This window comes from Arvicanthis niloticus, chromosome 5 (assembly GCF_011762505.2).
Source record: "Arvicanthis niloticus isolate mArvNil1 chromosome 5, mArvNil1.pat.X, whole genome shotgun sequence".
Taxonomy (NCBI): domain Eukaryota; kingdom Metazoa; phylum Chordata; class Mammalia; order Rodentia; family Muridae; genus Arvicanthis; species Arvicanthis niloticus.
The window spans coordinates 70,413,220-70,485,308 of record NC_047662.1 but is presented as its reverse complement, the minus strand read 5'-3'; positions in this window follow the sequence as shown (position 1 = coordinate 70,485,308).

The following is a 72,089-nucleotide window of genomic DNA, read 5'->3' as shown; positions in this document are numbered from 1 at the left end:
TTACTGTAACAAAATTAGTAGACAGGAGTGATACAGGAGAAGAAGACTGGGAAACTGAGATTGGAATGATCTGAGTCTAAGCCTAGCACTTCAAACAACTCTCAAAGATGGAAATATTAAGGGTTAAATTCTCCCATGGAGGCATCAGATGGCTTGTATTCCTTTTGACAAGTTTTCTGGGCTTCTTTTATCTAGAGTTGACAAAGGCTTCATGTCTGATCTCTCAGCCATTGAGATTATAGTCACATGTAATATAGCTAACAAGAAGCTAATAAAATCTTAGCACTAACTCTGTCATTACTTTTATAATTAAACTCTATAATCTGCATAAATAATACAAACATAACGCAAAACACTCAAATTAGTGGCAACTTTTTAATATGGGTACCTTGTACATAATATTTCCTAAGAGCCCCATGATTTCTGTGTAGGTAAAAAAGACACACCAAATGCAACCACTCTTCATAAAGCACCCTGAAGGGTAAATTTTGCTAGACATCTATGAGAAAAAAAAATTTGAAATGCTTTTCTCTCAATTTATAAAAAATTCCACATCTAGAACTTTACATTTTACAATTTCCTTCTTATGGAGGTGAATAGAGTTGGGACATATTAATATATCACATTAAAATAGAAGCTGCAGGGATATGCCATTTGCATTTTTGTGCTAAAGCAAATACCACCTGCACAATCACACATGCTCACATGCTTCAAACACTGAGTCAAGCAGGTGCTGAGGAAAAAATAGGAAAAATAACTTCTAAAATAAACAAAATGTATATTTTCACATTTTAACATTCTGTGTATATCCTTTGTAAAGGTATATTATCACATACACTGTTCAGAAAGGTTTTTTAGAAGAAGGTAAAGTAAGTAATAAAATTGTGATCTATTGAAAATGTCAAAATGATAAACAGTTTAACCATTTCTTTTAAGACAAGTACAGAAAGAGAAAGAGGATTTGCCAAGTGTTTATTTTCTGGAGAGAGAGACAAAAAAAAAAAAAAAAAAAAAAAAACCATGCAGAGGACAATAAAGTATAAAAGTTGTATGAACCTGTGGGCCCAAAGAGAAATGGCTACCACTGCTGTGTCAGTGTTTGGTTGATTTTAAGTATGCACATGCCAGGAACAGATCTGGCTAAAGTGAAGCTGCTTCTCAGGAGAAGCACTGTTTACAAATCACAAGGTAGAACATTCAATATTTCTACCTGGTAAACAAGCAATGGATGTTTTTTCTAGGACAACAGTATCCTCAATACTTAAATAAAAACATTATTGCTCTGAACTTTAACTGCAGCTTTGTGTCTCCTTATTATACTTGTTAAATCTATCAGTTTTCAAGTTATTTTTAGATTGTGAAGATATAAGAAAACACCAAAAATATTTTCAGCTTGAGTATTTAAGCATCAAGAAATTTTATTTTTGAGATTATAACTAGAACATTTTTCTCTTTCTTTTCTTCCTACAGACCCTCCCATGTACAACTCCCACACTGTTTTTCAAAACCATGCCTCTTTTTTCACTAGCTGTAATTATATGTATATATGTCTCTGTACATATGTATAATATTTAATATAACCTTTTAAGTCTGTATGGAAATCTCTCTTAGCAAAATATTGAGACCATCATTGAAAACTATAACCATTCAAAATGTAGTGTTATGGAGGTTAGTCTAGAGGATGCATTTCCAAAATTCTCTGGTCCTTAAGTCACAATGAACATTGCAGAAGAGGAAATAGACAGATTGTAAGAGCCAGATGATCAGTGGGTTTATTGTTAAGTTTTGTTTCCTAGGAACAACTGAAGTTACACCCATAAATTCTCACCAATGTAACTGCCTAAATGTGAGCTTAACAAGGATGACAACAAGGAGGATCACAAAAGTGGAAAAAATAGTTCAGAGGTCTCAGTCCTACATAAAGATCTATAAGCAGCTGATAAATCTTGGGACCAGCAGAGCTGACCATGTCAAAGCAAGAGAACCAATTGGTTACCCAATGCCAAATGTATCATCTCTGAAAGCGTACACATAAGTAACAGAAAGAAGCTTTTAAATACCATGAAATTGTAGAGTTTCACATCTTCATAACCAAAGGCTCTCTGTCTCTACTGTCTTATTTTCTGGAAATGAGTTGTTTTATTGTTTTATTTGTGTGTGTGTGTGTGTGTGTGTGTGTGTGTGTGTGTGTGTGCGTGCGTGTGTGTGTAATTTTATTAGTGATGATTATTTTCATTTATTTAAGTTAGCAGTTTCTACTTATGTTTTTAACCACACAATGTAAAAAAATGTGGTCTAGATTTGAATTCTGATTTACTTGTGAAAAATTTACCTATTTTCTGGATGAAACTTTTCTGAGACTCTTCAGTAGATGCTCCAGAGATTTGTGACACAGAATATGAAACTGAGAAAGGCCATGAAATTATGACTGTGTAGAGGGCTAGCATACACGTTTACAATATGAACTAACAGTGGTTGAGTACACAGCATTCTCAATAAAGGTCCTTATGTATTTCCACATATACAACAGTGGACTTTCAAATATATCTACCTAGAGAAAAATGTGCAAAAATATTTTCAAGGGTCATTGCTGTTTATTTAATTTTACTTTTTATGTATATTTGCAATTTTCTACAATGAGAAGATTAATTATTATTTTTAAAACTTTATGGGAGCAAAATGGATGAAGGAAATATTTCTAATAACTGGGAATACTCAGAAATAATTAGAAAACTAGGATCTCCAAAAGTATGTTCTAAATATTGGTTTCAAGTTCTTCTAGATAAAAAATGCTAAATGTTCATATGTCTAAACATAATATTTCAAAATCAAGGAAATTAGAAGGTGTAGTAACAGACACTTTAAGGATGATAATTACAATGAAAATTGATATTGGTAAAAAAATTACAATATTATTGACTATAATTTTTTGAAATTTCTAGTGTCAGTAAGAAATCTTTCATTCTACAAGTTGATATATAACTTCCAGTGACTGATTCTGGTTCTCCTTATCTATGCTGCTACAAACATATGAATCTTCTCCGTGGTAGTACATCACATGTTTTATGAAAATGTGTCATGTCTCCAGTGAAAGTCTTCTACTTCTTTTTGCCTATATCTTTTCACATAGACTTTATGAGTTCCTTCTAAGTATTACCCAACTATTTATGATCAAGCTTATAATTCATAGTGAAAAACATCTTTGAATTTATCAATATTTCTTTAAGTTTATCTTAAATCTATATTTTGATAACATTTTCTACATATACTTCTTAATGCATTTCTATGCTTATGTTATTAAATTATTGAAAAAATAGTTTCTCCAAATTTTTGGCTTCTATTTATTTATGACATTATGAAGGTTACTTGAATCATCTTTGAAATTTCCATATTTAAGAAGCTATATATGCCAGTTAGTTTAGGTAAAATTGACACAAATTAGAGTCATTTAGGAACAGAAATCCTTAGGTAGAAGCCCTCATCAAACTGTCCAGTTAGAAAACTTGTGGGATATTTTCTTGATTCATAATTAAATGCATGGCCCAGTCACTCTGGGCAGTGCTATCCCTAGTCTATTGGTTCCGGATGTTGTGAGGAAGGAATCTGAGAAAGCTTCATAGTAAGTGATGTTCCTTGTGGTCTGTACATCAGTTCTTGACTCCAGATTCTTGTTTTGAGTTTTTTCCTGATTAACCTGGAAAATGGTGTAAGCTGAGAAGCCCTGCTCCTCCCAAAATTGATTTTGCCTAAAGTTATTTATAAGAGCAATAGAAAACCTAACTCAGACACTGTTCCTCCATCTTGTTCATGTAGGACATAATGAAGTGCAATTCCACCTTGAACTTGGATTTTTGTGCTGCATGATTAAAGCCTCATTTGCAGGGTGTATTTGTATAAGCCAAGCATTGTTATGCTTTTTCTACTTTCAATATTTAGGATCCCTCATTCTGATGTCTCAGGACTCACAAATTTTTCAAAATCCAGTATGATGGTTGCTCTTTGTTGTTTCTTTAAGTTAAAAAGCAGGGTGCTAGCATGATAAAGTGCACATACTTCACAGTAAGCCCTGACAGTCAAGTTTAGATTATGATTAACAGTGCTGAAAGGACATTGCAAACAAAATGCTAGATGTATATCTCTTATACTTTTTGAGAGCATATTAAAACCATTGATCCAGACTGAGCCAGTAAGTTCAGTCTCTAGGGAGCAGCTGAAATCAAACCTTAAGGTAAATGGTGATGTTGTTTCCAAATGGGAATCCATGTTCCTTCATGTTTGATCTTATTTTATGTCAAAAAGGCTCCAAGCTTACATGTGTAAGCATTGAGACTGCTGGGAAATAAGGATACTTTTAAAAATAGAAGTTAATATTTTATCTCCTATGAAAAAAGCCAAAGATAATCCACAAATCTACATAAATCATGATTAACTATAGTACTCAAGGGCACTATAAATCTTATTCACACAAAAGATATAATAGCATCTAATTCCTCAGAGCTAATCATGAGTGAATCATTAATTTGTACAAAGTCATCTTCAAATATGATACCTGTAAAAGTTTCCTTAAGTTAGAAAATCATGATGGTCAATGACTTGGCTCAGTGGATACTTGGCACCAAGCCTGAAAACCTGAGGAGAAACCCATATGGTGGGAGGAGAGAACTAATTTCTACAAATTGTCATTGGACATCCATATCTTTGTCATGATATGCAAAATTACACAACACACACACACACACACACACACACACACACATACACATTAAGATTGTTGAAAACATGACACTTTTCTTACCTCCTTTAAAGCCCTAAGAACATAGTAAAATATGTGACCGAGGGTATAAGAGCTGGAATGTAAGTAGAAGGATTTCAAATGTCATAGTTTTGGTACAATAAAGACATTATCATAAATTCATAACTGATGATTATCTGCATTAGATAATCACATAAGATTGGCTTTATAAAATCAGTTATGGATCATGAAGAAGTTCATGATAATTTTCCATTGCTCAACTATTGGCTACTGTGATATTCTGGTCACATCTTCTGTTGAATTTTTGGAGCCCAATCCCAGTTGATACATCTACATTAAACCTATACTTGCAGACTGAGGTATCATTATAGAATAGGACATGTAGAAAGATTGTAAGAGACAGAGCATCATAATGTTTGTTTAAAAATTCAGAGACACATCACCCTCAAAGTCTCACAGACATGGATGCCTAAACAGTGCTTGAACAAGGATGACAGCAATAGGAATGCAAATGTGGAAATAAGAAAATTACAGGAGGACTTCACCCAAGATGAAGAACTGAAGGCCAATTAGAAAAGTTGAGAATAGAAGCAATAATCTTCCCCAGAAAGAGTCCACCAGTTGGCTCAATCAAATGCCAGTGTTCAGTCCTGAAAACATACATAGAAATAACATTATACATATTGAACAGATCATATTTATATATCTAGCATCGCACACATAGACCCATACATAGCGATACACACACCATACATGAGGTTGCTTGCTTGTTGTTTTAATGGATAGGTCTCTGTTTGTCTAGAGCCTCAATGCTAATCTTAGGAGGCTAATTATTTCTTCTCTAAAGCTTTTGATAATGGATGAAAATAATAGGTAAATGGATGAATAACACAGCAGGAAACAAATTTCTTGAGATGCTGTGTGTTATATGTGAATGAAATTATCTAGTCTAGGACACAAGAAGTCGGGCAAGTACATGATCACTAACAGCCAATTCCAAAAAATAAAGCACAAGCCATGCTATTAATCAATGAGTACCGAGGACTTGATAGAACCACATGGGACTGGATGATGGAGCTGTCATTAACTGTGCTTCATTATGATTGTGCTTCTGTATTAGTAGCATCCTGATTTTGGCTGTTCCCATTATTGCATCTGATAATATATCACATTCAGAAATCCAGTCCTATAGAGTAGGTAGAAACACTAATTAAAATACTTGTGAAGTTAGGGCCAAAACATCAACAGTTCAGGTCAGATTCAGTCTCATACAACAAACAACAAACAACAACAACAACAAAATAAAAGTAATTAACTCCTCCAAACCAGAAAATGCCACATAAAGTTATAAAGAGAATTCTTGAAAATTCCCAAGATTTTTTTATCTTCTCCATGGGTAATCCTTTGATATAATATTTGGAGACACCAACCATTATTCTTGAGTGTATACTTTGCCTCTGTAATATAACATTTTCATAAAATGCTGCAATATATTCAGTATTAATTGCCCAGAACATACATTTGAAAACAATGTATTTGAAAGAGTAACAATAATATGAGAACTCTAGTGCTGAATACATAGTTTTGAAATATGACTATTCTTTAATATGTATTCTAGATTTTTAAGACTAAAATAGTATTTCTGTGCTATGAAATTTCACACACTGGTAGTTGCAATGAGAAAAGTTCAACTGGTCATAGTTACTGTCTTTTTAGTAGAGAAAGTTATTTTTTACTTGCTCTCATACAGCCTGAAGCTGAAAGAAGTGGATTCCAGTGAATTTAGATTAGGCTTCACCATAGGCTTACTAATGTTGCTCTAGGTTTATGGACTGGTAGGCATTCCTCAACTGTTTGCAGACACACATAATTGATGGAAGGAATATGGGCAAGGGTAGAGGAGAAGGGGATATATTGACATATTGTAAATGACATATTAAGAAGCTAATACTTCATTTTGCAGTCATTCAAGGTTGGTAGTAGAATGTCACCAGCATTGATGCCCTATGACATATTTTCAAATTTTGAAATTTGAAACATAATGAGGCTTTGGAGGTAATTTTTATATAAAGAGAAATTTTCTCTTGCTTTTGAACGAATATCAGTGTTGACTAAAGTAAAGGAGTTTTCATATTGCCCCATGCCATGAACAAATACTGTTTTTAACCTAGGAGTACTATTATAAAAGAAAAATTACATTGTTCCTATACAGACAAATACATTAAAATATTATAAGGCTTAATTTGATAATATTAAATATGTTTGAGATCCTGTATTTGGCATAAATAAGTAAATCAAGCATCAATAATAAGCAACATATGTATAGATGTATTTTAGAGCAGTGTTTAAAAATATTCAGAAGGTGTTGTCAGCTACCACTGCCTCCAGTATCAAGATATCTGAGGCTCTGCATACACTGGTGGCCCACCTTCTCTCAATTTCTCTCTATATTGGTTCCTGGAGTTCATTTACAGTGCAAAGAAGCAATGTTCATGTTGTGCACTCATGTAGCTTATGCTATGTTCTGGTGAAGGAATAATGAAAAGAGATTACAGTTCAAGTAAAATGAAGGATCAGATTCTGCATCCATTCAGTGTTTGCTCTGCTATCGGTCATAGGGAAAACAGTACACGTATGTATTGAAAGCATAAGTATGTATTAAAAGCACCACTACAAGTTCATGAACATCAGAAAATTTTAGTTACACTAAACAATGAAATAGCTAATTATCTCTGCAATTGTTAAATAAAACCATTCCTCAAAAGAATCATGTAGTCTGTGTATAAATAAAACATTATTTTTATTCAACATTATTTATTTACTTACTAATTTTTTATAATCCAGATTTTATTCCCCTTAAGTTATTATAATGTACATATTGTAATAAAGAAAAACAAATATTAGTGTCACTAATGTCTACTCCAATTTGTAGAACTGTTTAAAATGACATGTATTCTTTGAAACTTAATTCTTATTATGCAAAAATTAAAACACAATTCAATAAGGGTACTATTGTACTGGCCTTACATACATACATTAGTGCAATGGTATATCCTCACTAGCTACTAGATTTCAAGGGTTTCATGGCACTCATTAAAAGAACACAGAACAAAAAATTAATGCTAATGAATCGATTCGTTTAGTCTTGCATTTTGTTAGCAAGTTATGTAATTTTTAAAAAACTATTTAACATTTCTGTCCTATTGTTATCATCAGTAGACATAATATAAAATTCTTGTGATTCTCATGTGCTATAATATTTTAAGTGACATAAAAGTAATACTGACTTCTAACATTCTCAAAGGACAGTTTTATGACCACATTAGGGGAAGCAAAATTTCATGTTGTGCTTGCAAAACACCATACTGTTAAGAAAAGTATTCATATTTTTAATATTCTTAAAACTCAAAATATTGTGCTTGAAGATACAAGGACTTTGCAACATCCATTTCTAGTAACACTAATCTTCTTCCTCTATTGTCAGACTGCATACTTCAGGGGGAACACACAATTCCTGAGAGGTTATTATATTATGGTTGGATGAATTATCACATTTCTTACTGGTCTTAAGTCTAAGAAACCCAAAAGATGAGATGCATTTCATTTAATATGTGTTACCTACAGAACTTACAGATATAGACTGTATTGACTTTTCAGTGTGAGTACGTCTTGTTTGTGCTGGCATCATCTTTTTACTTTGATAGTAATGATATATTAAAAGTAATCAGGATAGTCTACTATATTATAGTGTTCAGTATTTTCTGTCTGTTGTATTAAACAGCTCCTGATCTTAGTTACATAATATGGTTAGTGTTTATTTTCTACTGAAAATAATAAATTAAAAACAAACAAACAAAAACAGTAAAACAACAACAAAATAATCAGAACTGGAGAGCTAGCTAAAATCTTCTTGTAAGGAAAACAACATGCAATTTTCCTTTTGATGTTTGTTTATGTAAAATAAGTTAATGACTACACGTGTCTAAAATACTGCAAATAAAAATATTTCCATATTTTTGATGACTGTATTTTAATAAGCATATTAAAAGTTGTATATTATTATTATTACTATTATTATATTTGACCAAGGTTTGTTTTGTATTTTGTATTTCCCTCTTTACCCTACCTTTCTCTGCCTTCTAATCTCTTATATTCCCTTACTGAATCCTTTCCTAGTTTTTATCCCATATGTCTTTTCTTCCACTTTCTACCCTTCTTCATTTGATAATGTTCTCCCTTTTTAGACTCTTTCTAGAATTTTAGAACAAAAAACATCTTAATGTATACGTATATTTAAAATTTACCTGAACAATTCCATTTAGTGGTACTTGTGATTGATTTTAACATTTTAACAGTACACCTTGTGGCCAGCACTATTTGGAAACATAATGTTATTGCTAATTTTGGCTCAAAGGTTAAAAATCATTGAGATAAAGATATACATACACACACACACATAAAAAAATAGCTGAAAACAATTTTTTCAATATGTTTTTTAATAAATTCTTGTTTTTACTCTCAAGCCTTTTAAATAATTATGGAAAAACCTATTTTACATTGTGGATCCTCCTCTGAGTTTTAAATATTCTTTCCTTTGATTTTTGACATTTTTAAATTTTAATTTTTCAAATTTTTATTTATTTTTACTTATTCACTTTACATCCCTTTCACTGATGCCCTCCTACTCCCTCCCACAATCCTTCTCTCATGCCACCTCCTCTTCTCCTCAGGGATCGTTGGGACTCGCCTGGCATGCCCTGGCCCTGGCACTTCATGTCTCTGAGAGATTAGGTGCTTTCTCTCCCATTGAGTCAAGAGAGGGTAGTCAAGCTATTGTTGCACATCTGCTATATATGAGGCCTTAGATCATGCCTATGTATGTTCTGTTGTTGGTGGTTCAGACTCTGAGAGCAATAAGGATCCAGGTTAGTTGACTCTGTTGGTCTTCCTGTGGAGTTCTTATCCCCTCTGGTACCAAAAATTCTTCTTTCTATTCTTCCATAAGAGTCCCCAAGCTCCATCCACTGTTTGGATATAGGTGTCTATATCTGTCTTAGTCAGCTGCTGGGTGGAGCTTACCAGAGGACAACATACTCCTGCCTGTACAATTCAGGAGTCTGATGGAGGTGCAGAAGAGGTAATTGGAGAATGAAAGTCCCCTTAGGATGGCAGGTTGCTAAGCCATAATGGCATTCTTTAAAAACCTCTACCTGAGCCAAATGCAAATCTCTAAACTCCCTGGGGCCTCTAGTCTTTTGAGAGTTAGGTGCATCTTCTCAGACTGAACCCAGATCCAGCAGTCCTCTGTTGTATATGTGTTGGGGCCCTCATATCATCTTGTGTATACTGCCTGGTTGGTGGTCCAGTGTTTGAAAGATCTCAGGTGTCAGGTTAATAGAAAGTGCTTATCCTCCTACAGGTTCTACAGGGTCATTCTACTTCTCAGCTTTTTTCAGCCTTTCCCTAATTCAACCACAGGGATCAGCAGCTTCTGTCCATTGGAAATGTCTGCATTTGACCCTTTCAGCTACTTGTTGGGTGTTCTGGAGGGCAGTTATAATAGGTCATTTTCTTGTGAGCACTCCATAGCCTCAGTAATAGTGTCAGGCCTTGTGGCCTTTCCTTGAGCTGGATCCCACTTTGGGCCTGTCATTGGACCTTCCTTTTCTCAGGATCCTCTCCATTTCCATCCCTGCAGTTCTTTCAGACAAGAACAATTATGGGCCAGAGGTTTGACTGTGGGATGACAACCCTTCCCTCACTTGATGCTCTGTCTTTCTGCTGTAAGTTGGCTCTATAAGTTCTCTCTCCCTACTAATGTCCCTACCTTTGAGTTCTGAGAGTCTCTCACCTCCGTGTTCCTTGGTGCATTCTGGAGGGTACCCCCCAACCTCCTACTTTCCAAGGTTGCCTATTTCCATTCTTTCTGCAGGCCCTCAGGGCATCAGTCTTTTCCCCTCATCCAATACCAGATCAGGTTCCCCTCTTTCTCCATCATTCCCAGTCCACTTTCCCTCCCAGGTCCCTCCCTCCCTCCCCACTGTGATTGCTTTCTTCTCCCTCCCAAGTGGGACTGAGGTATCCTCACTTGGTCCTTTCAATTTGTTGACCTTTTTTAGTTCTGTGGACTGTATCTTGAGTATTCTGTACTTTTTCGTGGGGGAGCTAATATCCACTTATTAGTGAGTACATACCATGCATTGTCATTTTGGGTCTGAGTTATCTCACTCAGGATAATATTTTCTAGTTCCATCCATTTGTCTACAAAACTCAGAATGTTCTCATTTTTAATAGCTAAGTAGTATTCCATTGTGTAAATGAACCACATTTTCTGTATCTATTCTTCTGTAGTGGGACCTCTGGGTTGTTTCTAGCTTCGGGCTATCACAAATAAGGCTTCTATGAACATAGTGGAACATGTGTCCCTGTGGCATGGTGGGGTATCTTTTGGGTATATTCCCAAGAGTGGTCAAACTGACCTGAGATTCCACCTTATGCCAATCTGAAAGACTAAGATCAAAACCTCGGGTAACAACACATGTTGGTGAGTATGTGGAGAAAGAGGAACACTCCTCCATTGCTGGTGAGATTACAAACTGGTATAACCGCCCTAGAAATCAATCTGAAGGTTCCTCAGAAAATTGGAAACACATATACCTGAAGACCCAGCAATAACACTCTTGGGAATACACCCTTTCCTTTTTTATATAATGAAGAAATTTTTAATTAATTAATTAGTTAATTAATTTACATCCCAAATTTGCTCCCACTCCCATTCTTTCCTAGAAGAATTCTTCTCCACATTCCCACATCTGAAAGTGTGGGCACCACGGGCAAACCCCCTCCCTGAAGCAGCAAGTCTCTACAGGATTAGGTGTATTGTTTCCCACTGAAGCCAGACAAGGGAGTCCTCTGTTACATATGTGCCAGGAGCCTTGGACCAGCCCATGTAGTGTATGGTCTCTGGTTGGTGGCTTAATGTCTGTGAGTACTCAAGATTCCATGTTAGTTGACAATGTTGTTGTTCTTATGGGGTTGCCTTCCCTTTCACTTCCTTCAATCCTTTCCCTAGCCCTACCATAAAGAATCTGCATCTGTCTCAGTCAGTTCCTGGTAGAACTTCTCAGAGGACAGCCATGGTAGGCTCCTGTTTACAACCACAACATAGCATTAGCAATAATGTCAGAGTTTGGTGCCAGCCCATAGATTAATTTTGAAAAAGCATTTATGTGGTTCTAAGAAGAATACACATTCTTTTGTGTTTAGGTGAATGGTTCTGTAGAGATGTTAGTTCTATATGATTTATAACATCAATTAGTTTCATTCTTTCTTTGTTTTTGTCTTGATCAGCTTTCCACTGGTGAGAGTGGGGTGTTTAAGGGTCCCAGTATTAATGTGTGCGGTTCAATAAGCATTTAAGCATTAGTAATGTGTCTTTATGAATGTGAGTGGCTTTGCATTTGGGGCATAGTCATTCTTTCTTTGACTTCAAAATGAAAGCTAGCTTGGACAAGATAGGCGTCAGCATACACTTTGCCCATTAGTCCTTTTCCCTCCTGCATCAGTACAGTAAGCTCCATCTGATGACTCTTGTCCACATTGTGCTCACACTTCCACAACTATGTATTCACCACTCTTAAAACATAGCCCTGAACTAAATTTCCTTCATGACGTAACTAGATTTCCAAAGTGAGTATAAGACTATCCATTAGCACACTTCATGAACTGATGCATTTCATCAGCCAAAACCAAGATATTCTAGCAATTGTCACTGCTTATTTAAATTAATGTAAAACACATTTAATCAAGTCATTCAGGGCAAGAAAAATGAAACAGAAAGTCAAAGAAAAAAACAAAAAATAAGTCACAAAAATACTTCAGCACCTAATTGTTTTCTCTGTTCTCGGAGCAAAATTTAACATTATGCAGAGATGTCTCTGTTCATTTCCAGCAATGGTCCTATCAAATTATCTTAATTCATATTTTTCTGTTTCTGCCACCCTACCTTTTTATTTATGTGTTATCCACTTCAATGTATGCTCTTCCCACATGCACACTGATTTTATAAGCATGAATAACATTTTAAGTATCTATTTTATTGCAATTCTTGGTTGAAATCTATCTTATATGGTATAATTTCAAAATATGTGGTAGTTCCTGCATAACTTACCAGTCCTATTCCAATATGGAAAAACTTTAGACATTTAATTTTGCCTGGTTTTTGATAACTCCAACTCACTATAGTGCTTATTTCTGTGATTATTTTCACTTTCCTATTTTTAGCACTATTTCATGAATATCTGTTTATTTACCATTAAGAATAAGATCAAGTGCAACTCAGCTGGAAGCCATCTCGATTAATTCCCCCACCCCTAAAATGAAGACAGATGTAAATACATGTCATTTTAAATTGTGTGTGTGTGTGTGTGTGTGTGTGTGTGTGTTAATTTAATTGTGTTTTTGGATACATTTTATTAAGGCATTAAACACAGTTACAGTTATGTGAACACTCCCGTGATCACTGTTTCTAAAGGCTTATCAGGATGACCAAAGTATCTGAGCCTACTTCCCTGTCCTAGCCCAAGGTCATTTTCATGTCTGAAGCCTACTTCCTTATTCTAGTCTAAAATTTAGATTTCTGTCTGAAATTACTTCTTTGTTCTGGCCTAATATTTAGATTCTGGCCTGAGATTATTTCTTTGTTGTAGTCTACAATTTAGACTCCTACCTGGAATTATTTCTTTGTTCTAGTCTAATGTCAGATTCCTGTTTGAAGCCTACTTCCTTGTCCTTGGCCCATGTCAGTTTCTTGCCAAGCAACCCCAAAGGCTCTCCACCTCTCTCCTGTTTTTTATTTCATTAACAAGACTGGGCCTGTCTTAGGTCATTCTAACAAGAATGCCTTCCTAACCCGCCATGGAATATGCATTATCAAAGGCAATTCACTTATGTCTTAGGTTGGAAAGGCACTGTGCAGAATTGTACTGTACCCATCCTTGGCTTGCCAGCCTGTTAATTTAATAACTCTGTCTGGGGGTCTATTTTTAGGCTTAAGCCATGTGCTTTGGCTGCCAACATGTTGATGTTGCTAAAGATAAACTTTAACACAACGGGCAGAAATAAAAGTATTCCCAGGACAAGAAGGGATAGCCTGTTCAAGATATATATGCCATTCCTAAGGTTTGTCTAAAATGGAAATACTGAGCTCAGGCCATGGATAATTTTATCAGCCTTATCTGCAGCATCAAAGGTCAACAGAGCAGCATTCTTTAAATTCATAATCTTACTATGCAAAGTTAACACAATCAAAGAGGTGTTAGGATTATGCCAAATATCTTACAGGTGTCTTTAAACTTTTTTCTAATTATAATGACAATCATTGTGAATTTCAAAAGTAACACTATTCAAATGATATTTGTTATGACTCTTGGGATGGCTCCTAACTCTTGATCCCTGAACCTCTTTCAGATAATTTGAATTGATTATAGAGCATCATTCGTTGTTCCAGATACCAATATAAATCCTTTTGTATACTCGATACATTAGTATCATTTTTTGCTCAATGGTTAACAAAAATATTTGTCCTAACTCCTTGTATCAATGCTATTGCAGAAGCCATAGTGCTAGCAATTAATGGAATTAAAGCTGTTATACCAGCAATAACTAAGCCTGCTATCCTCTTGCTTCTCATTAAAACCTAACTCACTTCTTCTAGCACTTGCAAGCTTTTTTCATAGAATCAAAGTTTTCTAATATTCAGGGCAGTGAGACAAAAGTGTTGATAGACATGCTAGGTTTCAACACACTAACATAATTGGAAATTATACAGTCAATGCAACTTACAATAAATGCTGTAGAAGAGACAAAACCAATTTTATCTTGATAATTAAAAGAGTGTTAAAACATGCACTAACCCTAGTTTGAAATCCAGATCCTGTCCCAACATTATCTCTTGCTATCCTAACATCATAATGAGCTACAGCTAGCTTCCAAATATGCTTCTGGCAAAATCCAGATCCAGTCTTCCAAAAGTAGACTGTTTTTTCCTATATTGGATTGATTTCTAGACCAGTACATGATTGAATCCTAATATCTGGGCACCTTTAAGAAAAATACAAGAGACATAATTTCTCTTTTCGATTGTCTATCCCACCAGGTCTAAAAACTTGAGGCAAGGCAGCTTATTCTATCTGGGATCTAGTCAAGCAAAGGTGGGTCAAGAACATATGTCCAATACAGCTCCCCAGTCACCCTTGTCAGGGCACTCAGCAAGCTCACAGGTCGTGTCTCACCAATAGTATGACTCACCAATCTTTTTAAAGTTCCATGGCCTCTTTCACGATACCTTGTCCTTGAGGATTACATAAAATTCCCATAATAAATTGTTGACAAAAAGTCTCGAATACTCAACTACAATTGCCAGACCCATTATCATTTTTTAAAATTGGATAATTTATTTATTTACCTTTCAATGTTATCTCCTCTCCTATTTACCCCCCAAACCCCTTATCCCATTCTCCCTCCTCCTATTTCTATGAGGGTGTGCTCCCACCATCCTCCCATTCTCGCCTCCCTGCTCTCTAATTTCCCAGCACTAGAATCCAAACTTTCAGGCACCAAGGCCCTCCACTTCCACTGATGCCTGACAAGGCCACGCTTAACTACCTATATATGTGGAGCCATGAGTCCCTCCCTTTCTGTTCTCAGTGTGGAGGATTTTAGAGTGGCTACTCCAGCTTGTTTCTTAAGACCATTTGCTTGAAAAATTGTTTTCCAGCCTTTTACACTGAGGAAGTGTCTGTCTTTATCACTGATGTGGGTTTCCTGTATGCAGCAAAATGCTGGGTCTTCTTTATGAATCCAGTTCATTAGCCTATGTCTTTTTATTAGGGAACTGAGTATACTGGTGTTAAGAAATACTAAGGAGAAGAGATTGCTGCTTCCTGTTATTTTTGTTATTGGTGATGGCATTGTTTGTGTGGCTATCTTCTTTTGAACTTATTGGAAGAGGATTACTTTTTTGCTCTTTCTAGAGTATAATTTTCCTCCTTGTATTGGAGCTTTCCTGCTATTATCCTTTGTAGTGCTGGGTTGGTGGAAAGATATTGTGTAAATTTGGTTTTGTTGTGGAATATCTCTGTTTCTCCATCTATGGTAATTGAGAGTTTTGCTGGGTATAGTATCCTGGGCTGGCATTTGTGTTCTCTTAGGGTCGGTATGACTTCTGTACAGGATCTTCTGGCTTTTAAAGTATCTGGTGAAAAGTCTGGTGTAATTTTGATAGGTTTTCCAATATATGCTACTTGGCCTTTTTCCCTTACTGCATTTAATATTCTTTCTTTGTTTTGTGCATTTGGTGTTTTGATTATTATGTGACGGGAGGTATTTCTTCTCTGGTCTCGTCTATTTGGCATTCTGTAGGCTTCTTGTATGTTTATGGGCATCTCATTCTTTAGGTTAGGGAAGTTTTCTTCTATAATTTTGTTGAAGATATTTATTGGCCCTTTAAGTTGGGAATCTTCACCTTCTTCTATACCTATTATCCTTAGGTTTGGTCTTCTCATTGTGTCCTAGATTTCCTGGATGTTTTGTGTTAAAAACTTTTTACATTTCCTTTGATAGTTGTGTCAATATTTTCTAAGGTATCTTCTGTACCTGAGATTCTCTCTTCTATCTCTTGTATTCTGTTGGTGATGCTTGTGTTTATGACTCCTGATTTCTTTCCTAGGTTTTCTATCTCCAGGGTTGTCTTCCTTTGTGATTTCTTTATTGTTTCTACTTCCAGTTTCATGTTCTGGATGGTTTTGTTTAATGCCTTCACCTCTTTGGTCATGTTCTCATGTAACTCTTTAAGGGATTTTTGCGTTTCCTCTTTAAGGGCTTCTACCTTTTTACTTGTGTTCTCCTACTTTTCTTTGAGAATGTTATTTATGTCTTTCTTAAAGTCCTCTATCATCATCATTAGAAGTAATTTTAAATCTGAATCTTGGTTTCCTGGTGACATAGGTTATTCAGGACTTTCTAGTGTGGGAGAACTAGGTTCTAATGATCCCAAGTACTCTGGATTGCTGATTCTTATGTTCTTGTACTTACCTTTCACCATCTGGATCTCCTTAGGGCTACCTGCCCTGTCTCTGACTGCAGCCTGTTTTTCCTATTATTTTGGTTGTATCAGAACTGTATGGGGTGGATGTTACTACTGGGGTTAGAGCTGAGGCCCAAGATCTACTCAGTGCTGGGGCCCAGACCAGAAGGAACCAGTGCTCAAGGCCAGGAGTGAATTCTTGGGTCATAGTGAGTCCCAGTTACTCCCTGTTTGGGGCAGGTGTTGCTGTCTCTTTACCTAAGATACTGCCAGGGCTAGAGCTCCTGGGAGCCCCACTTCCTCTGGGTTCTGTGAGATTGGGTTCAGAGCCCAGGATCTGCTCAGTGCTTGGGCCCAGACCAGAAGCAAGCATTAAGTTTCTTGATGATTATATTTTATAGTTTTCTTGGCTGAATATTTTCTTTCTATGAACACAAAACTAAGCATATTTCTCTTACTTTGGATTACTGTAGTTCTCACTTTAAAGGTCAGTTATTACTAATTTTTGTTTTACATATCTCTAAATTATTCATCTTTGAAATGTATTTTATCTTACCATTTAGCTGCAATTTCCATTCAGAAAGTCATTAATTATTCTAACTATACAATGTTTTCCAATTTACCCTTCTACATGAATTTAAAGTAGCTTTTGATAGTGCCTATGATTTGCTAATTTTAGAAATTGTGTCTCTTATCTCTGAGAGCATACTATCCTGATTTGTTTTTTGCTTCTTCTGTGGCCTCCAATTTCCTCTTTCCCTATTCATCAACAATGACAGACAGGGAGACAGGGATAAACTGTAAGATCTTTTTTTTTTTTTTTCATTATCACAACAATATTCAATCTCATTTAATTATCCATACCTTTGTCGTGTCATTTGTTCATGTCTTTTAGTACACTGTATATAATTAAAGTTGAACAATCCTAAAAAATCACATGTACATTCTTATTTTATCAGATGTTACAACTTTAACATGATGATGCCATGCATCCTAATTTCTAGTCATGGATGAAGCCCACATATATCTGACAAACCCTTGAATTTTATATGCTTCTGTTAGTGTCTGTTTTTCTTCTCTGGAAGAGTACATTTTTTCTTTTATTATTTTTCTTTTTCAGTTTTTTGATTTGTTTTTTGAGAACATAAAAATATTATTGAATAAGTAAAATCAGCTCATTATAATCGATATAAAGTAGTTCCAGATTTTTTTTGAGAGGATATTTCTACACTGATTTCCAAGACAGAACATTCCAATCGCATATCACACTCAAAACACTGGCTATGCCTTTGTCAGTTTCCAAATTTGCAGTGATTTAAAAACATTTTTACTAACTAAGATGGACAAACTTTTTCCCAAGTGGATAAAATGTTGCATTGATACCATTTATTGAGTGCTTTCTAAATGTCAACTATTAAGTTCAATCTTAAGCACACCCGACTCCTTTGAGTTTCTCAAAGGAACTGTACAGTGTACATCGATGCTGTGTCCTGTTCATGTACACAAGCACTCTATTATTAAACAAAGTATAGTGTTACACTATAAATTCAACACTTTTATCTGACTCAAAATTCTAATGTCTTACTGGTTATATTTGATTATCTTCTCACTTATTGCAATTTAGCACTATTTTTATTTTTCCTGACACAAAAATAAATTTAAATGTCATTTATGATTCATTCATTCAAGTATTATCCCTTGCCCTTTTCCTGATAATAACATGATTCAGAACTTTTAATAACGATTATAATTAAACAATAATATTACTGCTTCTCTGTTTTATGAGACAATAATCCAATTCCTAAATGACTAAACCAAAAGGCCAAAAGCAGTGCAGTTTATCACAGCTGGATAATCAGATTACCACTAAAAAAAACCAGGGAGCTTAAGTAGTTTTGCTATATGATCCACCTCTTAGGCAAAATTGTGCTTATTCACACATTTTAAAATCCTTTAGTGATAACATTAAAAGTAGAAGAAAAGGATGCTACTTCTATTATATATGTCTGATAAAAACCTGTCTGAATGATGGAGAAAATTAATTTCCTCAAATAGAGCATGTCACCGGGCATCAGTATTACACAGGCCATTTCTGTCTTCCGTGTTTCAATCAATTACTATCATTTAGTTCAGTTTAAAAGAAAAATGTTCTACACTTTCACTGTAGTGGGCAATTTAGGCAAATACAAAGGACCCTGTAGGAGGCCAGCAGTCTTAATTAACCTGGCCCCCAAGGTCATTCAAACACTGGACTACCAACCAAGCAGCATACACCAGTTGATATGAAGTCCCCAACACATATACAACAGAGGATCACCAGGTCTGAGTTCAGTCAGAGATGTACCTAACCCTCAAGGGACTGGAGGCTCCAGGGAGTTTAGAAGTCTGGTGGGGTTGGGGTTTGAGGGTTGGAACATCCTTGTGGAGACAGGGGGCAGGGACGATGTATGAGATGTGGAATATTCAGAGGGTGGATGGGGAGGGGAAGAAAATCTGGAGTGTAAAATAAATAAATAAATACATACATACATAATTAAGAGATTAAATAAAACAAATATTTAAATTTGTGTTTGTTTAAAACTGTACCTGTATTACTTTAATCATTTGTTATGCTTGTATCTATGAATAAATATAATATTATACTACCTAAAACATAGCACATGCAGATCTTAACTAAAAATAGAACAACTTAATAAACATTTATGGATGATCTGTTATTGTTGTTATTATTTATAGTCCTGGGGAATGAAGCAAGCATCTCCTTGATGATGGGCTCCCACTGAGTACTTCCTTTTAGCATAATTTTTTAAAAATTTTCATTACAATGTGTGTAAAATGAGAAGAAGTTCTTTGATTGTTATTATCAGCTAACAAAAATACTGTATTTGTGTAAACATAATTTGACTTAATTTTTATCACATGAAAGAGAAGTTCTTTTTTAATATCCTTTAAATCACGTGTGCCATCTGTGATCTGGAAGTTTTGTTGTTTTTTTCTTGGACACACAGCAATTGTTTTAGAGTGACAATTAATTTTAAGATATTCTAACCTCAAAACAGCAGCTGACATTGAGGAAGCAGCAAAAACAAAGTGCCATATTTAATAACTACCTCCCACTTTTCTAGGAAAACAGAGAACCTTCACACTGAAGGACCCTCTGCTTCTCCTCTAAAGACTTGAAGTTGAGAAGAAGTCTTCATACCTCAGACAGATGGAAAGTCATTGCCACTGGAAGCAAAATGATGCAACAGATAGGATCTCTTACATAAGTAGAGTCATTCGATCATATCCCATTAACACAGTCACACTTCTTCTATTATCACACATTCTTCACCTTTCCACAGGCTTTAACTTTTTGTTTCTTACATAAAATACAATTTCTACTAAATGCACTTTAATGGTAGTCTCTTTTTATATGCATTTAATTCTTATAGATTATAATATAATCTAGTATTTGCGATAAATATTCTTGTTTGTCAATTAGAATCCTATGGAATGAAATAAAACCTAAATATATGACCCTACCTATAAGGGATTTGATTCTTAATTAAATCATTTGAAGGTGAGAGACTCACTCATTTTGATGTGGAAAGACGTACATTTAATCAGCACTACATCTTCTTGTCGTTGCTTGTATAAGATTCATGGAGGAAGGAAGATAGGCTTCACTTTGTATGTTTAATCACACTCTCATTAGCATGACTATTTCTTCTCCACCAATCCTGAATATACTGAAGAGCAACTGAGATGTGTAGACTTGTAGAATGAATAATTACAGAATTCTTAGTCCTTCCATTGCTAGACAGCCATTGTTGTTTTAGCTCAATCACAGCTTGTAAGTGATCATAATCAATCCCATATAAATGAGAATGAATATATATATATATATATATATATATATATATATATATATTCATTGTAGAAGTTCTTTTCCTCTAAAAACCCTAATATAATTATACCATTTTCTTTCCAATTCTTCCTCCCAAGCCTCCCTATGTAACTGAACTGTTTTATTCTTTTAAACTTTATGCCCTATTTTCATTAATTTTTACATGTCTATGTGTGCTTTTGTCTCTATGTGTATATACCCACATATGCAAATGCAAACTTCAGTGTCTATATAATGTTACTTGTAGGCATATGTTTTCAGATTTGATGATTTGGTGTTGGATAACCTGTTTGGTGGACTATTCATTGGTAGAACAATTTCTCTTGTTCTTAGCATTCCTTAGTAGCTTGCTGTTTTTTTCTCTATGGTTCAAACCTCATGTGCTTTTTCCCTTCCATGTTGATAGTTTGTCATAGATTTAAATATATATTTCACTATAACTGCTTAACATGAGAAACATAAATAAAAAGGAAAAGATTTTATTCCTCTGTTATATCGTCTGAAAGTCAGGAAATCATCTATGCAGTCCAAATAAATTATTATTCACATAGTAAATAATATTTTATTGGAATGCATCTGAAGTCTCCTTGCCATAATTATCTGTGTTAGTGTGGTAATGTAGAGAAAGTGGTTTTGACAGAGACTATATGGCCAAGACCCTCTAAAATACTTCTTGGCTCTTTATGTAAGCTTTATCTATGTTCACAAAGTAAAGTTTTCAGACATGATAAGAGCATTGAACACATTTAGTTACAGAGCATGAAACTGTGTGCATAACATTTAAAAGGCCACAACAAACAAAATTCCAGCATGGGAGAGCTTCACACGTGGCTCAGTTGTTGAAAGTATATTTTGCTTTTTTAGTGGACCTGAACATTGTTACCAATACCCACTTTGAACAGCTCCCAATGACCTGTAATTCTAGTTCCAGGTATATTTAATGCTTCAAACATATTATATAATATGTAGAATAGATCCATCTCAAGTGGAGGCTCCAAGGCCTGACATGTTATGGCATTACAGACAGGAACCTAGCATGGTTCAACAAGCATCTGACTGAGACAGATGCAGATGCTTATACCCAACCAATAGTCCTGTGGTTGAATTAGGGAAAGGCTGGAAGAAGCTGAGACTGCTCTATAGGAAGACCAGCAGTTTCAAATAACCAGGACCTCTGAGATCTCTCATACACTGAGCCACCAAATAGGCAGCATACACTTGTTGGTCCGAGGCGCCTGACATATGAAGAGAAGAAGGCTGACTGGTCCGGCCTTAGTAGGAGAAGATGTGCCTAACCTAACCCTGGAGAGTATTGAGGCCCCAGGGAGTAGGAAAGTCTGCTAGGGGGTGTGGCGATGGGGGTGGGGACATTCTCTTGGAGACAGTGGGAAGGAGTAATGGGATGAGGAACTGTAGGAGGACTGACTGGGAGGGGGATTACAAGTGGACTGTAAAAAAAAATAAGTAATAAAAACTCGTATTAAAATATCGTATGTCCAAGGAGTTTTCCTCTTTATAGCTCTTTCTAAAAATATAAGTTATTTGTATTCCAAAACTTAGAGCAGCTCAATTAAAAGCAAAACCAAAACAAATATTCTTACATGATATATTGTTCTACATTTTACCAGAAAATACTATTCAATATCAATTCTGAAAGAACTAATGATACATAGGGTATAAATGCATCATTTGAAACATTGGTCAGTCCCATTATAATATAAAACCATACCAGCTTTCAAAGTGTACCTCAAATCCTACTGAATCTCAGTTCCCTTTACGGGAACTGAGATTTGCTTCCGAACTCCCCTAGCATTTCCTGTTGCTAATTATTGAGCCTGTTACATGTGTCTAAGCATTAAAATAATCTGTGAATATGTTTTATATATTGGCAAATTCATTAGCTTCTTAACAGTCGTTTTCAGGGGTTGTTAATCCTGTTATTCCCATCAGACCCTACTATAAATTGACTTTTAAGATAATAGATATTTTAGAGTTTATAGTATTTCATAACAGAAGGAGTACAAGAAATGATTCTAGAAAATACAATGCAAGGTATCAAGTAAGAAAAGCCATTAAGCAGTCTAACACCTGTGAAACATAATAATGATCATCATGGCAAGATATGCCTTGAAGTGTAATAAGTGGCATTCACATTTAAGTGGCAAGCATCAACTGTATAATTGAACTTAGGGCTCACTCAAGAAGATGGGAATCATACATGGGCTAGTAAACCCTAGCCAGCACCCAGGGTTTACTTTGTTTATGAGCTTTTTCTCAAAAAACCCTACTATTGCCCATATAATAGATCTGCCTAATTCCTTACTACCTTTTAAATCCTACCCCAATGCTCACATGTATAGTATCTTCCAACAATGAAACCTCTCTTAACAGAAAATGGAGACCATCACAGAAAATCAAAATTGAATACAACACAGAGATCAACATATTATGGAGATCCTGGAACTGATAGGTACAACTGCATTGCAATTGCTGCTCTGTAGATCAAAGAACATCATAAAAAAGGGGTTGGCCAGAAAGGTTGTAAGAATTAGACATCAGGAAGTCTATTATAAAACAGTTTCTCTTGTAAATGTCTGAGTAAACAAGTTCAGGAACTTTGTCAATATTAATAGACATATTAACATGAAAGAGAAATTTTTTTGCAGTGTCCCATCAATGAATAAATATCTACAGACAACCAATGACTATTGAGAGTGAGAATTAGCCACTGCAATAATGATGACTCCCTTTATTGGTTATTTCATGCAGAATGATCTGCATATAAACAATATGAACATATGAATAATAATACTTGACCCAGCAGTTTGCATGTGTATGAACATATATGTGTATGAATAAATATTTACATATAAACATACTAAAATATGCAGCAATGACAATAACAAAAAGTAGGCTATCAACTGGTAGGGCATTAGAAGTGGTCAAGAAAACAACTAGGAGATTCTTAGTCTGAAAAGGGAAGAAGGTAAATGATATAATTCTATTTCATTTAAAAATGCTAAAATTATAAACATAAAAATTTAAAAGTACAGTCAATTACATCATAGACCAATGAAAGAAATAGGAAGTAAAATGGAGGTAAGTGGGAGGCCTAAGAGGAAAACAAAGGATAGTATGATTTGATCAAGTTCATAAATCCATTGGCAGACTTTCTCAGTAAGCTGATCATCCACCATATCAATCTATTTAATTGATTATTTAATTATTTTTATTTCTTAAAGAAATCTGTAAATTTCTTACAGGAAACATGATTATAATTTTTCAAAACTAAATATAATATTATACTAATAAAAAATGTGTTCTAATAAACAAAGTCACTGTAACAAAAGAAACAACGCACCTTAACATATTTCCCCATATGTTAAATATTAAGAAAAGCAAGAAGAGGCATTATCTATTGCTTTCAGAAAATGGCATTTTCCTGTACTTTTTGCAATGCACTTACACTACAGCAGGCAAGACTTGTATTGTGACTTATTTTCATAAGAGGAATTTATGGGAAAATGAGCATCAGATATTGTCTGATAGCTATCATTTTACAGAATTACCTTGGGTACATCTAAAAACTAATAATAAGTTAATTCTTATTAGTTAATAAATTAATATTAACAGTTATTGTCAGAAGTTGGTAGCAAAGAAGTTAACCGTTATTATTGTAGGGTTAAGACATAACCTTCCACTGTATGACCATGCACATGCAAAACATATAATAAAAATATATTAGTGTTATATATTTGAAGCAAATAAGACTGTAGAGACACATATTATAGTCATGCAAAGTTAATCATTTTTCTGTTGCATGATCTTGCATTTTTAAATAGATAAAATACCATATATGAACAATTAGTTATTCTAATTCATCACACTGCCATATAAACATTTTATGATATAGTTCTCTACTTCTCTGTTCTTTTGTCCAGACATCAGGAATAGAAGCTTCTATATTGTCCTTTAAACATATTTTTCAGAGTCACAGGGAGAGTAACATAATTTGGCTAATGGATTTAGAGCAGAAAAATAATTTTCCCTCACCTATTTCCAGAATTGTGGTTGAACATATCTGTAGAAAAAAAACCTGGAAAGTGAAAATAATCACAGATATATTTAATCAAAGACTTTTTTGAAACTGAAACCTTAATGACAACAATGACTCAGGGGAATAATATGTTTCAGGGATAAGATTGATCAGTGTGACATCATAGTGATAAATTTTCGGTGCTGTTCAATATGATGCTTCTAAGATTCTTCTTTGAATATCATAAGATAGTCAGTCCTTCCTCTATCTTCACTCTGGGACAAGACAACCTATTAGAGACAGCCCCTGGCAGGAAAGAGGAAACAGTGACCTTTGCAGCTTTTACAACTTGCTCTGAATAAAAGTCATTGTTGCCATAACCAAAAAGAAAGTTGAAGAAAGAAGTGTAAGTGGAGATCAGAGTCAACCTCCTGCTGCCTAGGCCTTCTCTATCCATTCAAGGTCAAAATACAGACTAGTGGAGGCACAGATTTTACTAAAGCACTTTGTGAGAAAAAATAAAATAAAACTAAATAGAATGTTCATTCTGACTTTCTTCATTAGTGTATGTGCTTTTTAAGGCTTCATAATTCACTTTTTTCTGTGGTTAATAGAGTCATGGATAAATTTGTTTGCTAATCTATTGAAAGACACAGTTGGATTCAAGTCTTGACAAACATAAATAAAATGTTATTCATTTTTGCTATCTTTTGTATTTTCATATGTTTATTTGAGTAAGTATATATATGAGCAGTAAGAAGATCAAGCGAAGGAGGGGGTAATTCTTTTTTCAGCAGTGATTATGATTCTGTAGTTCTTTGACTAAGAGTAATGACTCTTTCAAATTCTTCTCTTCTACTTTAACATGAACATTTTATCTATTTATTTATGTACTTATTTACTTACTTATTTGTTTGTTTGGTTATTTATTTATATTGCCAACATTCCATTCTTGTTTTTATAGCTATTTATAGGATAGAGATTTTCACAACAGATTTTCTGCTAATCTTGCTCTTACAATGTTTCTGCCCCAACTCCTGTGATATTTCCTGATCTATAGATGCAGAAAGTAGGATGCAGACATATCTGCTTAGACTGGGTTCATGATACGATTATCTCTATATTGTATCCAGTTGTAGCTTTCTGTGATGCTACTGCTGTCATTACTAAACCAGCACAATTCCTTGGTCCATTCTAGATCTTATCCTTATCCTTATAACTACAAATATGTGTAGCAACAACTTGCCGCCAAATTTTTAATTTAATTTAAATAATTTATTTTTTGAGCTAGCATGTTTTTATTTTTATGTTTTGCTTTTTTTATTGGTTATTTTATTTATTTACATTTCAAATGTTATCCTCCTTCCCAGTTTCTTCTCCACAATGTCACTATCCCTTCCCCCTCCTGCCTCTATGAGGGTGTTCCAACAAATTTTTAATTTTAAAGCAATTTGATGTATCATTTTTTTGAAAATTAGGTTATGTGTTTCTGTATAACTGCAATTTTATGTAGAATTTATCTTATACTATTACCTACAGTTTTAACCTTTCACGTAGTTTTACAATTTCATATTTTATATTCCTGTTTGTGATCCACACTGAAAAAAGTCTGTACAACGTAACCAGTTTTGTATGTATTTTTCTTTCCTTTGAGGGTTCTGCTGTTTTACCATCACTACATGGGTAGACTGTTTTTTCTTTTTTACATGTTTGGTCCTTCATCTGCTATCCACTATATCTACATATGAGGATCTATTGCTAAGATGTATACTCACTGATTAAAGAAGTATGTTTGGTTTTTCTGCCAGTAAAGTGCATCATGTTTTTTTTCCTTTTTTCTCTTAAACATGCTATTGGATTCTCTGCATAAATTGAACAAATAATTTTTCAGTATTTCCAGAGTAATTTACTAAAATTTAATTAGATATAATTGACTGTTCAGGTCATATTAATATTGATGAACCTTTCAAATCACAGTGGTAGAATATTCTATCATTGTTTGATACTTTTCTACTTCTTTCAAGCCTGTATTTTTACTTCTTATAAATCTAGCATATATTTTATCAGCATTGTATTTTTATATTTTGATACACATTAATGTTATAAATGCTTGTGGTATGTTATTAACTTTAAATTCGAATTATTAATTCAAAATTAATTGAATTCTATGTAAGAGTTCTTTGTTGATAAAATTTAATATTAGCACTTACTGCTTCTATATATTTTTGATGAGAGAATTCTTATATAGACAAACATGCCCTATGTAAACAAAAGTCATAGTTTTCTTTTGGTTTCATCATATATTCTTTTCATTTTACTTATCTTAGGGTGTATTGTAGGATTTTCAGGCATATTTTCCCCTCAGGCAAGAAGGGACTCATGCACCACACCTTCCTTTTGTTAAAGATTTTAATTCAAGAATGAAATGTGCTTTCGTACATTCAGGGAATAATTCACAAGCCCATTGTAGAAGGTACTGCAAGTACAAATCTTAGTTACTCAATTATTTATTCACCTAAATAAATAAGCATCTTGTGGATGCTGACGAAAATACTGTCAAGAAAGCTTCAGTAGATGAAGTTTTATACTTATTTTAAAATTTTTATTTAATCTTTTTCTTTACACTCAAGGTTTAATCCTTGTCCAGGATTCATTTCTCCTCCACATCCTTCTGTCTCCATGAGGCTGTCCCCACCTCCCAACTCCCAACCCTCTACCCAACACCTCATCAGACCTCTAAACTCCACTCCCTGGGGCCTCCAGTCTCTTGAAGGTTAAGTGCATCTTCTCTGATTGAAACCAGACCCAGCAGTCCTCTAGTGTGTATGTGTTGGAGGCCTCATATCAGCTGGGGTATGCTGCCTGGTTGGTGGTCCAGTGTCTGAGAGATCTCAGGGGTCCAGGTTTGTTGAGACTGCTGGTCCTCCTATAGGGTCACCCTCCTCCACAGCTTCTTTCATCTTTTCCTTAATTCAACCACAGGGGCCAACAGCTTTTGTCCGTTGCTTGAGTGTAAATATTTGCATCTTACTCAGCTGCTTGTTGAGTCTTCTGGAGGGCAGCCATGATAGGTCCTTTTTTTTTTTTTTTTTTTTTTTTTTGTAAGCATTCTATAACCTCACTTATAGTGCCAGGCCTTGGGGCCTCCCCTTGAGCTGGATTCCACTTTGGGCCTGTTGCTGGACCTTTCCACAGGCTTCTCTACATTTTTATTCCTGTAGTTCTTTCAGACAATAACAATTATGGGTCAGAATACTGACTATGGGATGGCAACCTGCTTTCTCACTTGATGCCCTGTCTTTCTGCTGGAGGTAGTCTCTACATGTTCCATGTCCCTACTATGGGTATTTCATTTAAGCTCCCTGCCTTTGAGTCCTGTGAGTCTCTCACCTCCTAGTTCTCTGTTACATTCTGGAGGGTCCCCCACCTCTTACCTTCTTAGGTTGCCTGTTTCCATTCTTTGTGTTGGATCTCAGGGCTTCAGTTCTTTGCCCCATCTAATATCTGATCATGTTCCCTTCTTCCCTGCCCCTGTCACCTTTTCCATCCAGATACCATTCTACCTCCCCCCTTGTGATTTAAATGCTAACAGATGTATCTTTAAACATGTAGTTTAGAATATAAACATTTGTTTAAATTTAGATATGGAAATATCTAAATATATCATAAAATAAATCCTGTAAATTAATATGGGCATAGTTTGTGCTCTATATTATAGTAAATTTTTTAACCAATTTATGTCTTTTTTTTCCTCCAGTACTTTCGTATATGGCTTGAAATTGAGCAGTAAGCCCTATTACACAGCTTATTTGAATTGAATTTAAAAACACAGACCAAGGGCAATGTTTTCTTTTTCTTAAGTTTTAATTAGTTCCCCCAGAAACTATTATACCAGTTTATATCAGCATTTATGATAGTGTTTTTTTTTGTTTGCTTATTTTAATATACTAAATGAAAATGCTTCTAGGAACTTGTTTCACTATAATCTAACCAGTGCACTTACTGAGTACATAGTCAGCATCCTCACTGGTTAGTAAGCATGCATACTCACTGGTTAGTGTTTGGAGTCATGCATTAGAATTCAAAGGAATCTATTTGATAACAGGGTTTATCCTGACAGTTATTTTAACAAATAAAGAACAGACTCAACACAATCAAATGTGTATATGTTGTAATTTACCTGCACGTGTAAGGTTGGAGTTAAACTTGTTTAAATCAATGGAGTCCAAACCTTGTACTTTTTAAATACAAATGGAAATTCAAGAGCAAACATAGCAGTATATATTATTGAAGCATTTAGTGATAAAACTTTTCAGTTAGTTTCCACAGTAATCCAATGTGGAATAATAACATAGACATGGCCAGAGAATTACAAGTCTAACAGTATGATATAACTGTTTTATTTTTAATTAATAAACTATAATATAACTCCAGTTCTGCTTAGCCATGTCATCCCTTACCAGAGTGAGTATAACTAACTGAGTACAATTTTGGTTCTTGGCTATCTTCATACTGTAGTTTTGGCAATCTGCATCAGCAAAGTATACCCACATATAGTTCCTTTAACACCTTTGATCTGTATTGATTCCTCTTTTACTGGTGAGATAAATTGTTCTTTCAGAATTGATTCAGAATTGCTCAGCTTTAACTTAGTAAATTTTACTACAACTAATTTTTTTTCTCTCTGATTTTACTGATTTAAAAACATTATTTAATAGAGTATGTTCTGATTATGGTTTTATATTCTTCAAATCTTCTAAGATATTCCTTAGTTCCCATCCCATATGAATGCACACTCTTTTGTCAATAACATAAAGAAGCATCCATAAACAATCTATAAACACATCATTATTCCAGAATTCTAATAATTTCTAATGGCAAACAGGTTTCAGTCTGAAGGCTATACCTTGTTCCTCCTGCTTTAACCTAAGGTTTCTGTACGATCTTCTCTGTTTCTCACCATTCTATATAGATTTTGTTCCATATTTGAAGTAGTTCATCAAGATTACTTATTATTTTAATGTTTCAGAATTAGTTTAAAATATTCAGATACGTGTAGTACTTTAGAATGTTCAGTATATTGACACTGCCATATGTCATGTCACTTCACTTGGGTGATGTCATACTCTTTTCAGCCAATAGAGACTATAATACATATTATGCTCTAATTGTTATGCATTCTTTTTTATAGTTTGATATATAAGAAAGTAAACATTTGTTTAGAGACATTTTTGATTATATACTTTTTAAGTATTATATTTCATGTATTCACTTCTTATTCTGCTCACTACTCACCTCCTGGTTGCCCCATGTCTGGTCTTCTCCTCCACTGAGTAGGTTGGGCTCCCCTGGTTACCTCCCTACCCTGTCACATCAAGTCTCTGAAAGGCTAAGCATTCTCTTTCCCATTGAGGCCAGCACATGAAGCCAAGCCAGAAGAACATATCCCATGTACAGGTAAAAGTTTTAGGACTAGCTACCCCTTCTCCAATTGTTTGGGACCCACACGAAGACCAAGTTTTCCATCTGCTATATGTGTGGGGGGTGGCCTAGGTACAGTGCCTGTAAGTTCATTGGTTGGTGGTTCAGTATCTGACAGCCCAAAGGGTCCAGATCAGTTGACTTTGTTGATATCCTACTCTTTTTCGTAAAATACATTTTTAACTATTTTTGTTTGCTTGGTTTTTGTTCTTTTGTCTGTTTGATGGTTTTTACCCTAGTTTTACTTCATAATTTTGTTTTATGTTTTACAAATCATTTTTAAAACAGAAGAAAAAGACGCCTTTACATCATAAAACATTTACCAGTTCCAGGAGAGTCACCAGGTACATTCTACATGTTGAGAACCTGCATTATGATATACAGTCTAATGATGCAAGCAGTAGGTTTACAATTATTTTGTAATCACATTTCAAAGAACTGGACTTTGTTACAAGCTTTTATCAGTCAACTAGAACAGTAAGAAGTAAACAATCATTTTGTCCAAGTGACTTTTTTTTTCTGTACTGGAAGATAATCAAGACTGAGGATAAATTGTAATTCCTTCATCTACAAAATATTTAGCAAATCTTGTTTCTCTCATGGACTTTTTAAGACCTGTAGATAATAATAAAATTTTCAATGAATTTTATGCACAATGTCAGTAATAACGTAACATATTCTATTTAATTAAATATAATCCTAAACCTAAAATCCAGTGTTGGTATGCAAAGTAAGGAAGTTAACTCTCTGTTCCTACTCTTGTTCCTCATCTTCCTTCTTCTGTTTTCCAAAACAATCATTTACTCCCAAAACATCTGGTGTAGAGAATAAACAAAACTGGGCAAGTGAAGAAAAAAGAAGCCATGAGAGGAAAAGAAAGAGCTGTGTACATATCATGAACAAATAATACTATGCAGTCTGAAACAGTTTATATCAGCCTGTACCAAGAAAGCAAAGGCTTACTGAAAATGTCTCCCACTAGGCAAAACCTGGGGCTCCTATTCTGCAGGAAGATTGTTGACAGTTCACTCACTTTCTTGGAGAAATCCATGCAATCTCAAGTACTGTGTATGTCAGTTAATATACACATATACTATAGATTCAAAGTACCATTAAGATTTAAGAGAGAACACACAAATTTTGTCTTCCTGAGTCAGGCTACCACATTCAAGATGATTATTTCCAGGTTTAATTTTGATCCTTACCAATTAATGTATTGAATTCATAATTTATTTCTTTTTCTCAATGATTCAGTTGGTTGACATCTAGGCCACCTGGGTGTTTCAATTTTGCATTTTGTATAATACCAAAATTCAGGGTTTTTTTTTGCTTAAGGTTGTAGAATCGATATATAAATTAATTGGTAAATAAAATTTATACTTTAGAAGCAGGCCATGGGAAGGTATAACTGGATCAGACATTTAAAAACATGAAATTTTCTATTCTTTCTTTGTACACTATTGTGAGTATATTAAGAGAAGCTCTTCGTGATTGCTATCTCTTGCTCTGCTCCTCCATGTGGGAAAACATAATATTCTGAAATCATTCCTGGAAATGCAATCCTAAACAGTTATTACCTACTCACTGCCAAATGAATATGGTTAGTTTATTAGGGCCAAGTTGGCAGCTGACCTAATCAGGCCAAAGTATCAACTGGCCAGTAACAATCTGGTTTAAGTAAAAACTGCCTTGCATGAGAAGGAGAACTGTTAGGAGCAGCTCTACTCTGGACTTCAACTGATAGCCTGTCTAGAAAGGATCATTTATTTAATAGTAAGGAAAAAGTGGTATATGATTTATCATAAGAAAAAAATTAATCCTACTAAAGAAACAGAAATACACTAAGTTAAAACCAAGAAGTCCTATCATTGCCGCAGGTCAGATTTTCTTGTCTTTAAATACTCTACCAAGTCATAAAATATATGTCCTTAGGTCATCTATATTTTCTAAGTTTCTTTTATTTACATGCTACCTTGTGATAAACTATTTATTAATGATGATTAACTGAGTCTCTAATTTATCTTCACTGAACAAAAGATCACATGTCCACTGTGCACAGAAGTGTTTGCTTTTTCTCTCTTTCACACACACACACACACATACACACACACACAGAGAGAGAGAGAGAGAGAGAGAGAGAGAGAGAGAGAGAGAACAGAAAAGAGAGAGAGAGGCATTAAAATATAAAATTGGAAAAAAAGTGGAAAAGCATGTTTTGTATTTTGTTTTTTGTTTTTTGATTTTTGATTTTTCTTTTAGTTATTGTTGGTTGTTCTCACATGTTAACAAATAAAGTATCAGAGTTACATGAATTCTTAATTCAATATTTTTGTTGAATTAGTAAGTATAAAAATTCTTAGTTTCTGCCTATGTTTATAGCATGAATAGTGAGATATTGAACATACTTAATATTTTTACATTAGCACACTATGTTGTTTGGAACATTCTCCTCTTGTGGGGCTAATCAAAAAGTATTATTAGGAAGGAGCAGAATTGTAGATAATTAGTCAAAAATTATATTTAATAGGCATTCATTTCATTTAGATTTGTTAAGTGTAGGTAATCTGTTAGATGCTGTGATAATAGAAAACAAGATAAGTTGAATTTAAGCAGAGATGTATTTTCAACAAACAAAAGAGACTGAATTTTAATGAGAATTAAATGAGTGACTAATTCCTTTGGAAGCTGAGGAAATTCTGCTAATATAGTCTGGTATTGAATGTAGAAAGTTTATAACACTAAGTGGGAGTTTCTAATTAACTCAGTAAGGTGCCAGAGCTTCAGATCTGTGAACAGTCATTGCTCTTGTGCTGAAGTGAACTTACAATTAGCTTCTGAGGAAAGAACCAAATCATGTTTTATGATTAGCTTACAGTTTGTTTCAAACTATAATTTCTAAGAAATTCTCTGCTTTTGCTCAGAAATATTTTTTTTTTTAAATTTTCTAACATGCATTTAATAAATGCCCTGGCCTTTGATAGTTATATGAGACAATATTATATCTAGTTGCTTAATTTCATACAAGAATACTAGATTATACTTTCTGATAATATAATCAGTACCTACTTTAAATGTGTCAGGTCATTAGTACTTAAATTTTAAAATTGATTTCACAATCACTATAGAATATAATTTTTAGTAATAATTTTGTGTCCTTGTGTATTTTAACACACTTTTCTTATATTGTCAATAAAATGCTGGCCACTTTTTATTGAATTATTAATATGCCAGATATTAAACCTTAGTATATACTATCATATTAATCATGATGACAACCCATGTATAAACAAGTGAGTTTTATTTATGGTGAAGAAATAGTACTGTAAGGCAGGAAAGCTGATAGAGTCTAAAGATGAAACTCCAATCCATGGTTGACATATCTTACTCTGAACATTCTATTCAGGTCATGGATTAGAGCAGTGCTTGTCAAGCTTTCTAGTGCTGTGCCTCTTTAGTAAAGTTCCTCATGTTGTGGTGACTCCCCAACCAAAAAATTCTTCTTGTTTCTTTCTACTTTATAACTCTAATTTTGCTACCTTTAAGAAGCATAATATAAATATCTGTGTTTTCCAATAATCTTAGTTGACCCCTGTGAAAGGGTCTTTCAACTGCTCAAAGGTATTGTGACCCACAGATTAGTAGAATGTTGATTTTAAACTGTATAATAGTATAACATTTATGTGAACAAATATATGCTTTCCTGCTTTTTCTTTTTTTTAAATTTTTTATTGGATATTTTAGTTACATTTCAGATGCCACCCCTTTTCCCCATTTCCCATCCCTAGAAAACCCCTATCCCATGCCCCCTTTTCCTTTTAGCTTTTATACAATTTTTTAAATGTTAATCAAAGGCTTTATAAGTTTGGTATTGCTCAACCAGAAGTGTAACCCAATACCCAACCTAGATATATCAACTATCTTTGACTGCTGGAGACATGTGAACATCTGCCTCCATGCCCCCTCTTTTTCTCTCTCTTTCTCTCTCTCATCACCTAGCTTCTCCTCTCCTTCATCTTCTCCTCTCCTTACTCCTTCTCTTCCTCTCAGTATTCCTTCCCCATTAGCTCCTCCTACATATAATCCTTCCTGTTAAAATAAAACTTTTCTCTCTAAATACGATTAGAGCATAATTATGCCTATTTGTATCAGTGAGGTACAAGATAGTCCTAATACCCAGTTTATCATTTTGTTGACTAACCAGAACCTCTGTCATCTCTCCTAACTAACACACTTAGTTCTGAACCTGGCTTTTTTCTTGGCTTTAGAATGAATGTTAGCTGAAGACCATCCACTCAGATCTTTTCTCTCAAAGTGAATAGCCAGCAGGATTGGCTATGAGACTATAGGTTTTCAACCCCATCAGAAATCCAGAATGACTGAGTTAACTGAAATTATGGGAAGCACAAAGCATAGCTTCTAAAACTTAGCCAATTTATAGAGACCGCTGAACACCTGTACAGTCCCTATACTACAGAACATTGGAGCATCAAATCTTCAGCCTTCTGGCCCAGAATCATCTGACAGACCTTAGTGACGCAGAATATGTTTTCCTAATATGTGATGGTTGTCTTTAGCAATTCTAGTTATAAATCTCAGATGAAAGAAATTTCCAACAAAATTTTAAAATATTAATCAATGCTTTGACTTAATAAAATGGGTCTAAAGACATTAGAAGAAAGTTTGGGCAAAGGCTCCACAATGCGAATAAATTGAATGTATTGCCAAAAAAAAAAAAAGAATGTGACAGAGAATGCAAGCTGAAGTTTTAAAATAAAGTGTCCACTATATGTAGTTAAATTCTTTATCCCTATTAGTAGCGATATTTATGAAATGCTTTCAACTTTTATGTGGTGGAACATCATTGAAGGAAGATGTTAAATGAAGGCAGGCCCTAAAGTTTGATAGTGCAACCCCACTTCCTGTTTTATCCTCTGATTCTTATCTACAGATCCAATGCAATTAGAAATTTCTTAATGTACATCTGTGCCTACTTCAGAAGGATGGTCATATCCTCACAAATTCTGAGCAAAATTAAATCCTATCTTCTTCAAATTGTTTTGATTCTTACAGTGATAACAGGAAAAAACAAAGGATAACTAATACAAAAATGTTTTACCAAAGAGTAGTAGGGCTCTTGCAGTGATACAGCTGGCTATGTGATTCTTGGTCTCTTGGAAAAAGTTTAAAGAGGGAATGAGGAAGCCCATGGAACTTCAAGCTAGACATTCTTCTAAAGGCTGTAAGTAGAGGTTGGTGAGACACTATAGTGATCGTGTAAAAGATCAGAATGCAGGGAGAAATGAGGATAGTGAAGGGCTTGCTAACAGGGTTTTGGCAGTGAACAAGGACTCAACTAGTAACTAGACTACAGATAGTTCTGTAAAACTATTCTGGCAAAGAATGTGGTGACTTTTGATACTAGCCAAATTTATGGATTTAGTCAAACTAGGGATTTAGTGAAGCTGAATTCAAAAGAAATGGGGCAATTTATTGGAGAAGTGAATGTGAAATCAGGACAGCATTCAGGCTGTGTCATTGTTGCAGCTCAAAGTTCTTTTCTTTATCTGTAATGAGAAAGAACAATAAATGAAGCACAAAGATATGAAAATGTCCTTTGATAGGACCTAGATAGCTAGGTCCAGCAAAACTGTAATTACTCCCTGTGAAACGCCAACAACTGCTTACTATCAGGCAATAAGAAACATGCCTGTATGTGAGATTCTACTTATCCAACACTAAATGTAAAACTACAAACTCATATGAAAAGAGAAAACCTGATCTGAGAATACAATTTAGTATTTTTATAGAAGAAGAAGAAGAAGAAGAAGAAGAAGAAGAAGAAGAAGAAGAAGAAGAAGAAGAAGAAGAAGAAGAAGAAGAAGAAGAAAAGAAGAGACAGAGATGAACGAAGGGATGAAGAGAGGGAGGTGCTGAGGGAGGAAAAGGAAGAGAGAGAGAAAAAAACTGTTCAGGAGAGTGCTTTCTCAGAATCATCCCCAAGGCACACAGAGGCCCTTCTAGCTTTGTTCTAATGAAGACAGCTTATATTTTGTTTTGAAAGCATCACTGAACAATAGCATCTACATGGTACTAACTTTACTGTCATTCAGGATTTGAAAGTAACAGATTAATGGGATTTTATGCCAAGGGTCTAGGGAGATTCTGAGACCTGACAATGTTATGGTTGTAAGAAGAAATCATTTTTAGCTGTGATATTGAAGCAACAGAGACAACAGGAGGTTGGAGATGATAGTGCCATAGGCCATCTGCTAAGGAAAACTGTGGGCATAGGGTGATAATGGTACAAAATAGAAGTTCTGCATTTTCCAGACTGCAAAGCTTGGAGTGCAAGGCTGTATAATGTATCAGAACCTCGATAATTCAAACAAAAGCCCCAGATGCTGACCTGAGGAAGAAATTAGTATTTGCTCTACCAGCTTTCAAGTCTGCCTTTGGTTCAATATTTTCATGTTATGCCCATTTTCTTCTCCTTTAAAATGAGAATATTTATTCTTCACCATTGTATACTGCCAGGGTGTAATTTGTTTTCTTTTAAAAATTACTGGAGCTTGCAGTTAAGAGATTGCTTTGAGTCTCTGAAGATACTTTCAACTTTAAAACAGTGTTAGAGCTGTTAACACAAATGAGGATTTTTTTTATGTTGAAATGATGTAAATACAAGATGTAAATAGTTCTATGCGAATGAACTAGGGACAGAATGTACTTTGTTTTTTTTTTTATTTTTTTTTATTTTTTTCAGAATGTACTTTGAGTATAAAACATTCTTTCTGTGTTCTCATTTGAGCAGTTGGTTTCCAGATGGTGGCGCTGTTTTTTGAAAGTTTTCTAAGTTTCACAATTTGTTTACTTTACATCCAAATTGTATCATCCCCTCCCTTCTCTCTTTCCAATCTTCATTGTTTCCCGTCCCATACCCCAGAGAACACCCCACTTTTCCACTTCTTCCCCAGATATCAATCAGCCCTGGCATGTTAAGCCATAGCAAGACTAGGAGCATCGTTTTCCTCTGAGGCTGGATCAACCTGCCCAGTCAGGAGAAACGGTTCAAATGACAAGGTGATGTCAGAGATAGCTCATGCTCTCACTTTAGTAGTCCTACATAAAGACAAAGCTGTACAGCAGTTGTGTGTGTAAGACATATGTTCATCCCACACCTGCTTTCTGACTGGTAGTTGAGTCGACATGACCTCCCCTCCCCTCCGCCCAATGAGGCCCAAATTAGTTGACATTATAGGTTCCCTTTCTGGGTCTTTGACAATTCTAACTCAATTTTTCCTCCCTCTCTTTCACTGGATTCTCCACTCAGTGTTTGGGAGTACTTCTCTGAAGCAGTTTCCAACACTTGCTGGGTAAAACTTCTCTGACACCATTTATGCTAGGCTTATGTCTGCAAGTATAGCAGAATATCATGAAAATACTCAGAGGTGGGCTCCCTCTCATGGCAAGGGGCTCAAACTGGGCCAGTCATTGGTTAGCCCTTTTCTCAAATTCTGCTCCATCTCCCACCCCTATAGATAGAAAAAATTGGGAGTCTAAGGTTTTGTGGTTGGCTTGTTGTTCCAATCCCTCCATTGGAAATCTTGCCTGTTTACAGATATGGCCAGTTCAGTCTCAATATCCCCCATTTTTTAGGAGTCATATCTAGGGTCACCCTCATAGATTACAGGGAACTTCCATTGTATTAAGTTTTTAGCTCTTCCCAGAGATAATCCACCACCAATCTCCAAGCATTCTCCCTTCTGTCCTGCCCCTACACCATTCCTCAAGTTCTTATCCATACCTTTCCTCTACCCATACCCCTCCTTCCATCCATCCCTACATCAAATTAATTTACTCTTCTCAATGAGATACATGTGATCTCATTTGGGCCCTCCTTTTTCTTTGGGTCTGTGATTTATAGCAAGGTTATCCTATTAGTCATGACTAATCCATTTATAAGAGAGTACATATCATCATTGCCTTTCTGAGTCTAGGTTGCCTCACTCAAAATGATCTTTTCTAGTGAATAAATAGCAAATGGTCTACAAATTTCATGATGTCATTGTTTTAATGGCTGAGTAATACTCCATTTTATAAATGTACTACATTTTCTGTATCTATACTTCAGTTTAGATCTATATTGCTTTCAGTTTCTGGCTATTATGAATAAAAAAATATGAACACAGTTGAAAAAGTATCTTTATGTTATGGTAAAGCTTCTTTTGGGTACATGTCTAGGAATAATATAACAGAGTCATGAAGTATATCAATTTCCAATTTTCTGAGGAACAACCAACTTGACTTCCAAAGTAGTTGTACAAAACTTGATTCTCACCTGCAATGGAGAAGTGTTTCCCTTGCTCCATGTCCTTGACAGCATGTGCATTTGAAATTTTGATCTTGACCACTATGATTTGTCGAAAATGGAATCTCAGTTCTTTTGATTTTGATTTCCCTGATGACTATGGATGTTCAACATTATTTTCAGTGCTTTGTGGATAATAGAGATTCCTCTGTTGAGATTTTTCTGGTTAAATTGATACCCATTTTTAAAATTTGGGTTATTTATTAGTGAGTACATGTCATAGAGTCTGGGTTACCTCACTCAGAATGATAGATTTATCATCCACTTACCTACAAAATTCACAACGCCCTAGTTGTTAATAGCTGAATAATATTTCATTATGTAATTGAACCATGTTTTCTGTATCCATTCTTACGTTGAGTGATATTTGGGTTGTTTCCAGCTTCTGGCTATTACAAGTAAGGTTGCTATGAACAAAGTGTACCATGTGTCCTTATGGTATGCTGGAACATCTTATGAGTATATGCCTAGGAGCATTATAGTTGGGTCTTCAGTTAGAACTATTTCTAATTTTCTGAGGAACCAGCAGATTGATTTTCAGAGTGGCTGTACCAGATTGCAATCTCACAAGCAGTGGAGCAGTGTTCCTCTGTCTCTACATCCTCTTGTGAGCTTGTGCTGTCACTAAAGTTTTTTATCTTAGTTGTTCTTATTAGAGTAAGGTTAAATCTCAGAGTCATTTTATTTGCATTTCCCTGATGTTTAAGGGTGTTGAAAATTTCTTTAAGTGTTTTGTTTTTTTTTGTTTTTTTTTTGTTTTTTTTTGTTTTTTTTGCCACTTGAGATTCCTCTGTTGAGAATTCTCTGTTTAGCTCTGTATCTGATTTTTAAATTGGGTTATTTGGGCTTTTGGAGTCTAACTTCTTGAGTTCCTTGTATATGTTTGATATTATCCATCTATTGGATGAAGGATTAATGAAGATTTTCTTCCAATCTGTTGTAGTTATCCTATTGACAGTGTTCTTTGCTTTATAGAAGTTTTTCAGTTTCATGAGGGCCCATTTGTCAACTGTTGATCTTAGAGCCTGCTCCATCATTGTTCTGTTCAGGAAAATTTCCCCTGTGCTAATGTATTTAAGGCCATTTCAACCTCCTTATCTATTAGATTCAGTTTTCTGGCTTTATTTTAAGGTCCTTGATCCACTTGGATTTGGGCATTGTACGAGTTGAAAAATATGGATCAATTTGCATTCTTTTACAAGCAGCCTGACAATTAGACCAGCACTATTGGTTGAAAATGCCTTCTTCTATCCTATCCAGTGTATGGTTTTGGCTTTTTTGTCAAAGATCAAGTGTCCATTTATGTGTGGTTTTATTTCTGGGTCTTCAATTTTATTCTGCTGATCAACCTATCTGTCTCTGTACCAATACCATTTGGATTTTATCACTATTTAACTGTATTACAGCTTGAGGTCCAGAATGATGATTCCTGAAGAAGTTCTTTTACTGTTGAGAATAGTTTTCTCTATCCTGAGCTTTTTTGTTTTTCTGTATGAAGTTGAGACTTGCTCTTTCAATATCTGTTAAGAATTTTGTTGGGAATTGCATTGGATCTGTAGATTGCTTTTTATATAATGGCCAGACTCAAAAGTTCATCCATGGTATGTATTCACTGATATGTGCATATTAGCCAAAAAGTACAGAATGTCCATGCCACAACCCACTGACCATAAGAATTTTAAGAAGAAAGGCCCAAGTAAGGATGCTTCAATCCCACATAGAAAAGAGAAGGCAATTTTTGATGCTAAATTATTTTTTGACTTTTTTGTTGGTTTCTTTGAATTTCTGTTCTGTTTTTCTTGCCCTGGTAGACTTGATTAAATGTGTTTGACACTAATTTTATTTAGCAATGATAATCCTTGGGATATCTTGATTTGGGCTTGATGAATTTTATCACTTCATGAAGTGTATTGATGGCTAGTCTTATAATAGGTTTGACAACCTAGTTGCATAATTAAGGAAATTTAATTTAAGCTTGGTTTTGAGAGTGGTGAATATATAGCTGTTGCAGATCGTAAACACAGAGCTGACAACAGCCAGCAGAGGGAGCTGACAGTGCTGATGCAGGAAGGGAAAGGACTATGTGGGCAAAGTGCATGCTGAAGCCTATCTTGTCCAAGTTACCTTTTTTTTTTTTTTTTTTTTTTTTTTTTTTTTTTTTTTTTTTTGTGAAGTCAAAGAAAGGATACCTATGCCCCAAATGCAAAGGCACCCACATTCGTAAACGAAACATTACTGAAGCTTTAATCACCATTGAACCCACACATTAATACTGGGGGACTTAAACACCCAACTTTCACCAATAGAAAGGTGATCAAGATAAAAACTAAGCTGAGAAAGAATGAAATTACTAACTGATATTATGAACTCAATAGAACTATCAGATGTCTACACAACTTTTTACCCAAACAACAAAAGAATATACTTTCTTCTCATCATATCATAGATGCTTCTCCAAAGTTGATTGGTCTCATGGGTGGATTCTAATCCCCGACACTATTACTGATATTTTATTGTGCTTGTAAACAGATGCCTAGCATGCTGTCCTCTGAGAGACTCTACCAGCAGCTGACTGAGACAGATGCAAATACTCACAGCTCTATGGAAGAGTTGGGGGAAGGATTGAAGGAACTGAAGAGGATAGAAATCCCATAGGGAGCCCAACAGTGTCAACTAACCCAGAACCCTGGGTGCTCCCAGAGAGTAAGCCACTAACTAAAGACATACATAGGCTGGTCCATGGCCCCGGCTATATATGTGGCAGAGGGCTGCCTTGTCTACCCTCAGTGGGAGAGGATGGACCTAATCTGGTAGAGAATTGATGCCTCAGGGAAGGGGGATGGGTAGGGATCACTCTCTGAGGTAAAGGAGATGGGAGATGGTGTGAAAAACTCTTGGAAGAGGGATGAGAAAGAAGGGCATTATTTGGAGTGTAAATAAACAGTTTTAAAATATACAATGTAACACATTAAAAAATAATAAAACTGATAGATAAGTAAATAAATAAATAAGTTGTTTATTTGTTGGTGCCTAGTATCTTTATATACTTTGAATTCAATCCTTCTGTCAGATATGGAGTTGGTGAAAATCTTTTACCACTCTGTATGCTGTCATTTTGATGGTGTCTTTTACCTTATAGAAGATTGTCAGTTTCATGAGGTTCCATTTATTAATTGCAGATCTTAACACTTGAACTGTTGGTGTTTTGTTCAGGAATATGTGTTCTTTGCCATTGTGCTCAAAGCTATTTCCCACTTTCTATTTTATTAGATTTAATGTATCTGGTTTTGTGTTAAAGTCATTGATTTAGTTTGACTTGATTTTTGTGCAGGGTGAAAAATGTCATTCTATTTGCATTCTTCTACACGGAGCTATGCAGTTAGATTAGCACCATTTGTTGAAGATGCTTTCTTTTTTCACATTGTATAGCTTTTTTCACATTGTATAGCTTTGGCTCCTTTGTCAGAAATCAAGGTTTCACAAGTTTGTCAATATACTTTTGATTCTTTGATTAAATATTATTGATCAAAATGTCTGATTTTATGTCAGGACCATGAGGATTTTATTACTAATTGTTCTGTAGTACAGCTTGATTCAAGGATAATGGTACCTCTGGAAGTATTTTTTGTTTGTTTGTTTGTTTTTTCCTTGTTTGTTTGTTTTTTCATTGTACTGGATTATTTACCTATCTTGAGTTTTTTATTTTCTATATAAAGTTGAGTATTATTCTTTCAAGGTCTGTAAGAATTGAAGCTATTCTAGAATTCAGTAGAAATGGATGCAACACATACTCAAATCTATGGGACACAATGAGAGCAGTCCTAAGAGGAAAGTTCATACTTCCTAAAGTTCCTAAAAAAAATTTGTGAAATCGCATACTGTCAATTTAACAGCACACCTGAAAGTTCTAAAACACAAAGAAGAAAATATACTTAAGAGGAATAGATGGCAATAAATAATCAAACCCAAGGCTGAAATAAATAAAATGGTTGCAAAGAGAATGATCCAAAAAAAAAAATCAATGAAACCAAGGTGTTCTAGGAAAAAAATCAAGAAGGTAGATAAACCCTTAGCTAAAGTAACAATAGTCAGATACAGAATATCCAAATCAACACAATCACAAATGAAAAGGGTGACATAACACCAGATACTGAGGAAATCCAAAGAATCGTTCTATCTTACTTCAAAAACCTGTAGTTCACAAAATTGGAAAATCTAAACAAAGTAGATTGTTTTTCTGATAAATACCACTTACCAAAACTAAATCAAGATGATGTAAATAATCTAAATATATCTATAATCCCTGAGAAAATAAAAGCAGTCGTTAAATGTCTCACAAACAAACAAACAAACAGAGCCTAGGACCAGATGATTTTAGTACAGAATTATACCTGTCCTTGAAAGAAGATCTCATATAAAGTCTCCTCAAATTATTCCACAAAATAGAAACAAAGGGAATACTGTCAAATCCATTCTATGTAGTCATAGTCATCCTGATACATAAAACACCCAAAGACTCAACCAAGAAAACAGAATTTCAGACTAATTGCCCTACGTACAATGATACAAAAATACTCAATAACATACCGACAAACTGAATCCAAGAACACATCAAAGCAAGTCATCATCTACTGTGATCAAATAGGCTTTATCACAAAGATGCAAGGATGATTTAGCATATGAAAATTAATCAAAGTAATCCACCATATAAACAAACTGAAAAAAAAATTGTATGATCATCTCACTAGAAACCAAATATGTCTTTAGCATACTCCAACACCCCTTTATAATATAAGTATTAGAGAGATTAGGTTTAAAAAGCCCATATCTAAACACAGTAAAGGCAATATACTGTAAGCAGATAGCCTACATCAAATTAAATTGAAAGAAACTTACAGAATTTCTACTAAAATCAGGGACTAAACAAGTTTGTCCAGTGTAGCTATATGTATTCAATACTGTACTTGAAGCTTTTAGCTAGAGGAATAACACAACTAAAGGAGGTCAAAGGGATAAAAATTGAAATGAAAGAAATCAAAGTTTTGCTACTCTCAGATGATATGATAGTATAAATAAATGGCTCTAAAATTTTTATTAGGGAACTTCTAGACCTTCATCAAAGTGAGAGAATAAAAATTATCTAATAAATAAATAATAAATAAATAGATAACAGTTGCTTTCTTATATACAAATGATAAACAGACTAAGAAAGAAATATAATAACAGAAATAATATCAAATTATTATTATTTGTAATGAGCAAATAAAAGAATTGTATGGTGAAATTTTAAGTCTCTCAATAAAGACATTGAAGAATATATCAAAAGGTGGAAAAATCTCCCATATTCATGGATTAGAAGAATTAACATAGTAAACATAGGCATCTTACAAAAAAACAATCTATAGAGTTAATAAATCCTATTAAAATTCCAATAAATTTCTTTGTACAATTTGGAAATTTTAAGGAGTAAGTAAATCCTTGCTGGGAGAAGAGAGTCACAGAGGGAAGGTCATTTCATTTCATACAACTTTCTGTTCTTACTCTACTTCATAGCTCTAAACACAATGGAAACAGCTACTTCATACTCTTTCTATACATATACCATGTATTTCCTATCATGTTAGTCTATATCCCATGGACTGTAAGATACTCTCTTAAATGGAATTTTGCCAGGTATTTGATCATAAAAATAATAAAACAACTTAACATAATACTACACATTTCATGTCATTTGATATCATTTTATATAATTGCCATGTCATTTCAGTTCAAAGTCAACTAAAAATAATAACTATGTTTCATATTTACCTTTTAAAGTGCATGTTAAATAATGTTGGTTCATTGTATTCATCCAAAAAGAGAAGGCTTAATTATCTTCTATTTTCCTGTGAAATTCATGTCTTCTTATTTTGTATGCAGTAGGTGGTTCATGAAAGTTAAGTTTGAATTTGAAAATAAGTTGCTATGGAAAGAGTTTCACGATTCATATTGTGTTGTACAGCATAGGAGGAGAGAAAACAGTTTAAATTTAACAGCCTCCTGGTGGATTCACATGTTAACAAATAACATCTTATCTTTAAGTAAATATTATTATTCTTGTATCATCACTAAATAATGGATTTTCATTTTAAAATTGTCATAGGAGGAGAGATTTTATTTTGGTTTAACATAATAAACATTTTAGTTTCAATAATCTAGAGCCAACTGGTGAAGATGACAAAGCAAGCTTTGGGGTTCTCCACCATTCTAAAAAGAGTAAGTGAAATGACAAAATTACCAGCCCAAAGTCTGTAAAGTTACTGTGTTCAATGTACTATCTTCAGAACTCTATCATCACATATTTGCTTTTATAAAGTAAAGCACAATTCATTTCATATTTTCCTTGATGTTAATAATGATCAATGGAAGAAAAATCCAAATTATATATCAAATCATGTAAAGGAAATTAATTTGTCAATTCATTGTAATATATATTACCCAAACTGTTGCAATTCATGTCATGATAATGTGTGGTTCAATTATGAGGCATATGGGAGGCCTCTAGTCTAAGCCATTAAGTACCTCAATATCCCTTGTACAGTACCCAGTCTCTGTCACTTTCCTCTTTCTCTATTGTTTCATTATCCTTGTCTTGTTATATGCTTTTCTTGCTTTCTAGATTTAGAGTTAATCCTAGAGTGTTCAATTTTCTGAGATTACATACATTAAAATGAAAATGTTATATCTATTGAGCAAATCATCTATGTAATTTTTTGGGTGATATTGTTGTGATAATACAAGCAATAACGTTGCCACAACTGTGGATAAAGTTATAAGATGCCATTGTGGCAAATAGCAGAGAAGTTAGGTTACTCTGCTTAATTATTATCATTGCTTTTTTTTTTTTTATAGTTCTAAACAAGGTTGCCATCAAGACAATATTGTGAATAACTAAATTACATTTAAATTTCACTATAATCTTTACCTAAATTTTTGTAATGTTAAGACTTTTAATGTGACATTTGTAAAATTGATTCTAAGGCCATCTTAGAAATAAAATGTTATTTTATTTTGACATGATTACTTGAAGAAATTAAATTTAACATAAAACATAATCCCAAATATTTGGCCAGAAAAGACCAAGAGGCTTTCCTAGCAGCATTTTGGAAATAATGTCTATACACACAATTTACAGATTCTAATATTACAGTCATAAACAAAGGGACTTATTATTTTATTGAGTGTTTTCTTTGACAATTCCAAAGTGCATTAACAAAGTGAATGGATGGAGAAATTAACATGTCTTTTTATAGATGACATGGCTCTCAGCAAAGTTATTGTAGAAGTCAGTTGCTTTTCTTTTAAATGGCAATAGAAATGTGGGCCAAATAGCATAGGGTCTCTGATAATTGCTCAGATTGGAAGTTGCTAATGTAAATTAAATGTCAAGAACTGACTTTAGTCTTTAAGTATGACCTAAAGTACCTCCATTCCAGACTACATTTTGTCTCTTTTCTATACAAATCATTTGTACATTATACTGGAAGCATCACTGAGAGAAGTTCACTGAGTTAAATATAATGAACTATGAAAAGAGTCTCAGAGGCTAATGCTAAAATTCCATTTATACTTTGGGTATTCCTCACTAGACTGTAATTTTCAACTCTTTTTCATCTATCAATTCTAATAGTAAAGCTATGAAACAGGGCTCATAAAAATGATCATCATGTTAACATGGCTTCAGTGGGAGAAGATGAGCCTAACCTTGAGGCTCCAGGGAATGGGGAGGCTAGGCAGGGATATGGGGAGACATCCACTTGGAGACAAGGGGGAGGAATGGGATTAGGAACTGTGGGAGGGAAGACCAGGAGGAGGCCAATGACTAGACAGTAAAAAAACCAAAAATAATAAAAATATTAAATATAAAATTATCAAAGATCTAAAAAGGAAATAAGCTACATATTAATATTTGATATTTTGTAATTAACATTAAAATCAAAAAAGTAAAGAAAATTGAATTTAGTAAATTATCTGTACATATAAGTAGATATCAATTAATTATCTCAGAATTAATCTAAAGACTATAAGAAATAAACTGTTAAATACTGGGGCAAATAGATAAGATAATAAATTATAGAGAAGAGTTCATTGTTTCATAATTGCAGAATTCACAATCAATGGTTATATGAATGGAATTGAAAGGGGAGAGACAATAGAGAGAGGAGAGAGGAGAGAGAAAGAGATCGAGAGAGAGAGGGCTGTCTCTGATTAGGATAGAAAGATACACTAAACTATAGGTATAAAGGATCAGTTCAGTGTTGTGTTTACTTAACAGAATAGTAGTAGTAGTTTCTCTCTTTGGGCCTATTACCTGTCTCACCACAAATTTTTGGGTTAATAAAAGCTCCCATTATGTGCTTCATCTTGTGGAGAAGGCTTCAAATTCAATTAGAAAATGGTGTTTGCTCTCAGGACATTGATGCAGGTATTACACCAGTGTTGACATCTTGCCAGAGTGGTCATTAAGGAAACTCAGTGTTCACAGATGAGTGATACTGATGACTAAATTCTATTCCAGTATTTTACTCAGAATCTTCCAGCTAACCTGTAGGATACTTACAAGTATCATTTGCTTTCTTCAAGTTCTGTCACTCAAGCATATGATATCTTAAGAAATATGGTCTTATTTTCAATTTCTGGAAGATATTTAAGAGTTTTGGTAATAGTCTATAATAATTTTGGGATCTATGAGACCTATGCAGAGAACAAATCTAAAAGTTATTATCCATTTCTGACACTAAGCATTTTGTTAGACTATGGTGCATAGTAGAGGCATTATTACCTCATTATAGGGTAACTGCACTGAAACTTCTTTTTTTTTTTTTTTTACAAACATGTATGTATGTATTTTATGAAGCTTCTGCATAACATTTTCAAAAGGTCTCAGTTTCAGTTAACCCTCCTGTATTTTCTCATTTACCCTATCTTTCCATCTTCCACCTTACTAATGATGAATTACCTTAATTTGTCAATAATAAAACTAGGAATTTTTAGAGTACTACAAACAGAAAATTTACTGATTTTTTTCTCTTTTACTGAGTATAAATAACCTGCTGTAGAGACATCCATGCAACAATAATGGACACAGAGAATAGAGCAACAAATAAGCTAAAGTTATTCAAATACAAATTAGCACCAATAACAAACTCTATTTGAAATATTTCTGTGCAATAATTTCACACACACAACACAAATATATATACACACACACTATATATATGTATATGTATAGACTACTGTATCTGCTTTAAATTATTTAATGAATATTCATGAGTATATTCAGTCTATTAATACATTTTAATATAAAGTTGTCTATGTAAAATTATTTTTGTTAACGAATTCAAATTTAGTTTATTTCAATTAGTTTAGGAAAGAAGATATGTGCCTGACCGTATTTCTATGCAGTAATTCATATGTAATCAATACTACATAATAAAAAATCTAATAATAATAGTTATTAGATAAAAAGAACTAAATATATCCTTGCATATCCATAGTTTTATTTTTTTTAAATTTCTGCAGTTGCTCCAAGGCAATGAATGCACACCATACGAACACACACTCAAAACATTTTACCTTCAAAGACTTCTCATTTTATTCTTATCCATCACAGTGGCTAAACCCATTACACAATCATTACAGTTGGTAGCAACAGTCCCATTGTAAGAAGGTTTGTTTTGCAGAATTTTGAATGAGGCAACAAAACAAAGACTTTCCCTGGAGGGTAGATGTAATTGCTTCTTAGCTATTTTGTAGTAAATCATGCTACTTAGGATTACGGTCCTCATGGAAAATTCATACAATTTCAATATTGTAGTAATTATAATTCTATAAAGTAGCTTACACAATATATCTGTATTTAGGGAAAAGTGATGCCACCTCATTAAGCTTAAGGTGGTTAAAACCATGAGCTATCAAAATAACTTTTTCATCCATTGTGGGCTGCACTGTCAGCATCAGAGATGCCCTCTATTTCCCTGGGTTTCTCACCTCAGTCCTGTTATCTGATCCCCACAAGCAATCTCCTGGCAAAGACTCAGCTCAGATTTATAATTCTCTCCTATGTGTCTCAACACTTCCTCAGTTCCTCTTCTCAACTTGTTCAGTGGCATTTCATTCCCTGTTGAAAAAATAATATCAAAAGAACTTTCTAGTAAATAGATAGACAATGGATACATAAATGAAACATATCTTCCTACAATATACAACATTCATTTTAAAAGAAAATTATCAAAACTGAATGTGAAATAAAAACAGACATTGGAGATATTTTTGATTGATGTCAGTCATTGACACATTATCTTTCCAACACATGACATGGGGATTTTTTTCTTCTCTAACAGTATAACACAATTGTGAGGTATTATTGACCTTGAAAGAACATGGGAAAAGTATATCAATGTGATACATTAGGACTAGATATGGTCTTATATAGATCTTGAAGTCAACTCAGGAAATTAAAAAAAAATGTTCAGAGACTGCTACTTCAGGAACAATATATAACCTGAACAATTTATTCAGACTCCTTGAAATCCAGAATACAGAAAATATATGACATATGCAAGATGTCTCAAAAATGTATGTGGGTAAATGACTTCCTTTAACATACATTGTGTATCTATAATATGTAAAATATAAAGTGTAAACAACACATTTGATTGTGTGTGTATGTGTGTGTGTAACAATTTACAGATATTATATTGTTACAAGTATTAACCTCCCTTCTTTTATGCCTATTACTTTATATTTGGCCTATTATTAATTTAAAGTCTTCCCTACTTCAATTAAAAAATCTGCAAAAGACAGAAATACAACTAACTCTCAATGCAATAAGCACATGTTTCTGCTTAAAGCAGGTTTTCTTTTCTTCTTTTTTTAATTGGATATTTTATTTACACTTCAGATGCCATCCCCTTTCCCCATTTCCCCTCCCTTAGAAAACCCCTATCCCATGCCCCCTTTTCCTTTTTACATTTATACACTTTTTAAAAATGTTAATCAAAGGCTTTATAAGTTTGGTAATGCTCAATCAGAGGTGTAACCCACTACCCAACCTAGATATATCAACTATCTTTGACTGGTGGAGACACATGAACATCTGCCTCGCTGTCTCCCCCCTCTTTCTCTCTCTTTCTCTCTCTCATCATCTACCTTCTCTTCTCCTTCTTCTCCTCCACTCCTTACTCCTTCTCTTCCTCTCAGTACTCCTCCCACCTTAGTTCCTCCTACATATCACCCTTCCTGTTAAAATGAAACTTTTCTCTCAAAATACAATTAGAGTAAATTATGCCAATTTGTACCAGTGAGGTACAAGATAGTCCTAATACCCAGTCCATCATTTTGTTGACTAACCAGAACCTCTGTCATCTATCCTAACTAAAACACTTAGTTCTGAACCTGGCTTTTTCCTTGGCTTTAGAATGAATGTCAGCTGAAAACCATCCACTCAAATCTTTTCTCTCAAGGTAAATAGCCAGGATTGGCTATGAGGCTATAAGTTTTCAACCCCATCAGAAATCCAGAATGACTGAGTTAACTAAAATTGTGGGAAGCACAAAGCATAGCTTCTAAAACTTAGCCAATTTATAGAGACCTCTGAACACCTTGTCACTCCCTCTACTACAAGACGTTGGAGCATCTGTTTTTCTGCCTTTTGGCCCAGGATCATCTGACAGACCTTAGTGCTGCAGAATTATTAAGGGCTGATTACTCTGTCTAGGCAGATATAATCAGTAGACTAATTGTGTTACAGTAGGATGGTGGAAACAATAAAACCTATAAAAGATGCAAAGCAGAATCACAGATGAGTGGATTGAAAGATTTAAGTCCCAGCAGGTGTAGGTGGACTCTGAAAAACAGTGTTTTTAGTACACAACAGGGCAGTCACATATAGGAACTTATGCCATGTGTGGCAGATTATAAAAGACCTGTAGAAGATCAAGCCATTGAAAACTTATCAAGGAGGGAGGAGGTGATTAGCAAGTCACATATCTAGGAGAGAAGTCATTGAAGGTGATTCAACATCAGTGGCTATTCAGAGAGGGACAATCAGTTTTCTTACCAATGATGTGGACCCTGAGAGGATACCCTGTTCCAAAAACTGGCCCTAACTCAGTGCACGTACTGGCAACACTAAGAGGAATTAGTGGTACATAAAAGCAAAGCAAAATCAGAAAGAATTGGAGTAGAGACAATTGTTTGTGAACTTGAAACATATGCATGTACAAAATTTTCAAACAATAAAAATAAATTAATAATAAAGAAAATAATAAAAACTTCAGTAGCATGAAATAATCCACTGTTTTTTTGTTTCTTTGATTGATTCTTTGTTTAAAACCTTCTTTAGTTTTCTGAGAAACTTTTTAATCACTGATCAGGATACTATTAAACAGATGAGCTACAATATCTCGTTATCTGTGGGCAATGCAGTAGACACTTACTCCTGTGCACATTATCTAATTTATGTCTAGAAGAAAGAAGTAGAAGACAATTAAATGTTTTTTTAATTGTTTTATTTATTTACATTTCAAATGTTGTTTTCATTTCTGGTCCTCCTGCTCCAAAAGTCCTTTACCCCACCTCTCTCGAATTTGCCTCTTAGACTGTGCTCACCGCACCCACCCAACGCTATTCATTGACCACATTCCCCACTGCATCCCGTTCCCTGAGGCACCAAGTGTCTACAGGATTCAGCACATTCTCTTTCACTGAGGCCAGCAAAGGCAGTCCTCTACTACATAAGTGTCAGGGGATACATACAGGAACAACGGACTTATGCTCCTTGGTTGGTGACTTTCTCCCTGGGAGCTCTGAGGGGCCAAGTTAGTTGGTACTGTTGGTCTTTCTATGTGAGTGTCATCCCCTTCATGTCCTTCGGTCCTTCTCCTAAATCTTCTATAGGAGTCACCGACTTCAGTCCAATGATTGGCTGTTAACTACCTGCATTTGTCTCAGTCAAATGCTGGTAGAGTGTCTCAGAGGACAGCCATGCCAGGCTCCTGTCTGTAAGTGCATCATAGAATCAGTAATAGTGTATGGGTTTAGTACCTGCCCATGGGATGGATCCCAAGTTGGGCTAGTAACTGTGTGATCTTTCCTTCAATCTCCACTCAATTCTTGTTCCTGCATTTCATTTAAACACTAAAAATGCTGGGTTAAATTTTTTCATGATAGTTTGGTGATCCCATCTCTTCACTGGAGGCCCCTGTTTATCTACTAGAGATGGTCTCTTCAGCTTACAACTTCCCACTGTTGGGTATTTCGTCTAAGGTCCTGACAGCCTTTCATTTCCCAGGTATCTGCGACTTTTTTGAGGTTCCCCCTCCCTTCGACACCCCTCAACTGCATATTTCCATTCATTCTCCTGACCCTCTGGGCTTCTCTCCTATCTCCTCCCAAACCTGGTCCCGCCCCCCTTTCCCTGCACCTTGCCTCTCCCATCCTAATCTCTCCCTTTCTCTGCCTCCAATGATTATTTTGTTCTCTCTTCTACATGTGATTGAAACATCTTCACTTTGTCCTTCTTTTCTTTTTTTAATGTATCATGTGTATTCCGTACATTTGTGCTAATATCCACTTATCAGTGAGTCCATACCATGCATTTTCTTTGGGGTCTGGTTTTTCTCAGTCAAGATGATATTTTCTAGTTTTATCCAATTACCTTCAAAATTCATGATGTCCTCATTTTTAGTATCTGGACAGTATTCCATTGAGTAAACGAACCACATTTTCTGTATCCATTCTTTAGTTGAGGAACATCTGAGTTGTTTCTAGCTTCTGGCTATTACAAATAAGTCTGCTATGAAAATAGTGGAGTATGAGTCCTTGTGATAGAGTGAAGCATTTTTTGGGTATATGCCTATGAGTGGTTTGGCTGGGTGTTCATATAGATCTATTTTCAATTTTCTAAGAAACCACCAGATTGACTTCCAGAGTGATTGTACCAGTTTACTATCTTACCAGCAATGGAGGGGTGTTCCTCTTTTTTCATATCCTTGTCAGTATGTGCTATCACTTAAGATTTTTATCTTAGCCATTCTAATTAGTATAAAATGGAATTTCAGGGTCATTTTGATTTGCATTTTTCTGATGACTAAGGATGCTGAACATTTCTTTAAGTGCTTCTCTGGCATTTGAAATTCCTCTGTTGAAATTTTTTTCTCTTTAGCTCTGAACCCCATGTTTAAATTGGGTTGCTTAGGGTTTTTTTTTTTTTTTTTTTGAGTCTAACTTTTTGAGTTACTTATATATATTTGCATATTAGCCCTCTATCAGATATAGAGTTAATAACAATCATTTCCCAGTCTGTAGGTTGTCATTTTGTCCTATTAACAGTATCTTGGTATCTTTTGGCATAAGGAATCTTTGCAGTTGCAATAATTTGTTAATTTTTTATCTTTGATCATGAGCCATTGGTGTTCTGTTCAGGAAAATTTCCCATGCCACTGTCTTTGATTCTATTTCCTACTTTCTCTTCTATTAGATCAGTGTATCTTGTTTTATGGTTGATCCACTTGGACTCGAACTTTGTATAAGGGCATAAGTATAAATCAATTTACATTCTTCTAAAAGAAGATTGCCAGTTAAATCAGCACTATTTGTTGAATTTGGTTTCTTTTATCCACTGTATAGTTTTGGCTTCATTGTCAAAGATCAAGTGTTCATAGGTGTGTGGGTTTATTTCCGAGTCCTCAATTCTATTCTATTTATTTACCTGTCTTTCTCTGTACCAATGTTATGTGGTGTTCTCACCATTGCTCTGTTGTACAGCTTGAGTTCAGGGATAGTGAATAACTTAAGTTTAGCTTTCCCAATCTTGAAGAATTTGCCCAAAGTCATTTAGATATTGAAAACATATATGCACATGTACTTCAATGATGCCTTGACATCCACCAAAAAACTCTATTCTCAGAGTTAGTACTCTATTCTCAGAGAGAATGGGTCACAAATCTGGAAAAATAGAGAAAGAGATACAGAAAGAAAGAAACATTTAGTATAACACTATATATGTTCACAAATTAAGATATATTACCTGCAAAACCACAACTGTTTTAAATTAATGGTTAAGTTTATTAAGGAGATAAAGACAAGAACAAATGTAATTGAAGGGAAACTATGAAAAAAATTAAAGAGGAAGATTAAGTAGCAGGCTTGAATGAGCTTAATCCAATTTTTTCCTGCAGAAATCCCAAGGATCTCAATGTCTGTGTCACAGATAATGTCCTTAGTGATGAAGGAAAATTGGACAGAAGACAACTTTGCTTTATACAACAATATAAGAGGTAGAATATTTCTCGAAATTATTTTGCACCTAACAGCTATCTTTCCCTATTTATTTTTATATAAGATAGAAACTAAACCGGGGAAGTTATCTTAGTGAAGGAATTTGGGACCAATTAAAAGGAGTAGATTATGTCAAAGTTTATAGTTTCAGTCTTGCGATGACTTAATGTATTTTCACTGAGGAAATCAGACTAGCAAAGTTTGTACCCATTATACATTAACTTTGAAATTACAGACAAAATGGGAGATTTTTCTAGTTCCACTGATGTTTACAAAGCTCCAAGTACCTATCCATGCCCACTTCAAATATAAAATGCCAACTGCCAATGAATTGAAGAAGTCTTCTCACAGAATGGAAGCATTAATCAATTGTAATTCAGAAGAAATTTCTAAAGTTTGTTAGGAGAAAAGAGAAAAGGAATAGTTAAAAAGAAGTAAACAGTTCCCAAACACTTGAGCCTGAACTAATCACAGAAGCAAGACAATATAATTCTGGTCACTTGCATAGTATAAATGAAGGCATGTAGTCATACATCGATTGTAGTAAGAGTTATTGAAGTAACCAAGTGTTATATGCATGAAACAAAATATTGTAAAAGGAAGAGATGGTAGCTACTTAGGAAGAACTTTGCAGGCCATGGAGTTGCTAAGAGGGCTTCTTATTTAAACATCTTCAAAATATTTATAAACATGAAAATGTGAATTTTTTCAGATTTATTTATTCTTTTTTTAGATTAGCATTGTTTATTTGTTTAAAGGTTGTTTTTTACTATACAAATATAGATTTGTCTGCACCTATTTAATTTGCAGTATTTATGGAATCACTTCATAATTTCAATTCCAAATTTAACTAGTTCATTCATTTTTTCTTTTTTTACTGTGTGTGTGTGTGTGTGTGTGTGTGTGTGTGTGTGTGTGTGTGTTAAAACAAGGTTTTACTCTGTAGCCAAGGCTGATTTGTATCTCACTATACATCTCACACTAATCTCAAATTTGTGATACTTTTACCTTTATTTCCCAGATATTGAAATTTAAGGTATGAGCTACCAACCTCAGATTTTATTAAAAATTTTGGGAAAATATCTATATCAATATCTGTGTGTGTGTGTGTGTGTGTGTGTTGCATGTGCTAAAGTATAACTTTTTTAAGTTTCCTTTTCTTTTCATCTTCATTATGAAAAAGAAAGGCCAAAATGTGGATGGTTCAATTCTAAATAGAATAGAGAAAAGTAATCATGGGAGGATCTTGGAGGGTGAGAGGAAGGTGAGGGAATTAAGAGGTGCAGGATCAGATATCAGAAGAGACAGGAGAGAAGTATAGAAGATTAGGAATATGAATAGAAATATGGAGCAGTGGGGGCCAGAGACCTAGAGGTAGCCTTTAGAAAGGTCCAGACACCAAAAAATCAAAGCAAGAGGCTCCCAGGACTCAACAGGGATGGATGGCATTAGCTGAAATACCCAACAAATGGGGATAAAAGCTGTAGAAACAACCTCCAGTAGACAGGCACTTTGTCCAGTGGAGGAACGGGGCCATCCACCCCTCTCATAACTTTTAACCCAAAAGTGTTGCTCTCTAAAAGAAAAGCATGGAAAAAATGGATCAGAAACTAAAGGAAAAGCCATCCAGAGACCACTCTACCTATGATCCATCCCATCTACAGACACCAAACCTAGACACTATTGCTGATGCTAAGAAGTGTTTGTTGACAGGAGCCTACCAACTCCTGTCTGATACTGGTGCAGATACTTACAGCCAACCATAGGACTGAGCCTAGAGACCACAATGAAAGACTTAGGGGACGGAATGAAGGCACTGAAGGGGATTACAATTTCATAGGAAGAACAACAGTATCAACCAACCAGAAACCCCAGTGATCCTAGGAAATAAACCACCAACCAAAGAGAGATCTATGGCTCTAACTACATATGTAACAGAGAACTTATTTATCTAATATCAATGGGAGGGGAGGCTCTTGGTCTTGTGGTTTGATGCCCAGTGTAGGGAAATGGAAGAAGGGTGGGGTTGGAGTAGGTGAGTGGCTGGAGAAGTACCCTCATAGAGACAAAGGGGAGGGGCATGGTATGAGGGGCGGTTGCAAAGGGGAAATCAGAAAGAGGTCAACATTTGAAATATAAATAATTAAAAGGACCAATAAAAAATAAAAGTAAAAAATTTATGGTATATTTATATATATATTCAATTTAGTATTTCTGCCTTAGTTAAGGACATTGAAGTAATTTCTTGCTTAAATATTTGGTAGATATACAACTGATATATAACTGGAGTTTTACTTTGGGGTTCTGGTGTTTTCCATTTTGTAAAATTAATTACTGATGCTGTATATTTAATATATATAAGCTTATTTTTGTAATCTTTCCATATTTGTGTTTAGAGACAGACTGTGGTTTTCAAATGTATTCCTCTGTCTCTGGGTTATCAAATGCAGACAAAGAATTACTCACATTTTTTTATCTTTGAATGCCCACAAGCTTAATAGTGATAGAATCTCTTTCATTTCTGATACCAGCATTTGTATTCTTTCTGGTTTGTTTTCTTTTTTGGATTGGCCTTATTGGTTCATAATTAATTATCAGCGTATTCAAATAATGAAATTTTGATGTTTATATTCTCTGTTGCTTTCCCTTATAGATCTACTGATTTCTTTTTTGATGATTATTTTTTTCTTTTAATTACACTGGATTTAGTCCTTCATTTGTGGATTTCAGGTCTGGAAAGAAGTATTATTAATTTAAAATTGCCTTGTTTTGCTATATGTACAATCAATTTTACATATTTTCTGATAGACATCACTTTTTTGAATGTTTTGGCCAGCAGGGCATTAAATAGGGGTCCAGGGAGGTGACCTGAGAGAGAGCATGGGAGAGGGGAGAAACAGGCAAAGACACAAAGAAATCCACTTGTCTATAGTCTGATCAAATGGTAATTTTTACTTTTTCAAACAGGGGTTATATACACAAAAAGGCTGGATGTGGGAAAGTACATTAAACTTGAGTGTAGGTGATCTGGGGGAGTACATATATCTTCTAGAACAGTGTGTCAGCTGGGTGAAGGTTCAGGGGACAGGACACTATGACTCCGCCTATGATTCACTTGTCCTAATCTAAGTTGCTACTATCCACTAGGCTACCCAAGGTCTATGACTATCCACAAGACCTATGACTACTTGTTCCTATCTAGGCTGGTAAATTTCCATCAAAGCTTCCTGTTTACAATACCTTATAGTTATCTGTTTCAGTGTTTTTCCACAGAGACCCAAGACTTTGTGTTAGTAGGCTGACTTAGGCCTATAGCTGATTTTAGGCCTTCAGGTATAAACAAAGCTGCCCCTGACATTTGATAGGATACTTTTTTTTTTTTTTTTTTTTTTTGGTTTTTTTCTTTTTTGGTTTGTTGTTTTTTTGTTTTGTTTTGTTTTGTTTTGTTTTGTTTTGTTTTGTTTTTTTGAGACAGGGTTTCTCTGTATATCCCTGGCCATCCTGGAACTCACTCTGTAGACCAGGCTGGCCTTGAACTCAGAAATCTGCCTGCCTCTGCCTCCCAAGTGCTGGGATTAAAGGCGTGTGCCACCACTGCCCGGCGCCCCTGACATTTGAAAATGAAAGTTTTAATCTTTTAAGATCAAATTTCTCAGTTCTAAATATTAAAATTTCCTTTGAAAATGCTTTTTTTGCCCAATGAAGTTTATATTGTGGTGTTTTGAATTGTGGAAATTTCCAAGCTATCTTTGATCATTAGTTTTTGTGCTTAATGCAACCACAGTATGTACTTTGGATTTTATCTCTTTACTCAAGAGTTTTCAGGCATGGCTAGGGGTCAAAAATTATTCTATGTAAAGGATAAAAAAATGCTTTAAATAATACATATTCTACCATTAATGAATCAATTATGTTATCAATGTGACTTAGAAAAAATTGTCAATGAATTGGTATTGCTCAGTTGAACTAAAATCATTTACTTTGTGGTAATGTTTCTCTCAATAGCCCCCATACTGTTCATACTAGTAGCTTTGTTCTTATTGTTATGACAAAGTATTTGTGATAAATTTACTTCAAGAGGAAATATAGTTTAGTTGCCTGGTAGTTTCAAATGTTTATTCCAATGGTGTTTGCCACATTGCATTTTAGCCTTGGTACCAGTTAGTAACAAGGCAGTAGTTATCTATGTACACCTGTAAGGTAAAAAAATCATGGCAAACAAGAAGTAAAGAGAAAGAGAAGATGTTTTCAAACTCACACATAGAGCAAACATGAACGATCTGATTGTCTGTCATGAGGCTCTTCCTCCTTTAAGTTCCATAATTCTAGGAAACACCAAATTCATGTATACAAGTCCTTAATATGTTTGCTCAAGGGGACACTTTATATACAGAGTATAGCAGGTATCACCAAAAACTAAAAGTTGGCTGAAAGTGTTCTTTCTTAGGGTTTGACTGTAACCATTGTAATGAATTAACAGTCATCTGAAGTAATGATACATTGAGGTTCCAAGTGTCTACTGTTCCTTTCTCAGATTGCCTGGTTATATGACAGCAAACCATTGCTGGCATGAGATAATGTCTAAGACAGATTGTCATCTGATGTAAAGAAGACCACAAGGATGTAGAAGTGGAGAAGGAACTCAGATATAGGGGGCATGAAGACTGTTTCCTCAAGCCTTGATTTTACAGTTAGCCTTAGTAGACAAATGCTATATGAACAAGAAAAAAAATACAAAAATGTTTCATTCTCAAAGTGAACTGAAAGTTCTGGGTCTCTGCCTCCTTTTCAAGTTTATCAAGAGATTAGCAAAATGCAGCTAGATATCAGACATAAACATGCTGACCCTAGGGATGAATTTCTTAATTGTGTAAAATGTATAGTTAGATTAAAGGTGACATGCATAGAAGTGAGAGACACCATCCCAAGGTGATAATGCTACTCTTGAGAGTGAGGTTGCTAGCTGACTTGTAAGGTGTTTATTTAATGCAGTGAGTGGGTCAGCATCGTATGCAATATAGGCACCCCTCAACATCAAATCATAATTTTAGCATGAGCCTTTGGAATTCAACGAAATAAAAATAAAACTTCTATAATTGTGCTGTTTTTAAAGTTAATTTTTAGAAAGAATGTTGAGAACCCATGAAATCCTCCTTATCATACAAAAGGAAAAATAACATTATGGACATTGTCACATATATCATAAAATAAAGATTATGTAAACAAATGGCATTCTTAATATGATAAGGAAAAGATTTCTACAAGCAATTTGAAAAATGAAAAACAGAGCAACCATCAGTTCAATCCCAAGAATGTTTATCTCATGCTAACTTGACAATATCCAGTCTTCAGCAGACAGAAGGTGGGGGTGCAAGGCTTGATTGACAAGTGACTCTGGGATTATACATATGTATTATAATTATGTAATTATACTTCTGAACTCTAATCATTTTACACAATCACATGGGAAATTATGTACAGCATATGAGACTTAATAATACAAATAACTGATATACTGGTCTACATTTTTATACTATATTTTGTTGTTTCTTTTAATAGTTTTTTTGTATCTACTTAAAACACAATTCACTATTTAACAAGATGGTCTTAACAGTTTCATGCACAGGCTATTATCTTATAATCTTATAGCTATTGATTGTTTCAGAAAGTCCCATTACAAGATGAACACATATCATTAAGTATTTCTTTACATAATTTTAAGCTTCACATCATGAAAGAATTGTTTAATGACTGAGCTGTTTCATCACATGTCTGCTTGCCAGTAAGCAGCATCTTAACTCTGGTCTGGACTGAGCCATTGCTGACACATGACATGTAGTTAAGCAACCCAACCCCAGTACTTGATTTTCATTTTACTTACAAGTTTATCAAAATTTGCATCATGTATTTAATATACTATATTGTGAGTATATTGAAGATTGATGCCCAATTAAAATATTGAGCTTTCTATCATGACAGAATTTTAACTGATTATCTCTGGAAAATTTAGAAAATCTTTAATTTACATAATGTGAAAAATACAAGAATTAAAGTTTCTTTATGATGTTCCCTGGCACCTTAGTAAACCTTTCTTGTTGAGTTTACATCACCATGAAGAACTGTAATGCTGTTTTATATGAAAATTTATATTCTTTGTCAGGTAATTATAATCAGTCACAGAAAGTGGAACTTAAGAGCATAGGTAACTTTCAAATAGATAAGTTTTCAAATAAACATAATTGCTACAGGATCTAAAAGGACAATTATACATAATTGTTTTTTGTATAATAAAACTAATGACAAGACAGTTAACAAAACACTGAAGGAAGATATAAATCCTCTTAAAGTATTATTACATCTATTTGTAGTTAGGTAAATATTAACAAAATATTTACTGAGATTAAATCTACTAATAATGAAGTATATTCTTTACTCTCATTAAAAGTTTCACATAATCTCATTAAAGAAATTTGAAATTTGGGACCAATTATAGCATAATTCAATGTTACATTTATTATAGAAAAATGAAGTAAATAAATTGAATGTTCACAACATTGAGTGTTTGCTACTCAACTGACACCAATGCAATGTGATAGGTGTGTAATAGAATTACAAACTTACAGTTGCCTTCAGATGAGAGTGACTAGGGATGATCTGCTGTGGTCATTGGACCAGGTTTCACAATAGGGAAATAAATGAGTTGCAATTTAAATGTCAAGCTGAGGAAGGTGATTCCAAGCACAGGAGAAAAAAAAAAAAAAAGACACTCTTTTGAGTAGTCTTCATTAATACAGATTTAAATGAGCTTATTGGTTATGCTAACTTGTAAGTACTGTGAAGTTAGTTTAATCTTTAATGACTTGGTTGGTGAAGATTAGACATGAGAGAGTTTCATGTATTTCTGCAGGTTATGTATATAGACAGATTTATCACCAAGTCAAAGCTTGACATTTGAAGAAGTATTTTCATGTTTGAAAACATCATGTTAGTACACTTGAGAGATGGCTCGGTGGGTAAGATCACTTAGTGCTCTTGCTGAGGAATTGGCTTTAGTTTCTAAAAGCCACAGGGTGGTTCACAAACACCTGAAACTTTAGCTCTGTGGAGTCAAATACCTTGTTCAGGTCTCTGTGATCATTAGAATGAGAGTGGTGCATACATCCTAACACAGGGTCACATGAGTACACAAATGGAAGTTTAATAAGTTATAAAAATAAACGCGTAATAAATAAAGCTAAGTGAGAGCTTTTGTTTATTTATATAAAAATAACCTCAGTGTTGATGCATTTTAGTTAATAATTTTGAGTAATAATGAAAAATATATTCTTGTCACTAAGAGTGTTTATAACATGTTTTGTATAACAGGTTTATGGACATTACATTTTGTTCTATTTTATTGTAGTTATCATACTCAATTTTAAATACTTAGGCTTTGGTGGAGGTGTACAATGCACATATTGCATCCTACTAAAAGATGGCAGCTAAGGCATATACTACATAGATAGCAAATCTCTCTGTAACCCAATTGTACTTTATTCTTCAAAATATGCAGCTACTAAGGCAGGCTTGTATAAGGAAGACTGTTATTTGTGAATCCTTTCCTTATTCTCTTTGTTCAGTTTTAGTGTGGCAAGTGTTAATGTAGAAAGAGTGCTAAAGTAGAACAAAGTATCAGAGCCCAGCAGGTTCTTCAAGCAAAAGAAACTATTACAAAAACAGTTGCGAATATGTAAGAGAAGATAAAGCTCTATTTGAAACATCTCTTCTATAGGATGAATTCTACATCTTTAAACTGAGAAAGCTGAACAGGTATCTTTCATACTTCAAAGTGTCAGCAGGTATTACCTAGACATTCAGTACAATCTTAGCAAGAAGAAAAGTACAAGATTTAACAGCAATATTATTTAAGAAACTACTTTTGTCATCAGTGACAACTAAATGTCCATAATTCAATTTCCCCTGTTATTTTATATTCTCTGAAACTGAAAGTCAATAATGCATGTATGCATGTGCTTGTGAGTGTATATGTACTATGTGGTTGATGAAGTGAAAATTAGAAGGAAAGAAATTACCTTGTCTTGAACAAGAGTAGCCAGAAGCTCAAATTAATTCTAAAAAATTATTACATCAACTTCTTTGGCAAGACTCTACTGATAGTGTTTAGTTGTTATTAAAGTTTGGTTCTTGTCATAATTGCCTACTAGCAGTAAATATATGTAGACACATACACACACATGAAGTAAAACCAAACAAGATAACGTTGAGTCATTCTAAGTACAATCTTTTCCAGTAGAAAATTAAAAACATACTTTTAAATATTTTTCTAGTACAGCACATTTGCTACCTAAAAATAACTTTAAGCCATAGAATGCATAAATTTGAGATTTATGCTGAAAATCGTTAAGTTAGGCTACCTACACACTAATTTGAATTTACTGCATTTCAGGTAAGATACCAGTACATACTATTTGAATGTAAAGAGTCAGCATTACAATATTTGTGGATAAAGGTGGCATAACATTTGGTTATGGTTGAATTTGATTTTGAATATTTACACAACATCCCCGTATCTGTATTGTTAAATTGGGAGACAGACAGATGGTGTTGTGGTGAAATAAAACAATTAATGTAAAATATGTGCTATGGAGTTCAGAAGTTGAAAGAATCCATTTGAGCCAGATTGGGAGGCTAAAGTGAAAATATCTGCAGCACATTGTGTCAGGGCTGAGTGCCTTTAAACAGCATGCATTTCTGTACATGTTCTCTGGGTTGAGTTGCCTTCTGCTTCAGGTCAGGACAATCAACATATATTCAAAATCCATTGTCTCTGGCAGGTTTCTCATGTGTTCTGAATAACATAAATAAAGCAATAACAAAAACAATAAGTTAAGGAGAAAGTGAATTCAAAGGGAGAAAGTGAATATTAGAAAAAGAAACAATATTATAATACATAAAAAATAATGTGACTAGTCTATCTCAATATTCCTGGACCATTTTTATAAACAGAGTTCTAGCAGAAATTGTATAGAATATATTTTCTTATTTTGATAAATTATTGAATTTGAAATATTTATAGGCCATACTTGTGTGCTATACTGAGAAAAGGAAGGGCTCAATGTGTGTGTGTTTGTGTGTGTGTGTGTGTATCTGCATATGACATTTATTGCTGTTATTGATATATATTATATATATGGTAGATTAAATCATTATATATGATAGCTATGTATTCATGTATTATGTACATTTTCTCTGTCAGAAGAATATAAATTTATCATAAGAAAAAGACAAGGAACTGTCTTTTATTTACATAAATTATGAATGTTTCAATGTAAAGAATCTTCTATATATAGCAATGAATAGAAAAGGTCTCAGCAACTTGGTCGATAATTTTCGATAGAATAAAGTTACCCTACCATTATTCTCAGTTTAATCTGAAATTCTTTTGTTCTCACACAGACTAAGAAGTGAAAAACATGACAACCCGATGACACTAGGGAATCCTTTGTTCCATGATGGATGTGTTCCTTCTAGTGAGAAGAGGATGCTATTGGGCCTCATTCATTAAGTTGATATAATGGTGGCATGAACTACCATCCACAGAGATTTTCAATTGAATGTTATCTCACCAATCACTTTTTCACAGCCTAATGGAGTGTCGCTGACATCAGAGACTGATAAATTGGCCAGTGCCAATTAAACAGAGACACTTTCCCTGTCAGTCACTTAGCTACAATATTCTCTTTTACTAGATTAGGTTCCATAAAAAAGACATGAGTGATGAAAGTTTATTTGTACAATTTTTCACTTTAATTTTGGAAGCTAAGTGGGCTTCTGGGTATCTACACTGTTTCCAATGGCAGGAAGGTCATTTACTGCTGTGGTTAAAAAGTGAATTCTAAGTAGATTATTGTAATTGATTACCAAAGAATCCCAAATTGTGCAGGTAAAAATAAATTGTAAAGATAAAAAACACCCATGCACTTTAGAAGTAAACTCTGATAATTTTGTAGTACTATCTGGAACTGCTATTACTACACATAATAGACAGTATAATCTCTCATTACCTACTGTCTTCTCCCACACCATCACAAATTGTTGGTATTTGATGAACTGTTCTTTTTCCCAAAAATCATTTCCTACATTAGGGAGCAGTTTTCATCCATAATGTAAAGTCTCTAAACATATGTAAGCCTCTGCTTTATGTATATTTATTACCAAGATACTGAGTAGCTGGTCTGGATACTTTGTATCTTCAAAGTAACAGACTAACCTCAGTCAGCTCCCAACAGGAACAAACAATGAACCAGTTAATTTAAAAATGAACCAATATCAGCACACTTTCCTTGATATGTAGCCTATCACATTGGTTAGGAGCTTGAGGTGCTCACATATTTTTGAGAATTTTACATACGTAAATAAAGCATTTTTATCGCATCCATCCCCCTTTCCTCCCTTCCAATTTCCTTCTTACCCCACCTCCATTGATGCTCTTGGCCATCTCATGTATTTTTTAATAAATATTTAAATGTAAATTTTATTTCCATTTCAGACACTATCTCCTTTCCCCAATTCCCCTCCCTGGAAACCCCCCATCCCATACCCCCTTTTTCTTTTTGCTTTTATACAATTTTTTTTAAATGTTAATCAAAGGCTTTATAAGTTTCATAATGCTCAATCAGAAGTGTAACCCAATACCCAACCTAGATATATAAACTAACTTTGACTGGTGGAGACACGTGAACATCTGCCTTCATGCCCCTCCTCTCTTTCTCTCTCTTTCTCTGTCTCATCACTTAGCTTCTCCTCTCCTTCATCTTCTCCTCTCCTTACTCCATCTCTTCCTTTCAGTACTCTTTCTCCCTTAGCTCCTCCTACATCTCACCCTTCCTGTTAAAATAAAACTTTTCTCTCAAAATACAATTAGAGCATAATTATGCCAATTTGTACCAGTGAGGTACAAGATAGTCCTAATACCCAGTCCATCATTTTGTTGACTAACCAGAACCTCTGTCATCTCTTCTAACTAAAACACTTAGTTTTGAACCTGGCTTTTTTCTTGGGTTTAGAATGAATGTCAGCTGAAAACCATCCACTCAGATCTTTTCTCTCAAAGTAAATAGCCAGGATTGGCTATGAGACTATAGGTCTTCAACCCTGTCAGAAACCCAGAATGACTGAGTTAACTGAAATTATGGGAAGCACTAAGCATAGCTTCTAAAACTTAGCCAATTTATAGAGACCACTGAATACCTGGACAGTCCCTATACTACTGAACGTTGGAGCATCAAATCTTCAGCCTTCTGGCCCAGGATCATCTGACAGACCTTAGTGCTGAAGAATTATTAAGGGCTGATTACTCTGTCTAGGCAGATGTAATCAGTTGACTATTCTGCAAGTGTGTCCTTTTCTGGACAGTAATTTGTCTGTAGATGGAAAGAGGCAATTCTTGCCTAGTGGTTGTCTCCCCACAACTGGAGTAACTCCAAGGATGCTCAATTTCTTCTTAGAATCCAAGACAGGAAGCTGTCAGGAGCAGACAGGTCTCTAATCAAAATGAATGTTAATATAGAAATATTTGTAACGTCAATTGTATGGATTTCCAACTATCCATGTAAGGTAACCTGGACTGTTGTCTGTTAACGCCTCTCAGCTATTTCTAAATAAAATATAGAAAACACCCTAACAATAAACTCCAAGCCATGAATTTGCTATAGTCCCTTAACTCACAGGCTGACCATCTCAAATCTGTTAAAAAGTTTAAAGAAGGACTGGGTCTAAGCTTTGTGTTCCTAAATGTGTTATACAGGCACATTGCACATGAGAATATCAATATTCATCTTTCTTTTATATCAATAAGAAGCTCGTACCAATGAAAACCTTAAATTTGAAATCAAAGTAAATTTTGTGCCATTTAAGAAATTATGACTTCATCTTGATAATAATTATACGGATTTCTACCAATAGGTTATGGTTATGCAATAAATCCTAGCTAATGCTCCCTCATGTATTTTTAAATGAAATTTTTCTTTCAGTTTTTCGCTTTCTTTTTTCTTTCTCATACATATTCTGAATGTAGTTCTGCCTCCTTCCCAGGTGTCTTCCTGCACCTTTCCTCTCTTCCAGACCAACTGCTCCAACATTTCCCTTCAGAAAAGACCAGGCCACTCTTTGATATCAAATAAATTGGGTATAACAAGATGTGATAAAACTAGGCACAAAGGCTGGAGACAACCCAGTAGGGGGAAAAGGGAAAAGAGAAAGCAAGAGTCTTGTCAGAGACATTCTCATCCTCACTTTTAAGTGTCTCAAAAAACAAAACAAAATGGATCAAAACAAAACAAACAAACAAACAAACAACCATAACATGAATATAGAAGAAGTTAGCACAGACTCTTGCAGGTCTTGTGATTGCATTTTCAATCTCTGTAAGACCCTATGAGCACTGCTTAGATGATTCTGTGGGCCACATTCTCTTAGTGGATGCCACACCTATGGCTCCTACAATCCTTCCCCTCCTCTATGGGATTCCTTCAGCTCCTCTTAATATTTGGCTGTGAGTTTCTCCATCTGCTTGCATCAGCTGCTGGAAGAAGCCTCTCTGATGACAATGGATTAGACCACTAATCCATGAGAATAGCAGAATACCATTAGAAACAATGTCATTGACATTTATTTGTTTGTTTATTTACTTATTTATTTATTCAGATATGTTTTCTTCCATGTCAGATTTATCCAGTTTCTGGTTCCTTATCATCTGGACAGTGTCAGTATTTAAACCTAGTGCAGTGGAAACTTCCTGGAATCTATGAGGGTGACCCTAGCCAGGACTCCTAGTACTGGAAAATATGGAGCCTGAACTGGTCATCTTTTGTAACCAAACAAGGCTTCCTGTGTTTGAGCTGGGACACCAAATTATCCACAAAACAATTCACCTACAATCTGTCCTGCTTGCCAGAAATTTTGGGGCAGGCAATGGTGGCTCAGAATATGTAGAAATGACCAATCAATAACTGGTTATGTTTTATTTTTTTAAAACCCACCTAATCCACTTATTCCATTCACCTAGAGAGCACAGGACCGTCTAATGGAATATTGTAGACTTTTTGGAATGTACCGCTGTAGAAAATCAACTCTGCTAACCCAGAAGCAATTCATTGTCTTAGACTCAGATCTGGGTGGAGATTTACAATTCCCTGCACAAAAATTATAGGGATTTGGGCTTCTTTCATTGTATGTAAATTTTCAGTATGTAGTCATAGATGCTAATTTCTTTGGGCCAGGGCATTGTCATGTACAGCAAATAGTATTACATGGCAGACACTCATTCTTTGTGGCTCCTACAAGAATCTTGTTCCCTTTTCTATTATGCTCCTTGAGCCTTGTTGATAGTTGTATTATTTAGATTTGAGCTGTACACAGTCTCTTAGTCTCTCAACCTTGACCATTAATGTATCTCATTATTAATTACCTTTTACTATAAACAGAAACTTCATTGTTTATGAGACCGATCATATGTACAGGAAACAATGGGTACAAAACTAAAACTTTAGGGTGTAGTTTCTTACTATGTGAGTCTAGCAGAGCAGGTACCCTAGAAGACCAGAAACAGAGTCAGAGCTCCTGGAACTAGAGATAGAGGCCATTTTAAGCTATCCAATTAGGTGATAGAAAGTAAAATTGGTACAATACAATACTAATGTATGCCTTTAACTGCTGAGCTTAGCAGTTTTTCATCATCTTCAATTTTTACTAGTACTCTGTTTCAGAGAATTACCTTAATATCCTGTGATTATAGGATGTTCTAATAATTTTCTTATATGTTTAAATATAAAGTCTACATTCATATTTAGGAAAATAACAAAAACATTCTTAGTACTTCATTCTGTTTAACAACTTTATCTGCTTGTATCAAATTATAAGCACTCTAGTACAACAAAGTAAATCTCAATTAAATTACTCTTTCATTAAAAGAGCATTTGATATCACCAATGAAGGACAAGGTTTAGAAGTATTCAAGTGAGAAACATTCTAAATCTTAAGACTTTCCTGAGAACTAAGGAGATAGATGCAAATATACAATAATATAGGGAACAGTAATGTCAGTTGTAAGGTAACAACAAAATAATCAAATTATTTCTTTTCAACTTAAGATTAAAGATATAAAATTTGACAATATCTTTGTGATGACATTATCATGTGGGGCTCTGGTTGTGATGGTTTATATATGCTTAGCTCCAGAGGCAGCACAATAAGAAAGTGTGACTCTGTTGGAGCAGGTGTGACCTTGTTGGAGTCATTGTGTCACTGTGGGTGTGGGATTTAAGGCCCTCATCCTAGCTGCCTGGAGGCCAGTCTTCTACAAGCAACCTTCAGAAGGGGATGTAGAACTCTCAGCTTTGCCTGTTCCATGCCTGTCTAGATGCTTCCATGTCCCTTTGATGACAAAAAACTGAGCCTCTGAACCTTTAAGCCAGTGCCAATTAAATATTGTCCTTATAAGAGTTGCCTTTGTCACAATGTCTACTCATAGCAGTAAAACCCTAAGACACTGGTACATCTGACTAAATGAATATGTTTACAGACAAGGCAGAGAATCATTAATTAATTTTGCCAAAGTGACAAAATTTTGTCCATGTATTTGTTCTCTGCTTCAGCTGTCTTATGACAGAGTTTCAGCTTCAACTCTATCTGTAACACAGTGTTCACGGATTGGCTTTAATTTTCAAGTTTTTCTTCATATAAAATATCAACCGTAATGTATATAGTTCAAGAATTCTGAGAAACTCATAATGCTATATAAAATTTGTTCAATTGTCTTATTCATAATCAATTATAAATTTTTATAAAATAAATGGAGGTTTAGACAATAAGCTTGTGATACTTGGAAAATAAAATGAAGTTTGGAAGAAATCAGGTATCAAGAGTGGAGGAAATGTGAACCCACAAGAGCTTCTAGAGACTACAAAGGACAGGGAAAAGGGAAGTTAAGAAAAGTGAGAGATAAAATTTTTTTGAACCTGGGAAAATGTATTAAAAAAATTTTCCATTAACACCCTCTTAAGAAAGAAACAAAACTATAGACAGATGAAAAAGTTCACAGAGGTAGAATAATTGATTTATATATACAAAACTGTAAGTTTGACCTCTAATGAATCAGAACAGATAAAACAACAAGCAAAAAAAAAAAAAAAAAAAAAAAAAAAAAAAAAAAAAAAAAAAAACCAAGAAAAAAAAGATATGTCAAAGAATGAAGGTACTTACTCTAAACTTATCTGAATGAAACATATTTGGTTAAATAAGAAATCTTTCAGAAAACTGACTTCAAGAAAGAAGAAAAATAAATACACTTAGATGGAATAAAAGTAATTTATGACATTGAAGAATTACATTTACAGTGTTTTGTAACAAAATGTGATTAAAATGGGGATCCGAAGTATAGTGGCTGAATTCAGGATTGTTAGACAACCAATAGAATCAAAGACGAGAGAGATGTACACAATAGAATATATGGAATTCAGTGCTTCCATAATGCATTGAAAGCCGTGTTCATACCTCTACATGAACAATAACAACAGCAAAACAACAATAACAATTCAACAACCAACTATTGAATAAGCAACTAAGGCTAAATAGAAAGAATAAAATAGTTAAATAGAAAATAAAACCAGTTAAATAGATAGAATGAAAATGAACTAAGATGAAAAATATTTATCAATAGAAAAGAAAGGATTGATGAAGCAGGAACATTCTCCACACTGAACCTGAAAAGAGTTTAAAAACAGAAATAGTGATAAGTGATTTAGTGACCCCTGGGTGAAATTTGGAGCTATGATTTAAGGAGCCATATCTTAACCACCAAGTCCATGTCAACTTAATGATACACGATTTAATAACTTACTCTCTGGGTTGCTATGGAATGTCTAATGATAAAAATAAAATATAACACAAATTTACTAGTTTTCAACCGATTGTATTTTGAAGATTTCTATCTGTTTGGGGGCAATAAAAACAATTTAGTGCTTTTGCTTGTGAGAGAGTCTATTCAAAGTGTTGCATTACACAAAACAAGGGCTTTCAGACTGTGCTTTGCTTTTGGGAGAGTTTATTAACAGTGTTGAATTATGCAATACATGGGCTTTCAGACTAGGAGCAACAGATTCATAAGAACTTACATATTTTATATTTCAATCTTTATAAACCATTGATCATATTCTCAGATACAAGATAATTTTACCATCATAGAAATGTAGTCAACTTGATATATGTTTTTTTAATGAAATGATTAGTCACACCTAACAATTATAATTGTTTTACTTTTGTTGTTGATGAATAACTCAATGCTTGAAGTGTAAACTTAAACAAATATTATCTCCAGTTAGAATTTTAAAAAGATTTCTATGTTCTTAGAGTTTAAGAAATATTTTATTGAAGCATTAGTTATGTATGTATAATATCTAAATACTAATGTTCTAAGATACATGGATATATAATTTTGTTTTCTTTCAGATCTACTTTATTCAAAGTTTATCAGGAAGACTTTATGTTTTAATGTTCCATTTATCAATGTTTAACAATATTGCTTGATATGGACTCAGGATTGAGCATTGAAATATATGTAATGTTCGAATTCTAGATTTACAAAATGGAACAGCACCACGGATATTTGCCATAGCATCCCATCTTCTAGGATCTACTGACTCTGGGGCTGATGCCACACTCATCAGCACAGAGCAACTGTCACCCAGAATGGTGGAATAGAACAATGTAAAAATAAGAGACAAAATGAGAAGGAGCAGTTTAAGGAACTTCACTCTTAACTTTGGAACACATTTCATAGTGAAGGTGACAGGCTTAGGTGACTTTTCCTCAAGGTCTTATGACATGTTATTTTTTGTTTTTGTTATATTATCACTATAAAATACTTTCTGTGGGTTTTTCGTCTCTGAACCACTACCTGAGAAATTGGTGTGACTTTAGATGTTTTCCTGAAACATTTTTTCAGATAAACATTTTGCTGCATTTCTTTTCATATGAACTTTCTCCACCACAGCCTTCAAAATCTCTAGGTTCAAAATTATACAGTGTTCAGAACCACAGAGTACCAGGTATTAAAACTCAGGTTAATGTGATCAAGTATCAATTTCAGTGAATAATTCTTATCAATTTAATTGATATATAGCTTTACAAATATAAAGTACTAATTCTAATGTTACAGGGAGTATTTTGAGAATTTTATATTAAAAGCTTTGGAGAAAACTGCACAAAATGACTTTTTTTGGTCCACTTTTACTACATTTTCTACAATATTTCATTCACAGAAATGTTGAAAGATACATTTCTTAGTAAGTATTCTCTTCTACATCATATTAATGGTGCTCAAGATTTCTTTTTCACACACACAAACATGCAGACAGACAGAACACACACACACACACACACACACATACACACACACACTCCTAGGATCACCACAACAAAACCAAATACATTTATTTACTTTAGAAAAGGCTTCTAAAATGTTCCTGCTAAATAGGATACCTTGGACCATACAGAGCAAGTAGATGCCCAAGTACATTTGATAAATCACAGTTTTATGTTTGGCCTCTCTATCATTTACTTTCTCATTACTCTGAAAATACTTAACAGATGCAGTTTAAGAAAAAGTTGTTTATTTTTATCTCATGGTTGAAGTCTTAATCTTCCATGTGGGGTAAGTTAAGATGGGCAAGAATGATACAAAAGGCTTGACTGCCAGATGAGAAAACATTTAGTCTCGTTATATGAACCAGGAGAAAGGGATGTTAGCCCTTACCCAGATTAGTTTCCACTTCTTATACAGTCGTGGACCCCAGGCTACAGACTACTGCTGCTCACATTTTAGGTAGCCTTCTTGCCTCAATTAACTCAGTCTTACAATCACTGTCACCACACTGACTTGCTCTGAGATTTCTCTTCAAGGTGATTCTAGATTCTGTCTAGTTGATAAAAAACAAACTACAAAACAGAATTCTTTTAAAACCTTCATTGGGGATTGAACTTAAAGTATTTTCTGAAAACATCTATTGATTTTCAACTCAAGGTCAAAATCAGAATTAACACAGAGATGCAAAAGAAACCCCTAGGAGACATCACTCTACTCAATTTAAAATGGCTACTAGA